The sequence below is a fragment of the Anomaloglossus baeobatrachus genome, chromosome 5, assembly GCF_048569485.1.
Source record: "Anomaloglossus baeobatrachus isolate aAnoBae1 chromosome 5, aAnoBae1.hap1, whole genome shotgun sequence".
Classification (NCBI taxonomy): Eukaryota; Metazoa; Chordata; class Amphibia; order Anura; family Aromobatidae; genus Anomaloglossus; species Anomaloglossus baeobatrachus.
The window spans coordinates 430330360-430402448 of NC_134357.1; the positions used below are offsets into that span (position 1 = coordinate 430330360).

General features: G+C 47.1%; 1 protein-coding gene across 1 annotated transcript; it reads right to left on the reverse strand.

Moving 5' to 3' along the window:
* Nucleotides 1-18763: 18763 nt before the first annotated feature.
* LOC142311720 (androgen-dependent TFPI-regulating protein-like) lies at nt 18764-38175 on the reverse strand. Its single transcript, XM_075350371.1, has 6 exons — nt 37849-38175; nt 31984-32124; nt 31779-31880; nt 26549-26664; nt 24770-24921; nt 18764-21807 (listed from the first exon to the last, which is right to left on the reverse strand). Exons 1-6 carry the CDS (start codon nt 37996-37998, stop codon nt 21761-21763), a joined length of 708 nt encoding a protein of 235 aa, XP_075206486.1. The 5' UTR covers nt 37999-38175; the 3' UTR covers nt 18764-21760.
* Between the last annotated feature and the right edge of the window lie 33914 nt (nt 38176-72089).

Here is a 72089-nt window from a genome sequence, read left to right on the forward strand (position 1 = left end):
TCCATCACCACAGCCGTGGGTGGCGTCACAGACAATAAACTATCCCAAAACCCAATCCCCTTTCACTCACGGGCGAGGAGCGCCGCTCGAGTCCCCGGGATCCGGCCCATCGCTCGAGCCACCGAGCAGCAGCAGGCCGCAGCAGCCGCGGCAGCCGGACCCGAGCAGTAGGGAGAGCGCGGCATCCCCTCCTCCGCCCGCGACATACCCACTAAGTGAAAATGAAGCATTGCATACATCCCATAGAAATCATTGGATACACATAATGAAAAGAGACAATGAGTGCAGAGTGAAAGATTCTTTGTGGTCCCTCTACTAAATCAGGGTATTGAATATAGCTTATATAGATCAGACACCCTCTAATATACTTAGAATAAAAATAAGGAAGAGGAAAAGGATAAAAACTAACACAAAGCAGAAGGGGATCACTTCGTTATGGAGTAGCGACCAACTGCCACAGATCGGCAGGAAAGAACTGACCCGTAGTACCAGGCTGTATGTATAGATTCCCCAATACGCCCAGGCAAATATTTAGGCTATGTGTGCACACTGAGTATTTGGTTGTAGAAATTTCTGTAAATTCTGATTGGTTGCACAGGCCACGTGCTTAGCTTTGTGACATCACCGCTGCAGGACAAGAAGGGGTTACTGGAGCAGAGAGGATTACATACGTAACCTATGTATATTTTTTATTATTTCATACCCTCCCTTTTTAGTATGTATGTTCCAGATTGACTCATAACTACGGCTGTACAGGATTAGAAAACAATGGCTGCTTTATTCCCGAAACAGCGCCACCCTTGTCGCTGGACTCTGCCTGGTATTGCGGCCAAAGTTGTAGTATCACACACAACTTGTTGATTAGGGTGGCGCTGTTTTCGGATTAAAGCAGCCTTTATACATATATTTTATAGTCTCATCACTGTCAGGTTTGTAACCCATTCATATCTGAGCACGTGGGTCGGACAGTTTTATGCAATCGTTGCATTGATTTATGATGGAAAAAAAAAAAAGCTGCCAGTAGTCAGTGTGTTGCCATACTCTTTCAGGTGATGGCTTCAGCTTGCAAGGGGTTAACTTCTGGACAAAGTCCAGAGACACAACACAAAGCTTGGCAGACCCCTTCCCCTCAATATCCTTGGCAATGAGGAAGGGGTGGGTGGCATGGAGTTTGGTCATCAAACAGGTTAGCCATTGCCAGATCTGAAAGGGTTAATCAGCCACGGCTGTCAGTTTTCATTAGACATGTCATTGTGGGGGCGCAGTGTGCCTTGGTCTTTATTTTCACGCTCTGTGCCGCAGACACCCGCTGAAAAGAACCCCGATTCAAAACTGTCACTAAGACCCTGGTTCCCACAGGGGATGGGACAAAGCCTCGGCAGGAAAAAAGGTGACGTACTATGGCTGTGATCATGGACCACCCAGGTGATGATGGTGGAGAGAGGCGGCGAGCGGCTACAAGACAATTAAAAGAGCAATTATTGTGCGGGAAGTGTATAGGGTGAAATCAGCTTCCTATATGAAGTTAGTCATCTCCAGGAAGCAGATGAAAACCCCGTAAGGAGCTGCGAGCAGACTCTGACCATCTGTTCCTCAAAGACTGGTACCTGGACATCTGCCAGCCAGTCGGGAAGCTGAGGGGATCCAGCTCCACAGATACAAGATGAGTAGATTTGGATCACTGGCACCTTACAGAAAAGCTTAACCAACAGGAAAGAATGGCCATCCTATATATTTCATGGTGTGGTCGGACACCTTGGTCCAGCTCTTACCTGGAAAGTGTTGTCCTAGTTTCTGGTAATTTATTGGGCTCGAAACTGTAACTTGTCTTCAATGTGCCTTAACAATTAAAGGATAGAATAAAACTGTGGAAATAGAAAGCGCAATAGGGTCTTACCCGGTATATACCGAGAGAAGTAGAAGACTTACACTCACCTCCAGGAGCTGTGCCAGTCACAACTCCTGTATAAGCATGTGGTATTTAGGTGAAATCTGCTGCAGCCCCCGTGGTAGATAACAGAGAGTGATAGAGAAGGGGTTTTATGCCGCGCTATTCACCAGGCACAAGGACGAGAAGATATTCAATGTTCCTTTATTGTAGCTTGTGTCTACGCGTTTCAGGAGCTCTGCTCCCTTCATCAGGACATACAGCACAAATGTATGTCTCTATCACTCTCTGTTAACAATTAAAGGAGCAGCCCAGGATCAGGAAAAAAAAACATGGCAGCTTTCTTTTGGAAACAGGACCATCCCAGAGCATCGTTTGTATCTGGAATGGCAACTTCTGCCCCACCGAAGTGAACGCAGCTGGCCTGGAATACCGTGCTCAAGGGGTGGGTGGGATGCGTTTCTAAAAGAAAGAAGCCATGTTTTTCTAATCCTGTATAACCCCACTTAATACAGATATGTGTGCATTCTCCCATGGGAAACATCTAGTTTTCTGCCAGAGCTTCTTATCTATATGTCATGGCCAAAATGACCTTGCCACACTCCTGTAATGTTCTTCTCCATCATCCACTACCTTTTTAGTCTTCTCAGCAGCACCAGCAAAGATACTGGGTGGCATATCCAGTATGTTTGGCTACCCAGCCAGGATGATTGGCACTATTCTGCCCCTCGGAGGAGGGTCTAATTAGTTGACCAATCAGAAGATTGCTTAACTAGTTAATCATGGGTCTGACACCTAATGTGAGAGTTCCTGGACTGTATTTCTGTGCCAGTTATTCTTATGCTTCTAAAACTAACTGATGCTCCATTCTGGACTATTTTATGGTGTCCTGACTTTTCTTTTTCCCCAACTAAAGTATTCATACCCTTCACTGGACTAAAAACTAATGTCTTTCCTGGCTTCTGATCTGGCTACCCCTGAAATAGCCTTTTGGTGCTTCGATTCTCTGGTTCAGTTACCGACTTGTTTCATTACCCAACAGTTCCCTCTACCACTTAGTGCCAACTCTTCAGACACAACCTCAGCGCCCGTCTTTACATACCCTACACTGGAAGCAGATCACCACCACCGTAATAGCTCCCAACCATAATAGCGCCCATACTGTGTCCCCGATCAACCCCTTTCAGAAACCACATATGTTAGTTCATTATTGTGCAACACATTTAGAAGGTATGGAAAAATGTCTCTACAATAAGAATGTTTTAAAAAAAAAACAAAAACCCAAAAAATAGAAATGTTAATAGCTTATTTTTATCAATCAAGAAATGAAAAGTGAATCAATAGAAGATAGATCAAAATCAAACAACATCAATCAATTCTTCTAGGAACAAAGTCAGGGCTTCTGGTAGGATTTTAGTCAGGTGTAAAATTAATGAATTATACTAAACAGGTGATAATCATCATTTTCATATATAGGTTGAGACAGTAACAGTTGCGCTGGAGGCTTAAATTGATAATATCATCACAAAATGGTCTATTGTTTAAATCAGGTTTTTGTGTTGCCTATATTTTAAGAAAAACAATGCTTTTTCTTCATACTACAATCTATATTAAACAAAAACTAAATAATAATAATAATAATAATTTTATTCATTTATATAGCGCTATTAATTCCATAGCACTTTACATACATTGGCAACACTGTCCCCATTGGGGCTCACAATCTAAGGTCCCTAACTGTATGTTTTTGGAGTGTGGGAGGAAACCGGAGTACCCGGAGGAAACCCACGCAAACACGGGGAGAACATACAAACTCCTTGCAGATGGTGTCTTTGGTGGGAATTGAACCCAGGACCTCAGCGCTGCAAGACTGCAGTGCTAACCACTGAGCCGCCGTGCCGCCCATAAATGAGTAATTTTGCAATTTTCACTGGCTACTAGGGCTTCCTTAAGGTGGCTTTACACACTTCAACATCTCAAACGACATCGCTGTAACGTCACCGGTTTTGTGACGTAATAGCGACCTCCCCAGCGACATTGCAGTGTGTGAAACACATCAGCGACCTGGCCCCTGCTGTGAAGTTGCTGATCGCTACAAATCGTTCAGGACCATTCTTTGGTCCTTTGTTTCCCGCTGTGCAGCAAAGTCTCAGTGTGTAAAGGGGACTTAAAACACTGGAAACGAGTGATGTGTCACAATATCTGTCAATCACTATTCTCTGTCAGTCGGTCTCTCCCTCTCGGTCTCTATTCTCTCTCTGTCGGTCCGTCACTATCTCTGTCCCTCTCTCACAGTCTGTCGGTCATTTTCCCCTCCTCTCTCATACTCACCGATCCCCGATCCCCGGCGCGGCACTGCACGGCATTCACACTGCTGCGGCGGCTTTTCCTCTTTTGAAAAATCCGGCCGCTCATTAAACAATTTCGTATTCCCTACTTTCCCCGCCCACAGGCACCTATGATTGGTTGCAGTGAGACACGCCCCCACTAAGTGACAGGTGTCTCACTGCACCCAATCACAGCAGCCGGTGGGCAGGTCTATACTGTGCAGTGAAATAAATAATTAAATAATTAAAAAAACCGGCGTGCGGTCCCCCCCAATTTTAATACCAGCCAGATAAAGCCATACGGCTGAAGGCTGGTATTCTCAGGATGGGGAGCTCCACGTTATGGGGAGCCCCCCGGCCTAACAATATCAGTCAGCAGCCGCCCAGAATTGCCGCATACATTATATGCGACAGTTCTGGGACTGTACCCGGCTCTTCCCGATTTGCCCTGGTGCGTTGGCAAATCGGGGTAATAAGGAGTTATTGGCAGCCCATAGCTGCCAATAAGTCCTAGATTAATCATGTCAGGCGTCTCCCCGAGATTCCTTCCATGATTAATCTGTAAATTACAGTAAATAAACACACACAACTGAAAAAATCATTTATTAGAAATAAAAAACACAAACACATTCCCTCATCACCAATTTAATCAGCCCCAAAAAGCCCTCCTTGTCCGGCGTAATCCACGGACCTCCAGCGTCGCATCCAGCTCTGCTGCATGGAGGTGACCGGAGCAGGAGAATACACCGCCGCTCCTGTCACCTCCACGCAGCTAATGAAGGCAATAGCGCGATCAGCTGAGCTGTCACTGAGGTTACCCACTGTCACTGGATCCAGCGGTGGATGCAGTGGTGGCCGCCAGTAACCTCAGTGACAGCTCAGCTGATCGCGCTACTCACCGCCGCTCCGGTCAGCTCCACGCAGCAAATGAGGTGAGTAGCGCGATCAGCTGAGCTGTCACTGAGGTTACCCGCGGCCACCGCTGCATCCACCGCTGGATCCAGTGACAGCAGGTAACCTCAGTGACAGCTCAGCTGATCGCGCTATTGCCTTCATTAGCTGCGTGGAGGTGACAGGAGCGGCGGTGTATTCTGCTGCTACTGTCACCTGCATACAGCAGAGCTGGATGCGACGCTGGAGGTCCGTGGATTACGCCGGACAAGGAGGGCTTATTGGGGCAGATTAAATTGGTGATGAGGGAATGTGTTTGTGTTTTTTATTTCTAATAAATGATTTTTTCAGTTTTGTGTGTTTATTTACTGTAATTTACAGATTAATCATGGAAGGAATCTCGGGGAGACGCCTGACATGATTAATCTAGGACTTATTGGCAGCTATGGGCTGCCAATAACTCCTTATTACCCCGATTTGCCAACCCACCAGGGCAAATCGGGAAGAGCCGGGTACAGTCCCAGAACTGTCGCATATAATGTATGCGGCAATTCTGGGCGGCTGCTGACTGATATTGTTATCCCCATCCTGAGAATACCAGCCTTCAGCCGTATGGCTTTATCTGGCTGGTATTAAAATTGGGGGGGACCGCACGCCGTTTTTTTTAATTATTTAATTATTTATTTCACTGCACAGTATAGACCCGCCCACCGGCTGCTGTGATTGGGTGCAGTGAGACACCTGTCACTCAGCGTGGGGGCGTGTCTCACTGCAACCAATCATAGGCGCCTGTGGGCGGGGAAAGTAGGGAATATGAAATTGTTTAATGAGCGGCCGGCTTTTTCAAAATAGTAAAAGCCGCCGCAGCAGTGTGAATGCCGTGCAGCGCCGCGCCGGGGATCGGTGAGTATGAGAGAGGAGGGGAAAATGACCGACAGACTGTGAGAGAGGGACAGAGATAGTGACGGACCGACAGAGAGAGAATAGAGACCAAGAGGGAGAGACCGACTGACAGAGAATAGTGATTGACAGATATTGTGACACATCACTCGTTTCCAGTGTTTGACTAGCTAGGTCGTTCTGCAGGTCTGGATCGCTGTTGCGTCGTTGGCCAGGTTTGCCTGTTTGACAGCTCACCAGAGACTCACCAGAGACTTTGTAGCGATCCCGGCCAGGTTGGAATCGCTGGTGGGATCGCTGAAAGTCTCAGTGTGTAAAGGGGCCTTTAGACTCGTACTTCCTATCCTTTCAGGAAGAGTTTACAGCAGTTTCTTTATCATCAGAGGCAGGATTACAATGATAGATAACACCTGTATACACAACTGATAAAACAGGATCGACTATTCATAATAAGTGAACAGCTCCCCTGTTCCCCTTCACATTCACTTTTTCACGTTTGTTAGACACTTAAATACAAGCGATACAACCGAGTTCAGACGATTGTGGCTATATATATGCACTATTTCCTGAATCAATTGGAAGTTAAAACGTAAAAAAACCTTAGCGGATTTTGTGAAAATTGAGAGTTCAAATTTTAATAAGGATTGTGATATGAAAAAGAAAACATTATACACATTTTGAAAAAAATACACAATACAAAAACCTGATTTAAAGAGGACAAAATCTGAGTCTGGAAATTATAGGCCGGTAAGTTTAACCTGTACTTTGGGTAAAATCCTTAAAGCTGTGGGCGCATGATTGCTTTTTTTCATGCTTTTACGCTGCGTTCTGCACCGCAACTTAAAAGCATGCGTCCTGTGTCCCCAGCACAATCTATGAAGATTGTGCAAATTCCATCTGTACGTTGCGTTTTAGAATGCAGCGTTTCGGCTGCTGAAATATTTTGCCAAAACGCTGCGTTCTAAAATGCAACATGTCACTTCTTTTGTGCTTTTTCCACTCTGTCTATGGCAGAGCAAGCATCCAGAACACATGAATTACGCATGCACAATGCTTTCAAAATGAGGCTTTTCGGCTACATTTTGAAACGCACATGCAGTGACAAACGCTGCAACATTGAACGCAGAGACATGCGCACATACCCTAAGGGTTTCCTAAGAGATGCTATCCTGGAGAATCTCGAGAAAAATAGCCTCATGACTCAGTATCAACATGGGTGTATGAGGGATCGGTCCGGTCAAACTACTGTAGTGAGCTGCTTTGAGGAGGTACCGTATTTTTTGGATTATAAGATGCACTTTTCCTACCAAATATTTGGGAGGAAAGTGAGGGGTGCGTCTTAGAATCCGAATGTAACTTACCGGGGGGTGGTGTAGAGGGGTAGCAGGAGGCAGGGGAAAAGCTGCAGTGGCTGTGCAGGGTCTGCAGCGGCTGTGCTCGTACTGTGGTGGCAGGGCTGGTGCTGTGGTGGCAGCTGGGCTTGGGCCGCGGTGGCAGCTGAGTTGAGGCTGCAGGCGTTGAGGACTTCAAATAATGACACCTGGAGTCGGCGCATGCGCAGATGAAGCTCTCGGCTCAAGATCTCATCTGCACACATGCCGCCTCTGGCCCACTGATCTCCCAGCAGCGGACTTAAGGAAAATGGCGCCCGGAGGTGGCGCATGCACAGATGTGATCTCGGCTTGTCTTTGAGCCAAGAGCTCAATTTGCGCACGCGCCAACTAAGGGTGCCATTTCTTTGAAGACCTCACTGCTCGCAGCTGCAACCACCGACAGTTTCTGCCTCCTGTGACCCCGCTCCACCACCGCTGCTGCCCCCCTCTGGTAAGACACCACTGGATTATAAAATGGACCTCTTTTTCTTTTTTTTCTCTAAATGTGGGGTGCGTCTTATAAACCGAAAAATACGGTAACTTCTAGACAATTAGGAGGTGGATGTGCAGTACCAGCCATGATCAGAAGACCGAGCAACTTCGGGAACTGAGCTTTTTTGGCTGCCTGCTGCCGGCATGGAGAACAGATGAGCGGAAGGGGTGTGGGGTGTCAGACCGTGTCCAATCAGACATTGATGACCTATCCTAAAGAACAATGTAAACGTAGTGGACAATCTAAGTTTATTTCTGATTTATCTGATGTGATGTGTTGTTCAATGAGGAAGGAAGTAGCTACTGTATCTTCTCCTTACTGAATTAAGGGAACCTATCAGGTGATACAGGCTGCCCAAAGTATGTTTTTTTTTTTTTAAACACCACAGCATTTCAAACATATCTGTCTGAGATCATACAGCCAGTGGCAGATACAAGCGATCCAAACTGCACACGGCATGTATTAGCTGACAGGTTCCCTTTTATAGAAATGTACATACAGTGCCTACAAGTAGTATTCAACCCCCTGCAGATTTAGCAGGTTTGATAAGATGCAAATAAGTTAGAGCCTGCAAACTTCAAACAAGAGCAGGATTTATTAACAGATGCATAAATCTTACAAACCAACAAGTTATGTTGCTCAGTTAAATTTTAATAAATTCTCAACATAAAAGTGTGGGTCAATTATTATTCAACCCCTAGGTTTAATATTTTGTGGAATAACCCTTGTTTGCAATTACAGCTAATAATCGTCTTTTATAAGACCTGATCAGGCCGGCACAGGTCTCTGGAGTTATCTTGGCCCACTCCTCCATGCAGATCTTCTCCAAGTTATCTACGTTCTTTGGGTGTCTCATGTGGACTTTAATCTTGAGCTCCTTCCACAAGTTTTCAATTGGGTTATGGTCAGGAGACTGACTAGGCCACTGCAACACCTTGATTTTTTCCCTCTTGAACCAGGCCTTGGTTTTGTTGGCTGTGTGCTTTGGGTCGTTGTCTTGTTGGAAGATGAAATGATGACCCATCTTAAGATCCTTGATGGAGGAGCGGAGGTTCTTGGCCAAAATCTCCAGGTAGACCATGCTATCCATCTTCCCATGGATGCGGACCAGATGGCCAGGCCCCTTGGCTGAGAAACAGCCCCACAGCATGATGCTTCCACCACCATGCTTGACTGTAGGGATGGTATTCTTGGGGTCGTATGCAGTGCCATCCAGTCTCCAAACGTCACGTGTGTGGTTGGCACCAAAGATCTCGATCTTGGTCTCATCAGACCAGAGAACCTTGAACCAGTCTGTCTCAGAGTCCTCCAAGTGATCGTGAGCAAACTGTAGACGAGCCTTGACATGACGCTTTGATAGTAAAGGTACCTTACGGGCTCGTCTGGAACGGAGACCATTGCGGTGGAGTACGTTACTTATGGTATTGACTGAAACCAATGTCCCCACTGCCATGAGATCTTCCCGGAGCTCCTTCCTTGTTGTCCTTGGGTTAGCCTTGACTCTTCGGACAAGCCTGGCCTCGGCACGGGTGGAAACTTTCAAAGGCTGTCCAGGCCGTGGAAGGCTAACAGTAGTTCCATAAGCCTTCCACTTCCGGATGATGCTCCCAACAGTGGAGACAGGTAGGCCCAACTCCTTGGAAAGGGTTTTGTACCCCTTGCCAGCCTTGTGACCCTCCACGATCTTGTCTCTGATGGCCTTGGAATGCTCCTTTGTCTTTCCCATGTTGACCAAGTGCTGTTCACAAGTTTGGGGAGGGTCTTAATTAGTCAGAAAAGGCTGGAAAAAGAGATAATTAATCCAAACATGTGAAGCTCATTGTTCTTTGTGCCTGAAATACTTCTTAATACTTTAGGGGAACCAAACAGAATTTTTGTGGTTTGATGGGTTGAATAATAAATGACCCTCTGAATAAACTTTTCACAATTTAAAAAAAAAAAAATAAAAAAAGAAATAACATTCTTTTTTGCTGCAGTGCATTTCACACTTCCAGGCTGATCTACAGTCCAAATGTCACAATGCCAAGTTAATTCCGAATGTGTAAACCTGCTAAATCTGCAGAGGGTTGAATGCTAATTGTAGGCACTGTAGATGCTGGTAGGAAAAACGTTCAGACATGGGATTCGTAAGAAACATCTTGTTCTAGACCTTGATAAGATCCACAATACTAAAGCCTGCTTTACACGGGATGACCAATCGTGCGATTTCACGATCGATCGTACCCACCCCCGTCATTTGTGCATCACGGGCAAAATCACTGCCCGTGTCGCACAAAGTCGTGAAACCCCCGTCACACGTACTTACCTGCTGAGCGACCTCGCTGTGGGCGGCGAACGTCCACTTCCTGAATGGGGAGGGACGTTTGGCGTCACAGCAACGTCACACAGCCGCTGGCCAATAGAAGCGGAGGGGCAGAGATGAGCGGGATGTAAACATCCCGCCCACCTCCTTACTTCTGCATAGCCGGTGGGAGCCATGGGACGCAGGTAAGCAGAGTTCATCGCTCCCGTGGTGTCACACGGAGCGACGTGTGCTGCCATGGGACCGATGAACAACCGGCACAAGTAAAAATAAACGATATTATGAAACTGAGTGACGATTACACGACTCACGATTTGTGAGCGATACTGCGTCGCTCAGGTTTCACACGAGACGACGTCGTGTATGATGCCGGATATGCGTCACGAAAACAGTGACCCCGACGATGCATCGCACGATCCGTCGTCTCGTGTAAAGCACCCTTTAGTCACTAAGGCTGGGTTCACATAGTGTTTGTCACCACATTCAGTTGGTCTGGTTTGCAAGGGTTCAGCTGTATATGCCGTCGTGCTGCCCCGCCTCCAATAGGCAAACACAGCTAAATATAAAGCACAACAGGTCACACTGTGACTCCGTCATTATAGTCAAGGGCCGTCAGATTAATATGCCTAAATCCCGTTTTGTGGGAGTTTGGATGTAAGTGTAGCGCCCCTGAGGCCATCAGGGAGCTACAAGGTACTGTATCTCCACCAAGATGCAGGGCCTACCCCTTAGGGCCCCAGAAGACCAGTGCTGGTAACACACAAACACTCCAGCTAATCCCTGTTTTTCCCCAAATTCCCCATAGACTGGTACCAGGCTAGGGTTGGACCAATGGATGGCCGCATAGAGGTGGAGTCAATCCAGTCCACTAGACGACCAGGTGGGAGAGGCAGAGAGTGGACAGTCAGTAAGACAGTAGTCAGTCTGTAGTTGCAGTGAGAGTGGAAGCACTGACAGGAGTGTGACAGTGACCTGAGGGCCCAGGCGGTTGGTTGCCGGTGGAGTACAGTGGAGTAGTCCTGGATCCACAGCACCGACGGGGTACAGAATCCTAGGTCAGGCAAACGCTCCAGGTAGACCTGATAAAATCTGCACATTGAGAGGGACCATCAAGGACCTCACTGACCTTGAAGTTCGGGATACAGTAGCAACGGGAGAACCGGGGACTGGACCAGAGACTCCGACAACACAGGGTTCACACTACCATCATATGCACTACAGTAAGAGACAACCAGGATGGGACCCCCAGTTGCTCCAAGCCACGGTGACCCACCAACCAAAGAGAGGTGCAGGGGAAAGAAGCCTCCAGGTCACTAAACCAGCACTGGGACTAAGGGGACCTGCAGTGGAAACCAGCCTTCCCCGGGTGACCAGTTAGAACTGAAAGTGAGTAAAAGAACCAGTTATACTGCAACCCAGTGTGTGACCTTCATTCTTTCGACACCCGTTTACATCATCTCTCCTCTGGGCCCTGGCCCGGCTTCCGGAGGCTTAACATCCAGGCTGCCATGAACACCAACCCCAGTAGCAAGAACTGTGCAGCGGTGGCTCCATCCACATAGCCGCAACATCGCAAGTGGCGTCATGTGTGAACTTTATTCAAATTCCCTGTAAATCTTCCCCTTTTAAAATGCACCCAGGGCACGGGACCGGGCAACGGCCACCAAGTGACAATTCCCAGTTATACACCGCCCGGGCAAACGTTATGTGATCCCTGACTTACAACCAGCCCTTAGCCCTGCGAGCTTACATTCTGCCAAGGTTAGTGATTAACGAATGGAGATAGACATCTAAATGAAAAAAGTTACCGAGTAAAATACTGGCACAGGTCTGACAATAATGATTGTGTGACGCCCTGGACTAGCCAGGGGTCACAGGTACCAACACACACACACCCCCACCCTAGGCAGTTACAACAGTCAGACAAAAACCCTTGTTGCCTCCCTCCAGGGTCTGATGTCCACACCAGGTGGGGCGGAGCCAGGCAGTTGGCCCCACCCACCGAGGAGTTCACAGGCCTGGAGGCGGGAAAAGCAGTAGATCAGTTTAGGAGGTGAAAGTGAGAGGTCACAAACTGCAGGTGTCTGGGTAGGAGCCCAGGCACTGACAGCAAGGTTGGCAGACGGTGGTGGCCGTCTGCAGGAGTTAGCGGAACTCTGTGGAACCGTAGGACCGGGGTTGGGCGGTGGCCCACCAGTACCGAACCGGGGAGCGGAGTGAAGCTAAGAACACAGGCAGGGCCATCGGACCCCGACCAGGCTTGGAGCCGCCGACAATAGTCAAATCCGAGTGTGACAGGAACCCCAGGGGTTTCCTAACAACCAAGTCCCGACAGAAGGCAACAGTCCACACCGTGAGGATATATAGCCACCGCCACAGGCTAGAGATCCAAGGGCCAGCGCCTGCGGGCAAAAGGGCTCCTACGATACCTATACGCTGGGGAGCGGACCACCATTGGGAAACCATCGGAGTCAAAACAGTTTACACAGGTGCAGGGGAAGACAGCCACCATCAGCCGTCCGGGGAGAGTACAACAACACTGCAGCCGGCTGCGGGACCCGTCCATCCGGCCATTTGGTTTACCAGAGACTCTGTCATTGATTGTCTGAGTGAGTACACCAGTGCCGTCCGGCACCGCACCGCGCTGTCCCTGCAACCCTGCACCCCAGCCATCCAGCCTCCCCGTTATACCACCGGGCCCCGGGATCACCAACCCCCTACCCATGGAGGGGACAACATCCTAGCTGCTCCCTACCATCTCTCCCGGGATTCCCGTCATCAGCAGCGGTGGTGCCATCATCACCACGTCCCATGGGTGGCGTCACAAACTCTCTCCCCAAACAAACCATCCCTTTTCACTCACGGGTGAGGAGCGCTGCTCGAGTCCCCGGGTCCGGCCCACCGCTCGAGCCACCGAGCAACAGCAGCAGCAGCAGCAGCAGAATCCCCGAACCAGAGCGTGGCGAGCGCGTCCCCTCCGCCCGCGACAATTGCATAAGTCGGATGATCTTAGCTACACTCCCATTAGTACCCCAATGGCAGGAAAAGAAAAATTATATAAAAAGGAACTTAGGGTTGAAGGAGCTGTGCTGACCATGATCTAGAAAACATGGAGGTGCCTCAGCTCTGATCAGACAAGCGTTCTGCATTTTCATTTCCTTGGACCCTTAAATATCAAACTTTTAAGGGAGAGAGCGAGTATAGTTCTGCCAAGTCCACAGGGGGGAGACGTCATAATATCGCAGGAAGCTAACCTACTGCAGATGTACATTCTAGAATTACAAATGTACTCCTAACTCTTCAACCTCTGGCACAGTCCTACTTCAGCTATCTACCCCTAGCGACTTAGTTATGCAGACATTATAACCATATGTTTTAGGACAACAGTATGAAAACACTCACCGTATTCCCCAACACCCTACAAAGTCATATAAAATAGAGACGATGACTACCATCCAATGGTCACTGCAGATATGCCCTAACTATGACCTGACTGCAACGATAGAAAGACTCCCACTGGTGTAATGTCCAATAGCGGCCAAATCCTTATACATAAGGTGGAGTGGACATGGAGGCAGTATAACAGTAGTGATATACTTGTACATAAGGGGCAGTATTGCAGTAGTTATAGTCTTGACCATATAATGGGAACCAAATAACGGCTTAAAGTCCTTATTTACTTTTTTTAACATTTTGTTTTTGTGAAATACATTCAAACTTAACATAGAGGAATATACTGGAAAATCCAGAAATATATTCACTTCTCCTCAGGAGCGGATAAGCTAAATACTGGAAGCCCGGGTAAATAACATGATCATTGCACACTGTCCCAGTATTCTTTCCATGCATATACCAAATTCATCATATTAATAGTTTCTTCACAATGCACACAGAACATCCGGATTTCATCCAATGAGGAAGGGGGTGTGACCCTCGAAATGTCGCTCAAAAGTGAAGGGTGGGAAGGACTTGATTCCGCATCCACCATGGAGGTCTCACGTGTGAAGATGTCACAAAGCTTTTACTATCTGTTTGCTTCTTCTACTGAGTGTTGACAACATGGGATCTGGAGAGCGCAGTGCTTTCTCCGAACGATAGCGCCACATGATAAATAATAATAATATATTTATTCATTTATGTAGCGCTGTTAATTCCACAGCGCTTTACATACATTGGCAACACTGTCCCCATTGGGGCTCACAATCTAGGTTCTCTATCAGTATGTTTTTGGAGTGTGGGAGGAAACCCACGCAAACACAGGGAGAACATACAAGCTCCTTGCAGATGTTGTCCTTGGTGGGATTTGAACCCAGGACCCCAGCGGTGCAAGACTGCAGTGCTAACCACTGAGCCACCATACAGTGCTAACCACTGAGCCACCGTGCCACCCTGCAGAAGAAGCTCCAAATGATCTGCAGAAGAAACTGGACTTCATTTTCGGTCACTGGATGTAACTCACATGAAGAATTGATATGCATGCCCTTTGAGATAGAGATATATAGATTATCTCTCTCTCTAGATATATAAATTATATATATACACACAGTATATACTGTAAATATATTTATTTCTGTGTGCATTATGATGCATCTATTAATATGATGAATTTGGTACATATGCAGGCAAAGAATACCAGGACAGCACAATGATCAGGACTAATGATGGGCATACCCAGGATCGGCAGGTGCAACCGGGTTTTAAAAAAAAACAAAACTATTCTGGCATGGAATTGATCCCGGGTGTGTCTGCCCAGTTGCCGGTCCCCATATTAGTCTATGGGGACCAGACTACAACACTTTAAAACAGTGGTAGAAGGGATAGGGGATTAAAGTAAGCACATTATACTTACCAGTCTCCCGCGTTTCTGTAACGCTACTTCCGGGGCCGCTCATTATCCTGCATACATATGCATTACTTTTCCCACCCATCGGCAGTCCTGGCGTCTGATTGTCTGCAGTCAGATGCGACCCCCACCCTGTGTGAGTGTGTTTGACTGCTTTCAATCACAGACACGGTTTGCATAACTATAGTTAAAAAAAAAAATAAAAAAAAAATTGGCATAGGGTTTCCCCCCCATATTATGATACAGAGCGACGATAAAGCATACGGCTACAGGCTGCAGTCCCCAGCCATGTGCTTATCTTGGCTGTGTATCAAAATAAGGGTGAGAAAATCTCGCATTGCACTCTGACCAATGTTAGTCAATGAGGGAGAGCAGTTTGTCAGCTTTTCTCACATACAGATTCTGGATGCGAGAAAAGTCGCAACATGCTGTGAATTTGTGCGAGAGCCGTATCACTCACACCCATTCAAAAGTGAATGGGTGTGAGAGAAACATCGGACTGCACTCGGAAGTTATCCCAGTGCAGTGCTATATACACACAGGCTGACAATGGAGGAGATATGGGGGGGGGGGGGGGGGGAGGGGGATTAACCCCTCCCTCTTCTCCGCAGCACCCACCCTCAGCTTCACAGTCGCATGACACTCGGCTCACGCTCGCAGCAGAGCCTGAGCCAGGGGTCATTAGCATCTCGCATTGGATGCCATACACTAGAGTGACTCCAGCCTTAGAGGAACCGCATAAGGCTTTTTTTTTTTTTTTTTTAATAAAAACAAGTGGCATGGCATGCCATTCTCCCTCCCAATTTTGATACCTGGCTATGATAAAGCCAACAGCTCGGGGCTGGTATTCTCACTCCGACGAGGACTCATGGTTATTGGGCGCCCCCCAGCCTTAAAGGGAACCTGTCAGCAGAAATTTCGCAATAAACCTAAACGATTCCCCTTCTGCAGCTCCTGGGCTGCATTCTAGAAAGGTTCCTGTTGCTATTGTGCCCCCTTTGAGACCTAAATAAATACTTTATAAAGTCTTACCTTTTTGTATGCAAGTGTTTTTTTATGGTCACGGGGGAGGGCTTTCTTGCAGGGCTGTGGAATCGGAGTCGGAGTCGTGGAGTCGGAGTCGGAGCTCATTTTGGTGGAGTCGGAGTCGGAGTTGGAGTCGGTATAAAATGCACCGACTCCGACTCCTAAAATATATAATAAATTGGGGACAGGAGTGCAATGCAGAATGTGCTGAATATTTTACTAAATAATAACATTTAGTATAATGCTTATATTTAAGTGAAAAATTTATTGTAGTATAATGTGAACATCAGACATTTAATTGTTTTTATGATACAATAATCAAGATATTTGGATAGAACATAAAATATTTATTGGATACAACTTTAGAACACAAAAAACTAATAAATTGTAAATATGTAATATTATATATATATACACAGTGTATATACACACACAAGATATATATGTAATCTACTGTATATTACATAGTGTATTACATATTTACAATTTATTACAGTTTTTTGTGTTCTAAAGTTGTATCCAATAAATATATTTTATGTTCTATCCAAATATCTTGATTATTGTATCATAAAAATTATTAAATGTCTAATGTTCACATACACATATTCATGTACTACAATAAATTTTTCACCTAACTATAAGCAATATATGTAGGAGTCGGAGTCGGAGCCGGAGCCGGAGTCGGAGCCGGTGCAAGAGAATTTGAGGAGTCGGAGTCGAAGGTTTGGCTTACCGACTCCACAGCCCTGCTTTCTTGCGTCCATTATTCGCCTCCTGCCGCTTTACGCCGTCCCCCATTTCCATACCATGAGGACGCCGCCCAGTGCTCCCGAGGTCTCGCGCATGCCCAGTGGCACTATCGCGGGACAGCACTGTGTAAAGCGTGACCGCTGGTGAGCTGATTGCGCAGGTGTGGGATTATGGGCGGCGCTGTGATTGTGCCCATAATCTTGTGCCCGCGCTTTTCCCTCTGCCTCCAGTTATGCGCAAGCGCTGGCCATATGAACCCACGTCACCTATTACCGGAGGCGCGAGATTATGGGCGGCGCTGTGATGGTCATCAGCAGTCATCCAAGTACCCGCCCATAATCTCACGCCTGCGGTAATAGGTGACGTGGGTTCATATGGCCAGCGCTTGCGCATAACAGTGGAGGCAGAGGGAAAAGCGCGGGCACGAGATTATGGGTGGGTACTTGGATGACGCTGCTGATGACCATCACAGCGCCGCCCATAATCTCGTGCCTGTACAATCACCTCACCAGCGGTCACACTTTGCAGAGTGCTGTCCCGCGATAGTGCGACTGGCATGCGCGAGACCTCGGGAGCACTGGGCAGCGTCCTCTTGGTATGGAAATGAGCAATGGGGGACAGCGTAAAGCGGCAGGAGCCGAATAACGGACGCAAGACAGCCCGCCCCCGTGACCATAAAAAAACATTTGCATACAAAAAGGTAAGACTTTATAAAGTATTTAGGTCTCAAAGGGGGCACAATAACAACAGGAACCTTTCTAGAATGCAGACCAGGAGCTGCAGAGGGGAATCGTTTAGGTTTATTGCGAAATTTCTGCTGACAGGTTCCCTTTAATATAGCAGCCTGCCACCGCACAGGATTGATGTAACCCTTATATGCAACAATTCATTCACTTTACCCGGCTCATCCCGATTGCCCTGGTGCGGTGGCAATCGGGGTAATAAGGGGTTAATGACCGCTCACAGCTGCCACTAAGCCCTAGATTAATAGTGGGAGGCATCTGAGACCCCATTACTAATCTGTAAGTGAGAAGAAACAAACACAAAACACCAAAAAAAAAAAATCTTCATTTGAAATAAAATAACCCCCCCCACCCCTGTTAACCCCCAAAACACCCAGATCCGACAAAATCCACGAGGTCCCATGAGTCCAGCTCTGCTACATACATAACGAAGGCAGAGTGCGCGGACACAGAACATGACCACATGCTGTGGGCTTCAAGCAGAGAATGACTGTGCCGCGCGATGACCGGTGACATCACTCAGTTTATCTGTAGTCATAGCTGGAGGTCCTCAGCTTTGAACGCAGGTAAACTGACCTCAGGTGACCTCATTACATTTGCGTTATGCTGCGGTTTTGATGCAGATTTGGTGCAGAAATATGGTGTATAAATTTGCCGACGTTTCAGAGCAGTTTTCTACTAGCAGGTGCAAATCAAGTGCAGGCATTTCAGTACCAAATTTGCACCTCATGACAGAAAATAGCAGTTTTCTGCCAGGAGATGCAGGTCTGTGAACTCAGTGACCTCACCTGAGCGGAGGTCCGAGCTTACCTGCAGTCAAAGCTGGGATACCGTGGGAACCTCCAGCTCTGATTGCAGATAAAGAGTGACATCACTGCTCATCGCGTGGCTCAGTCATTCTCTGCCTGAAGCTGACAGTGTGCGATCATGTTCTCGATTATAGTAGTTATATTGTTGTATATAGGGGCAGTATTATAGTAATTATATGCTTGTCTATAAGGGGCAGTACTTATACTGTATTCTTGCTCAAGGGGAGGGCAGCATTATAGTAACACTACATAAGCTAATAAAAAAAAAAAAAAAACATACGAGGAAGAGCATAACATTTCTCAAATATCAGCTGCAGGTTTCCCTTACAACAAACCATGGATACTGTGTTCTACCTCAATCAGTGTGGTAACCAAAGGGATAGTATTTACTCTTGGCAGGAAAAAAGAAATGTCAGTGTAACATTATACAAAGTCCGTAGATTTTATTCAGATTATAGACTGAACGGAACAATGTTCAATGACTCCCCATTCCTTAATACATTGACTCTGCATATGCAAACGCTGAAACCCACACCACGTTAACAGTCTAATGGGCAAAGTGTATTAACCCCAAGAACAAACTCAAGTATGATCCGGCATTAATAAATGGGATGTTTACACAATCTAAACCCACCATCCAAATATTGCAGATTTACAGTATTGTCCTCATCAAGCTATATTCACATTGATTATGCTCTTATATGATGTATACAGGCGCTCATGATCGTGTTGTCCACCTTTGAAAACAGATTTGCAATAACATACAAATCTAAAAGACATACAGCATTTAGTTACATCTTGTATTATACTCCAGAGCTGCACTCACTATTCTGCTGGCGGAGTCACTGTGCACATACATTATATTACTTATCCTGTACTGATCCATAGTTACATCCTGTATTACACTTCAGAGCTGCACTCACTATTCTGCTGGTGGAGTCACGGTGTACATACATTACATCACGTATCCTGTAATGATCCGGAGTTACTGCCTCTAGAGCTGCGCTCAATAGTCTCATTTATGTTATTGGAACAGTCAGCAATCTTAGCAGTAAACATTCTTAATATTTTAGCGGCGTCCTTATAATGCAGGATAGTCATTTTGTTCTACATCCAATTATGATACAAGGTTACTAGTCTAGTGGCAAGACTACAGTTCATTGCAGGCAAAGCTAACCCTGTTTAGACACTAAACAAGCAAGGAAATTAATTAAAAACAAATTGCTCTAAAGGAGGCAGAATTGTGAATGCAGCTCTGGAGTGAACTGCATGCTCAGAATAGGCACACAATAATTAATATAAAAATATTACTTGTGTGTAGGCATCATTTCATAAGTTAACTGTACAAACGTGTTTGCAGTGGAAATACGCTTAATATTATATGCTTCAATAATTAGGCTGCATCAAAAACAAAAACACCCTATTATATGCGGTCATTCTCCCCTACTCTTTAAGGAAAGACAACCTTAAATCTAAATTTTATGCAGTTAAATGTCATGCGCCTTAAAAAATAAAAATAAAAAATAAAAACACTTTGCAATATACTTTTATTTCAAATTTTCATCTCCCCTCCCCCCCCATACACCCCAGCCACTTGTGCTTTCATATCATATCATTAAATGGAAGTAGTAAGTAGAATAATTACAGTGATTTTTTTTTTTTCTCCAGGCATGCACAAGGCTTAGAAAAAGGGGTTTGTCCACTTACAAAATCAGCCCTGTCCTAAATTGAAATGTTTCTATCATTAGGATAATTTTTTTTGTATAAACCAGTAGTACATGAATATAAAAGTAACTGTTGTAAAATACATATTAGGGGCAGCTTCTTCCCTTCAGGAGCCCATCCTTCCGTTTTCTTGTCCGCGGACACTCGGTAAATGTTTGAACACCAAAACATGATATGGTGTAAACAGTACAAAAAAAAAAAAAAGAGGTTGGTGGGGAGAGGAGGGAGATGAAGCTGCAGTTTCTTAATCCGTGCTTTAATGAAACGGGAAGCATCTGGTTTGCACAGGGCTCTGACATCACACTAAGGAGAGCACCCAGCTACTTGATTTATAGAAATCAGCAGAGGGATTCTAAAAGACCCCAAATCTGCAGGCTACACACAATGTAGTCTAGAGCTGCCTATAGAGAGTGATTATTATTTTTTTTTTTATTAATGATCTGTATTTAAAGATATTCATGACAAAGATCTGCATCTTACCGCTCCTCTATTATTTCTCATGGAAGTGGATGAATAAAAGACAACTGGGCATTACCATTCTCTGAGAAATTGGCTCTATCCCCCTAACAGTCAGTAGCAATTGGACAGTGTACGGACACACAAGGGCAGTGGTAACTTCCAACCATTAATTTACCCATACATTTCAAGGAGAAATAACAAAGGGTCTTGGGTTTCTAAGGTTTTGAATTGTTAAATTATGGGGAATGTAAATTTATACAAAACAAACATTGTGGGAAAGTGGGCAGATCTTGGCTGCTTCGATCTCCATTAAACTTAGGCGGTGAATGAAGTGTCCGAATGCTTCGTGTTGAATAAGCTCCTCGAATGGTCGGTGAAGGGTCGGCCACCAAGCCACAAGTGTCCACATGGTCGGTCTGCGGCTTTTTGATTCTTGGCTCCGTAGCTTTTATAAGTCATTGTGACATACAGCCAGCGCTCCGTGTGTATATACAACCACACACTAAGGGATATTTTTGTTTATATTGGCCCTAGTCATGGAGACAAAGCGATACTTGTGCAGTCCCATCCTCAAATGAAATGCAAAACCAGCACTCAGGAACCAGTAATATGATGACATGTGGGATCAATAATAGCAAATATACAGAATATGGTACAGTCCTCGGTCCTGATGATGCACAAATTAAAAAAAAAAAAAAATAATAAAAATGTAGCATTAAACCTTCACAGTTCCATAGCCATGCAGCCAGCCATTACCCAGAATTCCTTTGTGCATAGGCTGCGGTGAGGCTACAGATTAAGGCAGGAACTAGGACCAGCTTAGAGTACATTCCTGCTGGGTAAAGCCATGTCCCCTGTATGTAAACGACAAGATTAAAAAATAGCAAGGGGAATAAGAAAAAAAAAAAAATGATATTTGGAGGGTTTCATTCCTTTGTCATCTTAAATATGGGTGGGAGGTAGGAGCCAGAACCCTTTGTGCCTGTGAGTTTGCGGCTTCTATCGTCAATGATACGAGCTTTGATGTCATGCAGATGCGGCCCACTAGGTGGAGCCAGAGAGCTCTCAGCGGGATCTGCAGAGAGGGGGACCTGGCGCCATCAGCATTATACAATGATTGTTCTGCTGAGGTCCGTCCTTCCTCCAACTAAAGGGGAACGGTTCTTTGTTCAATTAAGAAAAGAAAAAACAAAAAAAACTATTTGTTGGCCCTGAATCCTGACTTTTAACATTAGTTGCTCTTCTTTTTCTTCTTCTTTTTCGAGGGACGGCCGGAGCCTGTGGAACAAACAGGGACAATTAGGAAAGTGTTAAGAGTATTGCCACCATCTATATCAGAACAAGAGGCTGTGGACATATTTGGAAGATACAATTGTAGCAAACCTTCAATTGTGAGAAACATTAGGTCTATACCAAAGCTGAGTGACAAGATTCACAAGACCCTGCTCCACCTGGGCAATCGATACAACCGTGCAAACGTCCTGCTAGGTCTTCTGATTAGGAGACCCAGGGATGTCATTTTATTGACGGGGGAGAACACGTGAAGGTGTGGGGACTGTTATTCAGAAAATGAGCTGTGGATGCCAGCAGGAGGTTTCGCAGTTTTCTGATCGGTGGCCATAGACTACAGATGTAAGTCCTGAAAATGTTTTGCTCAGCTCTAGCCTATACCATTTATATCATTTTATATAAAAAAGTGGTCTGGAGGGAAGGGGGAACAAATACCTATAGTCGGAATCTCTCTACATATGATCAAGCTACCATGTTTTCCTGAAAATAAACCCTACCCAGAAAATAACTTCAGCATGATTTTACAGGATTTTTGGAGCATTCTTGAAATATAAGCCCTATTCTAAAAAGAAGCCATAGTTACAATCAGGGACGGCATTAGGGGGGGTGGGGGGTGGGGAGGAAAAATGCCCAATTTCTCAAGGTTCCCACCTCTTAGGAACCTCAGCTTTTGTATTCCAAGGTTAAGATTGTTTAAAGGACCTTTGGTGATTAGTCATGTGACCAAAGGTCTCTTAATTACAGGAGAACTGAACAGGAGACAGGCTGGTATGCAAGACTGGCATTAGAAGGAAAGGAGAGCAAACTGGGCAATTTCACAGGGCCCCAGAGTCTATATCCTGATGAGAAAACTGCTTAAGGACCTTTTTGGCTTCATGTCATGTGATTATGGTGTAACAAAGTTCTCTAAAGCGAAGAAGAGACAGGCTGGTATGTAAGTGTAGTTAAGATAAATAGATGAGACAGACATGTACCGTCTCACTAAACGACGTACCAGTGATTCCGACCACGATTTGACCTGGTCAGGATCGCTGGTGCGTCGCTACATGGTCGCTGGTGAGCTGTCAATCAGGCAGATCTCACCAGCGACCCTTCGCTTGGTAACCAAGGTACACATCGGGTTACTAAGCAAAGTGCTTTGCTTAGTTACCCGATATTTACCCTGGTTACGTGTGCAGGGAGCCAGCGCTAAGCGGTGTACGCTGGTAACCAGGGTAAATATCGGGTAACTAAGCAAAGCGCTTTGCTTGGTTACCCGATATTTACCCTGGTTACCAGTGTACACCGCTTAGCGCTGGTTCCCTGCACACGTAGCCAGGGTACATATTGGGTTACTAAGCAAAGCGCTTTGCTTAGTTACCCGATATTTACCCTGGTTATGTGTGCAGGGAGCCAGCGCTTAGCGGTGTACGCTGGTTACCACCATACGCTGCTTACACAGAGTCGGTGCTCCTGCCATTAAATACGCCGATGTGTGCTTCACAGCGGGAGACCAACGAGCAAAAAATGAACCAGAACATTGTGTAACGATCAGTGATTTCACAGCAGGGGCCAGGTCGCTGCTTAGTGTCACACACAGCGATCTCGCTATGTGAGAAGTACCCCTTACACACAGGGTTTGGCGAGTTATGTTGATGTTGCAGAATGCGATATGACTGTGAATAAATGTTGATTATTTTGTTTTTCGAATAAATGTGAATTGCTGTACATGGGAGAGAAAAAAAAAAAACAAGAAAAAAAAACATCCCCTGAATATAAGCCCTAGCATGTGTTTCGGCACAAATAAATAAATATAAGACCGTGTCTTATTTTCAAAGAAACACAGTAACAAGGTTATTTGTATGCAGGTAGTGGGAAAAAAATGGCTTGGGTGTTTTTAAGGCATCTCCCAGGACTGTGTTCTATAAGCCTTTCTGGCCATTTGTCAGCACTGAGATGGTGACATTAGTCTGTGTCTCATGTGAAAGAACTAACCCCACAATAAGTGCAATGGGGGCGATATGCCTACCTTTCCATAGTTGGACCTAGATTATTTTTCTGATACGCAGAGGTTAATAGAAAAATCATACTGGTTAAATTTAACCCCCTTATAGTCACCCAATATCTGGCTATTAATAAACCCAAAATGTACTGCTCAATAAAATAAAGGGAATACTCAAACAACAAAATGGTATTTTAGTGTTCCCTTTATTTTTTTGAGCAGTATACATAGGATGTGAGTGACCTCCCTGACGAAGGCTTTTCAGCCGAAACGGTCGTCGGGGTGGACGCCGGCACCAGGTTGCTCCCCTGATTTACCCTTTCAGGTATGATATTATTGTGATTATTTAGTCCTACTGACACTCTGTTCTAATATTTGACCGATTTACTCATATACATATGATTTATGATTTTCTGTCATGAAAATCCATCACATCTAGTGTAGCAATACTACTTATGACATTATAGTCGATATTTAAGTGCTTCACTGGTGTGAAGGGTTTATTATCCTACAGAATAACTTTTTATAGAATTATTTATGAAGTCTTTGTGCCTGGTATTTACAGGGTGATTAGCCTCTATACTATGTACACAGTTTTTTGTCATCTTAATTCTATACTGTGTATATGGCTATTTATGACATCATTTGATTGTACTCTGCCAGTGATGGGTTATTCCCCCATCTAGCTGTGGCTTTCCCTGGTGTTTGCGCCCCTCCTTGTAATTTGTGCCGCCCATCACCTACCCTGTTCAAATAAAGTTTTTCACATTTTCAGCATTTGGGCATTTGGTCGTGATTTGTTTGTTTTTGTGTATCTTTAGCGACTTGCCCTGATTCTATCCAGTACCAATTATGCTATAATTCTCTTTTATATGCCACACAGATTTTTCTGTTAGATATGGATTGGCTGTGTTTCATGTATAACATAGGATGTGAATGAGGCACGGCGTATAATGCAGAACTACTTACCCCAGCGCAACCGTGTCAGCCACTCTCCCATGCAGTAGAACGTGAGCATAATGAGGAACGAGGATGCAAAAAACACAAACATCCCTACTGCGTCCAGCTTAGCCAGGATGGGATACACCCAGATATCTGCGGCGTAATGCACCCAGTACACCCTGCGCACAAGAGAACAGGACATTAATACTATATATGCAAATGGATCAACAAATCCTTCCTATAAGACTATCACTTTACATTAATATAAAAAAAATGTAGCTTTCTAGCATACTATCATCAAATATTCAGGATTTTCACCAGATCTACTTGCGGTCAGTGAATTGACACAATCAGGTGGGAAGCTGCACTTAGGGGTACTGTGCACACTACGACATCGCTAGCCGATGCTTGCGATGTCGAGCTCGATAGTCCCCGCCCCCGTCGCAGCTGCGATATCATGGTTATAGCTGGCGTAGCGAACATTATCGCTACGGCAGCCTCACAAGCACTTACCTGCCCAGCGACGTCGCTCTGGCCGGCGACCCGCCTCCTTTCTAAGGGGGCTGGTCGTGCGGCGTCACAGCGACGTCACACGGCAGGTGGCCAATAGAAGCGGAGGGGCAGAGATGAGCGGGACGTAAACATCCCACCCACCTCTTTCCTTGCGCATAGCCGGCGTGAGACAGGTAAGGAGATGTTCCTCGCTCCTGCGGCTTCTCACACAGCGATGTGTGCTGCCACAGGAACGAGGAACAACATCGCACCTGTTGCTGCTGCGACATTATGGAAAGGACCGATGCTACACCGATGATACGATTTCGACGCTTTTGCACTTGTTAATCGTATCAAAAACGATTTACACACTCCGATGTCGACAGCGATGCCGGATGTGCGTCACTTTCGCTTTGACCCCACCGACATTGCAGCTGCGATGTCGTAGTGTGCAAAGTACCCCTTAATGTTAGCCACGTCATGATGCCCCGAGCGCCTGGACTTGGTTTGAGCAGTCATCCTGCGCTGACAGGGGTCCTTTAAAGGATCAGCATGAAAGCAGTGGTATGGCTGTATAACTAGTAAAAATTATGGCTTTTTACTTATTTTATTTTTACAAATTCGATATACCAGTCATAAGAAAGCGAATGTAGAAAACATGCAAATCAAGCTAGACGTGCACTGGGGGAGTGTCTATGTATCTGGTAAACACAGTATGGACACACCCACAGTGCACTGCCTATCTGATTTGCATGTGGGGTCAGCATTCACTTTCTCGTGACTGGTGCATTAAATCTCTCTTAAGAAAAAAAAGAAAAAAAAAAAAAAATGATCATGGTTACTAAAGGTATCAATATGCAGCTATATCACTGCTTCCATGTATAAATATGCGCTGGCGGGTTCCCTATAAAATGTAGCTTTCATTTACTTACTTTGGCTATGTCTGGAGTTTTGATGGTGGGGGGCTGTGTACAGAGACCCCCACTGATCCCTGTAATGCAGGGGTATAAGCGCTCAGCTGCGCACTGTGCTCCTTTGGCTCGGACCATCAGATGTAACGGTGTATGGCATTTCTATGGGCCGTACACCACAATAAAAGAGCATGTTCTATAACCATGCACTACAGCCCCTTAGCTTAAGAGCGTAGTGGTCTCAGCACCCAGATTCCCAATGAGCAAATCTCCCAACACGTTACTGTGACATGTGAGAAGATGTATGAATTGCTCATTTTGGTTAACTGTATTCTAATGACTCCCAGGAAACGCTCTGCTCTCTAATCCTGGCAAACCCAATTACTAGAAAAGAAACACTGACCATGACAGGTAGGCGATCCCCAACACTACCAGGACAGCGATGCCACTCTTCTTGCTCGGATATTGGTGGGAACAGGTAACGAGCTCAATGAGTATAAGTGGAAGGATAAACGTATGCTGTGGAGAAGGAGGATAAAACATGACAAAGGGATACGTGTCTATACTCCAGATGACACCAAGGGACCCTCCAGCCATGGTCCCTTCTCTGAGAACCGCATCTTTGGCTGGGCTCACACTGCCAATTGTTCTGTCTGGTGAGAGAATTGGGACAATTATGTTAGTGACTCTGATCAGAGCGTGAGCCGAGTGTCGTCATATTGTGATCTAATTCTCTCGCATGAGAGAATCGAATCACAGGAGAAGATAAGATAGAATATACTCTCTCCATCTTGTCCATTGTGTGTCTGCATCAGAGTGCAATCTGATGTTTCACATGCACCCATAGAATTCAATGGGTGCACGCCATCCGATATACATTGCCACTTTTGCAGCATGCTACAATTTAAAAAAAAAAAAAAAAAAAAAAAGCGCTGGTCAACACTATATAACATTGGAGCGAGTGCTATCCGACAAGATATTGGATAGCCCTCGTCCATCTTATACACTCGTGTGAGTGAGCCCTTAGATGCAGCTCGGCACAAGAGGAGTTGAGATCCCAAATATACCTATTACGGTACCCTGTGCATCACCAAACCGTTAAGCATGTGCTATTGCAGGAAGGTCACATATATTTGTGCTACTGTTGTGGCTCCACCAGTTTTTGTGAAGTTATCAACCTTTAAAAGGGAATCTGTCATTTAAAAAAAACACTATTAACCTGCAAATATGAGGCTAATGGTGCCGGCCCCTGCACTGAAAGCCAGGCTCCTGGAAAGAAATCAAATGTATTCCTCCCTGCAGCCCCCGGGTTTCAATCATACATAGTTTAGTCTTCACTTAGTACACAGTGAGTGGCAGCTGTAACTGCGCCCCGGCACTGACTGATGGCCGGGTCAGCAGTGCAGGGTGAGCTGTCAGTTGGTACAACAGTCGCGGTTATATATCTGTAACGACTGAAGCTGCTCCTCTATGACTGAAAGCCTCTCGTTACCAGGAGAAATAAAGGTAATTTTTTCCCAATAGCCGGGCTTTCAGTGCAGCAGCCGCTTTAGAACACTAATAGCCTGCACATTATGGGGCCACGAAAAAATGAGCCTGAAATAATGTACAATATGCTTTTAAGGAGTCACTGAATAATCCAGTAAATCTGGTCATTTGGCACAGAACTCCAATATAAGCTAGAATGTCACTAGGCCAGAAGACTGAAGAGAGAAAACTAATGAGAAGCTTCCTCTGCCGTTACTGTGCGGTCTATCTATAACTTGTCAGATAATATCTGAAATCCTGCCACCATATGGATGGGCCAGATAACTCACAAAGTGACTGCAATCACTACAAGGCCTAGGACACACGGCGAGAAAAATGGTGCAATAGGAATGCAATAAAGGCAAAAAAAAAAAAAATAGCATTCCACTCGGACCAATATTACGCTGTGTCAGCTCCCATGAGCGATTATTTTCTCAGCCCTAATCGGACTGAGAAGCAGCATGCTTCGGGTGCAATGCAATCCTGTTCCACTCGCACCCATGCAAGGCTATGGGGCGAGAGAAACATCGCACCGGTGTAATGCGAGAGCAGTGCGATTCTCGCATCAGCCGACATCGAGATAAGGAGTGAAATCCCTCCCTCTCCTCCGCAGCGCCGGCCCTCCGCTGTGCAACTGTGGTCTGATCGCATGATCGGACCACAGTCACATGACACTCGGCTCCCGCTGTGCTGTGAGTGTGTGCAGAGTGTCATGCGACCACTCACACAAATCCCTGTGTGGCCTCAGCCTTAGCTTATGAATGATGGGAGTCTGATGTCTGGGATCCCCACTGATTCTAAAGCGGGCTTTACATGCTGCAACATCGCTAGAGCGATCTCGTTGGGGGTCATGGAATTGTGACGCACATCCGGCCGCTTTAGCGATGTCGTTGCATGTGACACCTATGAGCGATTTTGAATCGTCGCAAAAACGTTCAAAATCGCTCATCGGTGACATCACCCCCTATTCCCAATTATCGTTGCTGCTGCTTGGACGATGTAGTTCGTCGTTCCTGCGGCAGCACACATCGCTATGTGTGACACCGCAGGAACGAGGAACCTCACCTTACCTGCGGCCGCTGGCAATGAGGAAGGAAGGAGGTGGGCGAGATGTTCGTCCCGCTCATCTCCGCCCCTCCGCTTCTATTGGGCGGCTGCTTAGTGACGTCGCTGTAACGCCGAACGAACCTCCCCCTTAGAAAGGAGGCGGTTCGCCGGTCACAGCCATGTCGCTAGGCAGGTAAGTAGTCTGACGGGTCTGCGCGATTTTGTGCACCATGGGCAATGATTTGCCCATGTCGCACAAACGATGGGGGCGGGTACGCACACTAGCGATATCGGTAACGATAACGCAGCGTGTAAAGCTGAGAACGAATGGGTCCCAGCACTGGTTTCTCCCTAGCACAGCAATGTACCTATTCACTTGGCTGGGGCCCACACTGCAACTCCTACACAGTCAGGTGCAGAGGACACCAGATCAGGGGTAACACAGCAAAGGGAATGCAGTTGCATTTTATAACGCCAACATTCCACAGCGCTGTACAGTCTACTTTGTCCTATTTATAACACAAACTAGAGTCAATTTCTAAGAAAGCCAGGTGATCTGGTCTAGTTTTTGCATGGGAGGAAACACATCAAACACGGAGAGAACATACAATCTCCACACAGAGGTTGGCCTTGGTAAGATTAAACCCCAGGATTACATCCGTCTCTAAACTCAATCCCAGAGGATACTTCATTCCTTGGCAGATATTATCAGGGATACTGTGGCTGCAGACATGATTGTGGATCACCACTATAAGAATGGGCATCGCGGTGGCTCAGGGGTTAGCACTGTTGCTTTCAAGTGCTGGCTCCTGGGTTCAAATGCCAAAGCCAATATCTGCATGGAGTTTGTCACGCCAGGTACAAGTGGTCTCCCGGTGAACAGTGCAACAGCGGTAACACCTGGCTAGTGTTACGCCAGGGGAGGGAGAAGACCCCCGGCAAGCGACAACACAAAGGGACCACAATTACAAAGGTGACTCTTGGCACTAGGGAAAAGGGGAGTGGGGTCACCTCCTAACACGTACCTGAGGCTGATCCCTGCACTCTCTAATGTCCCTAGTCGGGTCCTTCCAATCATGTGCCTGGGCCCTCACTGGCCCTAAACTTACCCTGACTAGTGAAGGCCAGCAAGATGCTGCAAATAACACAGGATAAGTAAGAAACAAGTGGGGAAAGACACAACTAAGGCTAAGTTCACATTTCCGTTGATTTGTATCAGTCACATGCGTCGCTTGACGCATGTGACTGATGCGCTGTTCAACGCTGTACAACGGATGACAAAGAACAGAATTCTTTGTCGGATTCCGTTGTGTGCGGGGGGCGGAGTTCGGGGGCAGAGCCGAGCGGGGGGCGGGGCCAGGCGCTGAGGATGTCAGTGGAAGTGCTGCGGTCTGCATGGCTGGGGACAGGTGAGTGTATCTGTGAGTGAGTGAGTGTGTGTATGTGCATGTATGTATGTATGTATGTATGTATGTATGTATGTATGTATGTATGTATGTATGTATGTATGTATGTATGTGCACATGCAAAGTGCGGGAGGGGGCGGAGCCGAGCGGGGGGCGGGGCCAGGCGCTGAGGATGTCAGTAGAAGTGCTGCGGTCTGCATGGCTGGGGACAGGTGAGTGTATGTGTGAGTGAGTGTGTGTATGAGTGAGTGTGTGTATGTGCATGTATGTATGTATGTATGTGTGTGTGTGCACATGCAAAGTGCGGGAGGGGGCGGAGCCGAGCAGGGGGCGGGGCCAGACGAGGGTGTCAGTGCTTGTCTGCATGGCTGGGGACAGGTGTGTGTGTGTGTGTGTGTGTGTGTGTGTGTGTACATACATGTGCGGAGTGCGGGAGGGGGAGGGGGAGGGGCCGAGCGGGGAAGTGTCGGCCTCCCTGCACACGTAACCAGCCTAAATATCGGGTAACAGCAAAGCACCCGATGTTTACCTTGGTTACCCGATATTTACCTTGGTTACGGGCCTACACCGCTTAGCGCTGGCTCCTTGCACCGTAACCAGGGTAAATATCGGGTAACCAACCAAAGCTAGTGACGTGTGCAGGGAGCCAGAGAGCATGCGCAGCGAAATCCGACGAATCTCGCTGCTCAAAAAACGTTACATGCTGCGTTCCTCCCGCCCGGCGGTCAGTCGTTCCACGACTGATCAGTCGGGCGGAGGGTGCAACGCAGCATCATCAGTCACAATCCGCTGCGCATACAAGTCTATGGGAGCAGCGGAATCCGCTAAACGGATTCCGCTGTTTACAAGAGCAGCGGATTGTGACTGATAGATTTTAGCGGAAATGTGAACTTAGCCTTAGAGCCCTCCAAGGTTTCTTCAGCAGGAACTTCGCAGATGCAGCAGTAACACCACCAAAGCTCTGCACAGATAAGGTCCTTCAACATGGACAGCTAAGGAATGAGCTATAGTCGGCATAGGAAGGAGTGAGGAGCCGATACTTATAGCAGAAGGAAGGGGCTGCAGATGAGGTTGCAACTACCTGTTATGGTACTCTTGGGCGTTTTGTACTTGTAAGACCAGTTTCACACATCCGGCATTTCGCCAGATCCGGCACGCATACAATACATTCATTTACAGTGGAAGCACGACACCATGCGGACAAATGCGGTTGTGCATAAAGCACAGAAACGCATGGTGTCACGTTTCCACTGTAAATGAATGTACTGTACTGTATGCGTGCCGGATCCAGCGAAATGCCGGATGTGTGAAACGGGTCTTAGAATACTGCATGATAGGGTTGTACCTTAACCCCTTCAGAGCAGAATGGAATTAAATATGATCCAACTCAGGGTAAAGGGCGATCGGGCAATAAAGCCGATCTGCGATCCTCAATGTGACGCCCCAAGATCACATCAGGTCGTGACACACTTGACAGTTTGTATGTTCTTTAGTATATGCATAGATTTCCTCCCATACCCCAAAGATATACTAATAGGGAATTTGGATTGTGAGCCCCAATGGGGACAGTGATGATAATGTCTGGAAAGCGCTGCAGATCACGATGCATTATATAAGTAAAATAAATAAACAAAGCTTATAGGATACTCTTACCATGGCATGGTTAAGCCACTGAGGGATGATGCTGTCCAGTTCTTTGGGGTAGACCAGCTCCCGGTCATAGGCATAAATACTCCAGAATGAAGTAAACACAAACTAGAAATGAAAAAATATATTATAAAATTGAGTGATCAAACTGTGCAGATTCTATTAAAAGAGTGTCACCTTGTGATAGAAGTGCAAGATGTGCCACACTTACCACGCCTACTGGGAATGCCAGTGCAGCAAAGATGTAGTCCTTTACCCGGGCCAGAACGGAGCAGAACCGGCTCCGATTGGAGAGGCAGAGCTGGAGGAGATCACACAGTACGCAAACACCAAAAAACGTTGTTTGAAGGACCTGGGGAGACATTGGTTTACAATGAGAACACACAGTGCAGCAGACAACCATTTTTACCCCCTGGCTTCACGCTGATGTATGAGGTCTCATAGTGAGGAATAGAGAGCCACGTATGTGTGCTGCCACCTACGTTCCTGACCGAGCAAGACATGGCCCCATTCTCCAGAGGGATCTGGGTCCCAGCAGTGGTGTGACCTGTAAATATTTCCATTATTTAATGTCATCACCAATTTAGGATTAGTGGGAGTCCCAACGATGGAACCTCCACTGATCCCACAGGTAGGTGATCACCCTTCAATACAGTGATGTCCGTGTGTGCAACCACCAAAAGAGGATCTTTTCTTAGGCTATGTGCCCATGCTGCGGAAAAGCTGCGGATTTTCCAGAAATTTGCAGCACAGCTACTCCCCAGCCATTTCTATGGCATTTGGGAAATGCTGTGCCCACACTGCGGATTTTTCCGCAGCGGAAATCGTGCGGAAAAATCTGCAGCATGTCAATTATTGTTGCGGATTTTCGTGCGGATTTTGCCTATTCAATTGAATTAAAAAAAAAAAAAAAATCCGCACCTATGAAAAGGTGCGGATTCCGGGGGAAAGCTGCAGATTTTGATGCAGAAAAATCCGCAGATACAGAGTCCCGTGGGCACATAGCCTAAGAGCTCTGCACTGTGTTGTTCCTCCTGGAAACTTAAGAAATTGACAACTGTGGTGTTATTATTCAATAGCGATATTTCACGGTGGAATGAGATAACTTACTAAGGCTAGGTTCACATTTCCGTTAAATTGTATCAGTCACAATCCGCGGCTCTGGTAACGGAATCCGTTGTGTCCCATAGACTTGTATTAGTGGCGGATTGCGACTGATTACCTTGCGCTGCATAGGTAATCAGTAATCAACGCAAACGCAGAATGTAACTTTTTCGGGACGTCAGAATTAATGCACCGCGCAGGAATCCGTTGCAATCCGTCAAGCTTGTAATGTTTGCCTATGGTGCTGGATTCTTACGACGGAATACAGGGCTGGATTCAGTCATGCTCTACTGAGCATGCCCAGCATGTTTGGCACACCCATTGGGCCGTCCCAAACACAAACGGATCATGACTGATCCGTCAAAAAAACGGATGCACAGCGGATGTAACGGATCAGTTTTTTCACAGGAATCCTGTGAAAAACACATCCGTTGCGTCAGTTGACATCTAAAAAATGACTGATCCGTCGCTGACGGACATGACGGATTTAAAACAACGGAAATGTGAACCTAGCCTAGCACATATCTAAGGAGCTGAATGTCCTACGTTATATGGACTGGTGGAGCGGCCATTCCTTAAGGCCCAGTCACACACACAACGACTTACCAGCGATCCCAAAAACGATGCGACCTGATAGGGATCGCTGGTAAGTTGCTGGGAGGTCGCAGGTTAGATGCCACACAGTCAGATCTTACCAGCGATGCAGGAACAATACAGGTCGCAGTAGTGACCTGTACAACGATCTCAGCAGTCACTGTGACCCTGTCACACAGTGTCAAACACAGCGATGTGTCCTGCCCAGCAGGACATCGCCTTTGAAGAAAATGGCCTGGACCATTCGGCAACGACTAGAGATCTCACAGCAGGGGCCTGATCGCTGGTAAGTGTCACACATAACGAGATCGCTAACGGGATCGCTACTGCGTCACAGAAACCATGACTCAGCTGCGATCTTGCTAGCGATCTCGTTATGTGTGACGGGGCCTTTAGTCCATCATTCCACCCAATTCACAGATGTACAAAGTTACACAAGTGCAGTTATCTAACGGCGGACCCGGGGCTTACCTAACCACATCACTATGAAGGCAGACATATGGGTTTTCTACATTTTCCATCTCTTAGATTCCTAAAATTCTCTCAGCATCAGCTAGCAAGTTACAAATCATTGGCCCTGACGGGTCTCTGGGCCTTCTCACACCAGAGGATTAGATACAGGTGTAAGCGCTCTTCATTCATGATCAATGGGGATCGCATTTACATTTCCCAGCACATCCATTAGGCCAGAATCACACTTGCTAGTGCATCGCGTGTAACTCGCGTGAGTCTCTCATGGTAGAACCCGGCATGGCCGCAAACTATACATACAGGAGCGTCTGAGCTGCATAGAGATACATGCAACCGACCCGCTCCTGTCAGGAGAGTGTGCGGCCATGCCGGGTTCTACCATGAGAGACTCACGCGAGTTACACGCGAGGCACTAGCAAGTGTGATTCTGGCCTTAGAGGGAAAACGCCCCACATATCTGTCAGTCACAGAACCACGTGAGAGAAGGAACCAAGGCACCAAGGGAAAAACCACTGCACCTGAAGGGGCTCTGCAGACCTCAAGATAGAAGTGCATTGCTATACAGTCACTGCTCATTGTAAGGGGTGCTTCACACACAGCGAGCTCGCTGCCGAGATCGCTGCTGAGTCACGCTTTTTGTGACGCAGCAGTGACCTCATTAGCGATCTCGCTGTGTGTGACAATGAGCAGCGATCTGGCCCCTGCTGCGAGATCACTGCTCGTTACACACAGCCCTGGTTCGTTTTCTTCAAAGCCGCTCTCCTGCTGTGACACACAGATCGCTGTGTGTGACAGCGAGAGAGCGACAAATGAAGCGAGCAGGGAGCAGGAGCCGGCGTCTGGCAGCTGCGGTAAGCTGTAACCAAGATAAACATCGGGTAACCAAGGTGGTTACCCGATATTTACCTTAGTTACCAGCCTCCGCAGCTCTCACGCTGCCTGTGCTGCCGGCTCCTGCTCTCTGCACATGTAGCTGCTGTACACATCGGGTTAATTAACCCGATGTGTACTGTAGCTAGGAGAGCAAGGAGCCAGCGCTCAGTGTGCGCGGCTCCCTGCTCTCTGCACACACAGCTAAGCGGTGTGCGCTGGTAACTAATGTAAACATCGGGTAACCATACCCGATGTTTACCTAAAGTTACCAGTGTCTGCAGCTTCCAGACGCCGGCTCCGTGCAAGCGCAGCGTCGCTTGCACGTCGCTGCTGGCTGGGGGCTGTTCACTGGTCGCTGGTGAGATCTGCCTGTTTGACAGCTCACCAGCGACCATGTAGCGATGCAGCAGCGATCCTGACCAGGTCAGATCGCTGCTGCATCGCTAAAGTGTGAAGGTACCCTAAGGCTCAAGGAGATCAGGTAACTGATTCTATCATGCCCAATCCTTAAAAGATAAGCCTCTATCAAAGGTGACAGGCAGCACCTTAATCCACCCTCCCTACTGAAAACACATGCACTTGGCAGAGCCAGGGCGGCACAACTGGCAACTTTACTACGCCCAATAAACGTAACCTTTGAGATGCCGAGACACCTTCACCCACAGGCAAAGTCCACTCTGCCATCTCCACAGTCACCACAGAAAAGAAAATCCTTAAAGGGATATTCCATAGGATAGGATGTAATTGTTTGAGAAGGGAAGATCCGAACGCTGGGTGTCACTCATCAAGGGGAGCTGAGGCCCGGTAACACCTGCTTCCCAATTCCCACAATACAAAAGTATGAACAGCCTGAAAAGCTGGACAATGGAAACATTGAATATAGGAATTTTGGTTCTGCATTACTACTCACGCTGTGCAACACCTGGCGACTGATCAGCGGTGACATCAGGAGCGGCCCCGCTCATCAGTGTCCCAGGTCTCACAGAGCGCAGCGCGAGTCGGGAGGGGCTGCTCCTCAAAGGCGATGGAGCCTTGTTCTGAGCCGCCATAGCCTTTGATCTCCGTAATCGAGGAACTTTGTGTGAACTTCTGGACTATGTCAGACCTGGGATCTAATAAATTGATAACGAGGGTCAGTGTCCTGTTATTTACCTCTCTATGTATCTCAGATTTTGTTCCTTGGACTACATCGGACCTGCGTGGGTTTTTCTTATAAATTGGTGACCCAGGGAAAGTGTCGGGGAGTGTTTTCTAAATACTGTATTTTTGTGTGTCTTCATACTTACTGGGTTAGTAATGGCGGTCTGATAGACACCCCTCCATTATTAACTCCTGGGCTTGATGCCAGCTGTCACTACACAGCTGACATCAACCTCAAAAACCATTACCCAGCTTGTCACCACACCAGGGCAATATTGAAGAGTCGGGCAAAGCGTAAAATTAGTGCATCTAATGGATACACCACTTCTGTGGGATGATATTTTAAGGCCCAATATCCATGGACTTTCCCAGCCTGATAATACCAGCCCCCAGCTGTCTGCTTTACCTTGGCTAGTTATAAAAAAATATGAGTGACCCCATGTCATTTTTTTTTTTTAAAGTTATTAGGTTAAACCAGGCTAAACACCCTTTAGAGCCACATAAAAGGCACTAAAGGGTGGAAGTGTATAATATTTAGGGGGATGGCATTATATAGCAGCAGAATATCCCTCTATGTTTAGATTAGATTGCTTTCTTATTTCTGACAACTAGCATGTCATACGGATGCCAGGCGAAAAAAAAAAAGAAAAATAAATAAATCACACACTCACATGACATACGTAATAATATCACATGACAGTCATCCTACTTTTCACAATGAGTATCAAAGCAATTTATGAGCTAGTGGGACCGAGGCCTAACAAAGATAATAGTTAACCCCATCCCTCCCCAGGACGTAGTTGTACTGTGTTAGATCTCCTTCACACATCCGAGATAAAAACGAACGTTTTCACGGTCCGTGTTAACGGTCCGTATGGCCATCTGTGTACCGTAATTTTGGCTGTGATAGCACACGGAGATCAGTAACACCTGTCTTCGGCGCTTCTGCAGTGTATATATTCATGAGCATAATGAGTGGGCCCAAAAGCAAATGACAGCAGCGCTGAAGATAGGAGAGTACAGAAAATCATTGTATTGCATAAACGAGTTTCCTCCGGTACATGTCACATGGATCACATCACTGTGTAGTCCGTGTGACATGAGTGCTGCGGGGAAAAAAAAAACGGACTTGTCTCCATGTGGAACACATGAACACGCGTCCTTGAGAAAACAGGTCTGTCTGCAAAGACCCATTGATTTGGATGGGTCTGCGTATGTCCGTGTCTCCGGTATGTATGAAAATGTACGTCATACGCACTGGAATCACGGACGTGTGAAGGGGGCTTTATGGGGAGGGCGCGGGTGAATGGCGCTGGATCAGAAGCTGAGCTTGCACAGCAGAAAGCGACATATGTAATTGACACACATTGTATCACTAAACTTTTATCAAAGCCAAATAAGAACAAAAAATACGGCAGCTTTATTTAAAAGGTGACATACCAAGGAGGATAAATCCACATCTGATCCCCCGACCCCCTGACAAAGCGCATGTGAAACCACAACCCGGTTGGTGCAGAAAATCCCTAGTATCAAAAGTGAACTGAATGTTCATTGTGGAAACTTATCCTAGGCGCTTGTTCACACGTAGCGTTGTTTTATTGCATTTTTTTCCACAACTCATCACACAAAACTAACCCATTAACGCAAAAATGAAGAAATGACACTTCCCAGAGATTGACCCCACTGTCACCATTTTTCAGCACATTGCAAGGTGAAATGAATGGAAAAACCAAGCACTCATACAACTGTATATAGAAAGAATGCAATCATCGTTCTTAAAAAGGAGAGGAATATTAAGCACAAAAACTGCGTGCAACCCTCTGACATGCTGGGATCTGTAGTACCACAGCACTGCCAGAGGATGCTGCACCTGCCCCAAGCATTCATTGCTCACCTGGTTCAGGAAGGTCAGGTACTTCCACCTGCCTCCATATGTATTGGCTCCATGGCTCAGCTTGGAGTCCGTCACCTCCAGATTCTGCCATACCGCGAACACATTCCAGGCCAAGAAGCCCACATGAAGGACGATCCCCAGCGCCGCCATGTTGGGGAAGCCCCCAGGAGCCTGCACACGGAGGGAGTCTCTTTGTGTCACTGCCGTCAGTGAGCTGCCCGGACTGATAGCGATCACAGGGGGCACAGACAGGAATGTTCTTACATGTGGGCACAAAGTCCACACACCAAATACAGGGATAGAAAACGCTAGAGGCCAAATGTTTTCAGTCACACGTCTCCACCTTCTATGAGCGGCGGCCATGTTAGTGGGGACCAATTGTCTCTCTTGTAAGGGGCAAATTTGCTCGTAAATTCAATGGTAACCAACATATTAGTTGGTGGCTATGAGTGGCCAAATGCATGGGTAGTGTGGTGGTAATATTGTACCAGGGTATGCAAACAAATGGTGAAAAAAATGCTATTTTTTAATAATTTGTGGATCACGTGCAAATAAAGCAATTAGGACAGGTCGTAAAGGCACCAATACACATTACAGTAACTTCAGACCATTATCAACGGGTTCAGACAACAGACTCATTTCTATAGGGGGCTTAGGCTACTTTCACACATCAGTTTTCTGCATTCAGGCACAATCCTTTTTTTTCCTGATGCAAAGGATCCGGCAAAAACGGATGCAAACTGTATCCACCGGATCCGGTTTTTAACGGATCCGTTATGCCGGATGCGTACAAAACCGGATCCGGTGGATACGGTTTGCATCCGTTTTTGCATCCGGTTTGTCCTTTTTTTTGAAGGATCAGCTTTTTTAATTAATTTGGTGCATGCGCAGTTTACAAAAACGGATCCAGTAGCCGCATCCATTTTTTACCGCATTGCGCCGGATCCGGCGTCCATAGGCTTTCATTGTAAAACACGCCGTATCGCGCCGGATCCGGCGCGATGCGGTTTTTTTTGCCGGACAAAAAAACGTTGCAAGATACGTTGCCTCCGGCCGCCGCTTTGATAAATTTTGCCGCATCCGGAAAAAAACGGATGCACCGCAAAGCCATCCGGTACAATCCGGTACCAATGCAAGTCTATGGGGAAAAAACGGATGCGGTACCGGATCCGTTTTACCCGTTTTTTTCCGGATTGAACCTGATGGCAAAAAACTGATGTGTGAAAGTAGCCTTAGACGTAATTTTTGGTAGTTGATGACCCAGCATATCCGATTTTTAGGCTGCTTTCACACCGCCGATTTTAGCAGAGCCGGGCAATCCGGCTCTAAAACCTATGCAACTGATGCGGCGACAAAACCGCATCCTTTGCATACGTTTTTGACATGCGGCCTGTCCGGTTTTTGCCGCTTGCGGCAGGCTACTGAGCATGCGCAGTGGAAAAAAACGCATGCGGCTGGATGCGGTGTTTGCCGCAGGACGCTGCATGCGGCGTCCATAGGCATGCATTGCAAATTGCGGCGCATCGCCCGGATGCGGCGCAATGCGTTTTTTTTTTGCCGGACAAAAATACGTGCCAGGCAACGTTCCATCCGGCTGCCACATCGGCTAAATCTGCCGCATGCGGCAAAAAACGGACGGAACGTAAGCCCATGCGGCACAATACGGCACTAATGTAAGGCTATGCAAAAAAAAACGCAACCGGCGGCAAAAAAAACGGTTGCGTTTTTTCTGCAAAGTGCCGGATTGTGCCGCACAGGAAAAAACAGATGTGTGAAAGCTTAGACTGCAGACTTTTAGTTCCCTGAGTTGTCTCCAGACACATCCGTCAGTGTATCTCCCATAGATTACACAGGAGGTCTGTGACTCTGTGGTATATAGGGAGGTAGCTGCCGCTGAACGGTCGGCTGAAGTCTATAGGGGCTGTAGTCAGATCTTTGTATCTCTCCACCATGTAGAAAAGTGTTGAAGCTGACACAGCTCTACAGTTCCAGGGTGCATTCCCCTCATATCACCGCCATTGTAAATTTTCTTCCAAGTCTCATGGCATGTGGTTATCGGAGGTGTAGTGCCCATTGGGGTCTAGAGGCCCCTCTACAAAACAAATGGAAAACAATAGCAGGTTACCGTTGCTAAATACTATAACACCCATCACCCCCGATCAGTGTATTTTGCTTTTACTTGGCCATGCCCCTCACCATTCTCTTGAAGGAGTATTTGAAGAGCCACACGTGAATGGCGCAGCAGTGCGTATTATCGACCACAGCTCCATTTACATGGTGCTCTTCATATCTGCAGTTTTTGGAAATGTGGAGATGCCAGTGGTCAGATCCCCACTGAACAGAAAGTCATCCCCTATCTAGAAGATTGGTGATAACCTCCAAACTTGGGCAATTTAAAGAACATTTAAATACCAACAATCCGTAAGTGTAATTGTAGCGCCCCTGAACCTGTCAGGGCACTGCTAGGTATTGCATCCTGTCAAAGATGCAGGGCCTACCTCCAGAGACCTGGAAGCCCAATGCCGGTACCATCAAAACATATAACATTGTCAGTTCCCTCTCCCAATCAGGGGTAACTGACTAGGTGGGGACCCAATGGATGGCCACCTAGGGGTGGAGCCGATCCAGGCCACTAGCCGACAACTGGGGGGAGGAGTGAGACAGCAAGTCAGTCAGTAGTGACAGTAGTTGGAGATGGACATGTCTCGAGATGGGGTTGTGTAGCAGTTACCTGACTGGTACAGGAGAGTGGTTGCCAGGGAGGGTACGACAAGGTACCCCTGGAACCAAAGCACCGACGGGACACAGGGTCATAGGTTAGGCTTCAAGCTGCCTGACAAATACCATCCAGAACGTCACTGACCCAAGATTCCGGGAGCACCAGCAGTAACAAGAGAGCCAGGGACCGGAACAGAACACCAACCCTGCAGGGTTCACACTGCCGGCCGTACAGACCAGAGCCTGACGACAAACAGGACGGGACCCCAGATGGTCCAAGCCACGGGGTTCCACCAAACCAGTGAGTGGTGCAGGGGAAAGAAGCCACCAGATTACCACACAGGCACTGGGACAAAAGGGACCAGGGGTCAAAACCAGCCGTCCTCAGTGAACCAGCACGCTGTGAGTAAACAACAGTATATACAGTATATATACAGATTAATACAGATACTGAGGCTTACACCCAGTATACAGGACAACAAAAGTGGTACTGTGCAGTGTATATATACAGAAACTTAGATTTGCAGCTAACATTCAGAGCTACAATATATATATATATATATATATATATATATATATATATATATATATATATATATATATATACACAGGAGTGCACAACAGTTTTTTGGTCCAAGGGCCACATTGCCAAACTAACCAATCCCCCAAGGGCTGTAAATTTTTTTAAAGGGGTACTTTAATGAATATATATCCAGAACCACCATTAATACATTACAAGAACCAAATTTTGAGTATTTGAGCAGGAGTTAGGCCATGTGCGCACTTTGCGTTTAATTCCGCAGCGTGTAAGTCACTGCCTGTGCGTCTCAGAACGCAGCCGAAAAAGCTGTGTTCTGAGACGCATTTGGCAGAACGCAACTGTGGCGCCCTGGACAAGCTAGGACGTCACAGGTACTGCAACAACACACCCCACACCCCGGTTAGGAACATCAAGGTCAGACACAAATCCTTGTTGCCTTCCTCCAGGGGCTGATGTCCACACCAGGTGGGGCGGAGCCAGGCGGTTGACTCCACCCACCGAGGAGTTCACAGTCCTGGAGGCGAGAAAAGGAGAGGAGTTGAGTTTAGAGAGTGAGAGTGAGAGGAAGTGGTAGTAGAGGAACTAACTGGCTGTGTCCGGGTACGTGGCCCGGGCACAGAAACAGCAAGGTTGGCAGACGGTGGTGACCGTCTGCAGGAGAGGCCAATTGACGCACAACCGTAAGGACCGGGGACGGGCGGTGGCCCGCCGGTAGCGGATCGGGGAGCGAAGAGAAGCCAGCACCATCCGGCAGGGCCTACGGACCCCGACCAGGCTAGGAATCGCCGTTAAACCGGTCAAATCCGTCAGCGACGGGAACTGCCGGGGTTTCCCAGCAGTAAAGACCCGACTGAAGGCAACCGTCCAAACCGTGAGGGAGAGAAAGCTACTGCCAGAGCTAGAGCTCCCAGGGCCAGAGCCTGCGGGCAAACAGGGGCTCCCTTAGCCAACCTACCGCTGGGGAGCGGGTTACCGGTGGGAAGCCATCGGGGCCGAGAACATAATACCGGTGCAGGGAGAGACAGTTACCGCCAACCTACCGGGAGTGACCGTCGCAGCCGTCTGTGAGACTCGTCCATCCAGCCGTTTGTTTTACCAGAGACTCCGTGTGCGTTACTGGCTGAGTAAGTACCACCGTGCCATCTGGCACTGCGCTGCCCTGCGACCCTGCACCTGGCCAAGCCCCGCAATCCACCTTACAGACAACAACTCCGGGCCCCGGGACTACCAAAATCCCCCTACCCACGGAGGGGAGAGAAACATCCCAGCTGCTCCCTGTCATCGCTCCCGGGATCCCCGTACAGTGCAGCGGTGGTGCCCCAACCTCACCACACACTGTGGGTGGCGTCACAAACCGACATCCCAAACACCAACAAACCACCCCTTTCACTCACGGGCGAGGAGCGCCGCTCGAGTCCCCGGATCCGGCCCAACGCTCGAGCCACCGAGCAGCAGCAGCGCCGGACCCGAGCGTGGTGAGCGCAGCGCCCCCGCCACCCGCGACACAACGTGCGCACATTCCTGGAGAATTCATGCGTTCTGGATGCTTTCTCTGCCATAGACAGAGTGGGAAAAGTATCCAGAACGCACATTTTTGACAGTGTGGTCCCACTCGGCTCTGCAGCATCCCTATAGACTTTCAGCAGAGCCGAGTGGGACCACACTGTCAAAAAGAGCATGGCTGGCTGCGAGACAGTGCCACGCAATCAGAATGAACTCGGATGATCTTCACCCGACTTCATTGTGATTGCGCGGCTAAATCGGAAGCTGACAGGAGTGGCAGTAGAACACTGCCGCTCCTGTCAGCTCCATGCAGCAAGTGAAGTGAGTAGCGTGATCAGCTTTGCTGTCACTGTGGTTACTCGCGGCCACCGCTCTCAGGTGGAGGACTGCAGCTGTGGCCGCGAGTAACATCAGTGACAGCACCGCTGATCTCGCTACTCACGTCACTTGCGGCATGGAGCTGACAGGAGCAGCAGTGTTCTACTGCCGCTCCTGTCAGCTTCCGATGTAGCAGAGCTGAAAGCGTCGTGAGACCTTGCGTGGATTACGTAGGTCCTGGAGGTGTTTTTGAGGGGTTATTAAAGTGGTGAAACAGGGTGTTTTTTTGTCTTTAATTCCAAATAAAGGATTTTTTGGATGTGTGTGTTTATTTTCTTTAACTTACAGGTTAATTATGGAAGGTATCTCGGGGAGACGCCTGCCATGATTAACCTTGGACTTAGTGACAGCTATGGGCTGCTGCCATTAACTCCTTATTAACCCGTTTGCCACCATACCAGGGCAATTCAGGATGAGCCGGGTAAAGTCCCGGGACTGTCGCATTTAATAAATGCGGCAATTCCGGGCGGCTGCTGGCTGATATTGTTAGGCTGGGGGGCTCCCCATAACGTGGAGCTCCCCATCCTGAGAATACCAGCCTTCAGCTGTGTGGCTTTACCCTGGCTGGTATCCAAATTGGGAGGCCTGCACGTCGTTTTTTTTCAATTATTTATTTTTATTACTGCTCGATATAGACATGCCCACCGGTGGCTGTGATTGGTTGCAGTGAGACAGCTCTCACTCAGCGTGGGGGCGTGTCTGACTGCAACCAATCATAGGCGCCGGTGGGCGGGGAAAGCAGGGAATACGTGATGGATTAATGAGCGGCCGGCATTTTCAAAAGAGAAGAAGCTGCCACAGTGAGAACGCCGTGCAGCGCCGCCTCGGTGATCGTGGATCGGTGAGTATGAGAGAGGGGGTGGGAGGGAGAAACGGACATGGACAGAGAGAGAGATAAAGACATAGAGAGAGAGACCGACAGCCTGACAGACAGAGAGAGAAAGACGAAAGAACTGCCTTTGTTATGTTAAAAAAAACATGTGGATCGCAATAATAATAAAATGCAAGCGCACTGCTTCACATTTTGGCAGCGATTTTCTACAACTCCTTGATTTCAATGGGTGTAGAACGCAGCCAAAATGGCAAAAACAATTGACATGCTGCTTCTTTGAACACATGGTTTTTGCCACAAAATATGCAAATTAAACGCAGCGTGTAAAAAACGCAAAGTGCGGTCTGAAAATCACCATTTTCCATTGACTTTGCTGGAAAATCAAAACGCATGCCTTTTGGCATGAAAAAGGTGCTTCTCAAAACGGACCTAAAAAGCACCTGAAACGCAGGTGGAAACACAAAGTGCGGTCTCAGCCTTAAACTCATGGTCAGGCCTGGACTTGTGTCCATAAGGCCACGAGCGAGACACCGTACCCGTTCCCACTCGGGTAACCTGGACCAGAACTGGGGAAGAGGGGTGCTGCCTGTTTCTTAGGAGCAGCATCAAGGATTAGGTTATTTGGGTGGGAGAGCGGATGACCATGAACCCGTCCGTTTAATAAAAAAATGTTTGAAACGTTAAAAGTAATGCACCTTCCGTAAGGGAAGACTTGAAAATATGCGTATGTTGAAGTTTTAATATGTTATTTATCTTTTTACAGTTTTGAAAAATAAAACCGGTGATGGACGGGCAGCCCGCGGATGGTCTGTGTTTTACCAAGGGGGAGTGTGACGCCCTGGACAAGCCAGGTAGTCAAATACATACCAACACACACACCCCCACCCTAGGCAGTTACACCAGCCAAACCAAAAACCCTTGTTGCCTCCCTCCAGAGTCTGATGTCCACACCAGGTGGGGTGGAGCCAGGCGGTTGGCCCCACCCACCGAGGAGTTCACAGGCCTGGAGGCGGGAAAGGTGTCAGTTCAGTCTTGGAGGTGAAAGTGAGAGGAGTGAACACTTGAGGTGTCTGGGTTGGAGCCCAGACACTGACAGCAAGGTTGGCACACGGTGGTGGCCGTCTGCAGGAGTTGGTGGAACTCCGCAGAGCCGTAAAGACCGGGGTCGGGCGTCGGCCTGCCGGTACCGGACCGGGGAACAGAGTGAAGCTAAACACACAGGCAGGGCCATCGGACCCCGACCAGGCTTGAAGCCGCCATCAATAGTCAAATCCGAATGTGACAGGAACCCCAGGGGTTTCCCAACTACTAAGTCCCGATTAAAGGCAACCGTCCACCCAGAGAGGATATACAGCCACCGCCACAGGCTAGAGATCCAAGGGCCAGCGCCTGCGGGCAAAACGGGCTCCTACGGCACCTATACGCCGGGGAGCAGACTACCGGTGGGCAACCACAGGAGTCAAGAACATTCTCAAAGGTGCAGGGAAAGACAGCCACCATCAGCCGTCCGGGGAGAGCACAACAACAACACTGCAGCCGGCTGCGGGACCCGTCCATCCGGCCGTTTTGGTTTACCTACGACTCTGTCAGTGATTGTCTGAGTGAGTACACCAGTGCCGTCCAGCACCGCGCCGCGCAGTCCCTGCACCCCAGCCATCCGGCCTCCCCGTCACACCACCGGGCCCCGGGATCACCAACCCCCCTACTCACGGAGGGGACAACATCTCAGCTGCACCCTACCATCTCTCCCGGGATCCCCGTTACCAGCAGCGGTGGTGCCATTATCACCACGTCCCATGGATGGCATCACGAACAATCTCCCTAAACATACCATCCCCATTTCACTCACGGGTGAGGAGCGCTGCTCGAGTCCCCGGGTCCGGTTCACCGCTCGAGCCACCGAGCAGCAGCAGCAGAAGCCCCGTACCCGAGCATTGGCGAGCACGTCCCCTCCGCCCGCGACACAAACAAAACCTAATATTTGTCGGTAGAGATGTCATCATTGTGAACTTGATTCTGTTCAATCTTTAGGAGGGGGGGTGCACATATTTCTGGACATATACGCAGCAATAAGAATATTTGGAGTTGTACTTGTTTGCTGATGTCGGGAAAACAAACCTCACAGCTTGGCAGAACAGCTAAATGTTTTAGGTCCCGGAGATGACCCCCACCCAGAAGCGGAGCGTTATTTCTCAAGAAGTCTTCCAAAGGCTGACATTCCCTTTAGAAGTAACATAAAAAGAAAAGGTGTGAATGACAAGAACTATTTAGTTAAAGCAAAGTTCTGGAGCTTTTTGATATCCTCCAAGTGAGAATGGCCCAGTTTATGTTTTTACAAAAATGCAGTGAAAGGGCCAACGCTATACTTTTTGGAGACAAAATTTTATTTTTCTGTAAAGATTTGTGTAATTGGAGGAAAAATATAAAAAAAGCAGAATGAGAGCAATGAAAAGGTCACTTCAGACTCTCATCACACATTGTTACCCCCTGATACTTATTTCATGCATTGATATTCTTTTAGAGGGTTTATCTGTTACCTACAGATATAGTTCTTGGTAATGATCACTCTTCCGTCCTGGTAGGTCCTAATAGAACTTTATTTTTCCATTTTTTCCATTGGTGTGTACCCCAGAAACCTAATATATCTAACAGCTACGGGACAGTTGTGTTGTGTCATATGAATGGCAATTCATGATCTAATCCAATGGAACAGAATAGCTAACGTTTTGGCTAAGGGTACTTTCACACTTGCGTTTTTTTCCTTCCGTCACAACCCGCCCTTTTGGAAAACAGCGGAATCCGTTAACGGATTCCGCTGTTTCCCATAGACTTGTATGGATGACGGATTGTGCCAAAAGTACCTGCATTGCTTCCGCTGGCCGACGCTGCATTGTGTCCGCCGGGCGGAAGGAACGCAGCATGTAACGTTTTTTGAGCGGCGGAATCCTCTATTTTTCACTGCGCATGCTCATCTTTTTTTTTTTTTTTTTTTATCACAGAAACTTTATTTTGTCTCTCGGTGGCCGAACGTTCAGCTTAGAGCCCAGCCGCTGGCATGTGAGAGCTCTCAGCTGAGCGCCCGGCCGCTGGCATGTGAGAGCTCTCAGCTGAGTGCCCGGCCGCTGGCATGTGAGAGCAATCAGCTGATTGCCCGGCAGCCGGCATGTGAGAGCTCTCAGCTGATCGCCCGGCAGCCGGCATGTGAGAGCTCTCAGCTGATCGCCCGGTAGCCGGCATGTGAGAGCGATCAGCTGAGCGCCCGGCAGCCGGCATGTGAGAGCGCTCAGCTGAGCGCCCGGCCGCCGGCATGTGAGAGCGATCAGCTGAGCGCCCGGCAGCCAGCATGTGAGAGCGATCAGCTGAGCGCCCGGCAGCCGGCATGTGAGAGCGCTCAGCTGAGCGCCCGGCCGCCAGCATGTGAGAGCGATCAGCTGAGCGCCCGGCCGCCGGCATGTGAGAGCGATCAGGGTGATCAGCTGATTGTTCACAATAGTCTGCTGCCGGTAAAACTGTAAAGAAGAAAAAAAAAAATAAAAAAAAAGAAGAAAAAAAAAAGCTTTTCGTTGTTTTGTACGATCCGTTGCATCCGTTGTGCCATTATATGCAACGCATCCGTTGCATCCGTCACACAACGCAATGCAACGGATGGCGTTCAACGCAAGTGTGAAACTAGCCTAAAGGGGGCTTTACACGCTGTGACATCGCTAATGCGGAGTCGTTGGGGTCACGGAATTTGTGACGCACATCCGGCCGCATTAGCGATGTTGCTGCGGGTGACACCGATGAGCGATTTTGCATCGTTGCAAAAACGTGCAAAATCTCTCATCGGTGACATGGGGGTCCATTCTCGATTATCGTTACTGCAGCAGTAACGATGTAGTTCATCGCTCCTGCGGCAGCACACATCGCTATGTGTGACACCACAGGAACGAGGAACCTCACCTTACCTGCCTCCCGGCCGCTATGAGGAAGGAAGGAGGTGGGCGGGATGTTCCCGCCACTCATCTCCGCCCCTCCGCTTCTATTGGGCGGCCGCTCGGTGACGTCGCTGTGACGCCGCACGGACCGCCCCCTTAGAAAGGAGGCAGTTCGCCGGTCACAGCGACGTCGCCGGGCAGGTAAGTATGTGTGACGGGTCTGCGCGATGTTGTGCGGCACGGGCAGCGATTTGTCCGTGTCGCACAACAGATGGGGGCGGGTACCCACGCTGGCGATATCGGGACCGATATCGCAGCGTGTAAAGTAGCCTTTAGGCACATTTTAGGCAAGTATATTACATGCTCATATGTGCAGCCATATTACTGATGCATGTGTATGAAGCTTTCATCGAGGGTTCTAAGGCTATGTGCGCATGCTGCGTTTTTTAAACGTTGCGTTTTTGTGCAAAAAACGCACTTGCAGCAAAAACGCAGCGGTAAAATCGCATCGCGTTTTACTGCGTTTTTTTGCGGTTTTGGCAGCGTTTTGCTGCGTTTTTGTTTACTGCGTTTTGCTGTGTTTTTGCAATGCATTGCATGGGTGGAAAAATGCAGATAAATGCAGAAAAGAATTGACATGAATATTTTGTTTTTAGCTCAAAAACGGAGCCACGCAAAACTTCACTGTGCGGACAACAAAAAAAATCTCATAGGCTTTGCTGGGGAAGCAAAGTCATGTAGTTTTGAGCCCAAACACGCACAAAAACGCCCCTCAAAAACGCGGTAAAAAAACGCAGCGTGCACACATAGCCATGACCGCACTTTGCGTTTCCACCTGCGTTTCAGCTGCTTTTTAGGTCCGTTTTGAACTGCAGCGTTTTCATGCCAAAAGGAATGCGTTTTGCTTTTCCATAATAGTCTATGGAAAATGTAGATTTCTAGACCCCACTTTGCGTTTTAAAACGCTGCGTTTAATTTGCATAATTTGTGGCAAAAACCATGCGTTCAAAGAAGCAGCATGTCAATTGTTTTTGCCATTTGGGCTGCGTTTTGCTAACATTGAAGTCAATGAGAAGTAGCAAAAAGCAACAAACATCAAAATTCCAGCGTTTTACCTGCGTTTTAGGTGTTGAAAACATGCGTTTTTTACTTCAAAAGCGCATGCTTTTCAGACATTAAAATAATGGAATAATATGTCCCTTTACACACACACACATAGTCCGACAATTAAATTATTGAAAATTATGATTTTATTGCTATTTTAGCAATAAATATTATAAAACCGCTATAATTTAATGAAATATAACTATTTTCTTAAATAATTCAAAAATTATATATGTTTTGCGTTTAGCAGTGTCTTGATGTTCAAAACGCATCTGTCAAAACGTAAGGGAAAAAGCATGTAAATAGCGCTGAAAACGTATCTAAAACGCGGTAAATACGCATGCGTATTTAGCGCTGAATTTCTGAAAAAGGCATCTTTGGCCAAATCAATTAATTCCAAAACGTGTGTTTAGAAATGCAACTAGGACGACGCAAAGTGCGGTCATACCCTTAGGCTGAGACCGCACTTTGCGTTCTATTCTGCAGCGTGTAAGTCACTGCGTTTGCGTCTCAGAACGCAGCCGAAAAAGCTGCGTTCTGAGACGCATTCGGCAGAACGCAAAGTGCGGACATTTCTGGTGAGAATTCATGCCTTCTGGATGCTTTCTCTGCCATAGACAGAATGGGAAAAGCATCCAGAACGCACATTTTTCACAGAACGCACCCACTCGGCTCTGCAGCATCCCCAAAGACTTGGAGCTGAGCCGAGTGGGACCGCACTGTCACTGTCATGGCTGACTGCGGACAGTGCCGCGCGATCAGAATGAACTTCACCTGACTTCATTGTGATTGCGCGGCTCTGTGCGTTTGCCTCGGCTTGATTTGCGGTCACACGTGAAGGACTCACCTGTGATCGCAAATCCCCTGAGTGACTGCAGTGAGCCGCGCGATCAGCTGTGCTTTCACTCAGGTTACTCACGGCCACAGCTGCAGTCCTCGACCGGAGAGCGGTGGCCGAGAGTAACCTCAGTGACAGCACAGCTGATCGCGCGACTCACTTCAGTTGCTGCATGGAGCTCACAGGAGCGGCGGTGTTCTACTGCTGCTCCTGTCAGCTTCAGATGTAGCAGAGCTGGAAGCGTCGGGGGACCTTGCGTGGATTACGTCGGACCTGGAGGTGTTTTTGAGGGGTTAATAAAGTGGTGAAATGAACTCGGGTGAACTTCACCCGACTTCATCCTCATACTGCGGCTCTGTGTCGTGTACTGATTAGCGGTCACCCATAAAGGACTCACCGGTGACCGCTAATCCCCTGATTGACTGAAGTGAGCAGCGCTCTTAGCGCTGCCGTCACTCAGGTTACCTGTGGTTAGCTGGATCCTCCACCCGAGACCGCAACTCACCTGTGACTTCATCGCTGTCACTCGGGCGACTTGCTGTCACAGTTGGAGGATCCAGCGGTGGCTGCGAGTAACCTGAGTGACATCCTCGCTGATCGCGCGGCTCACCTCAGTTGCTGCGTGGAGGTGACAGGAGCGGCGGTGTTCTTCTGTAGCTTCTGTCACCTTCATGTAGCAGAGCTGGAAGCGACACTGGACCTCCATGGATTACGCCGGACATGGATGGGTATTTGGGGCATAATACATTGGTGAAAGAGGAAATTTGTTATTGTTTTTTATTTGAAATAAAGGATTTTTTCACTGTGTGTGTTTATTTACTTTAACTTGCAGGTTAATCATTGGGGGTGTCTCATAGACGCCTGCAATGATTAATCTTGGACTTATTGGCAGGTATGGGCTGCCAATAACTCCTTATTAACCCGATTGCCAACACACCAGGGCAAATCGGGAAGAGCCGGGTAGAGTGCCAGAACTGTCGCATCTATTGTATGCGGCAATTCCGGGTGGCTGCTGGCTGATATTGTTAGGCTGGGGGGGCTCCCCATAATGTGGGGCTCCCCATCCTGAGAGTACCAGCCTTCAGCCGTATGGCTTTATCTTGGCTGGTATCAAATTTTTTTTAATTAATTATTTATTTATTTCACTGCACAGTATATACACCCCCACCGGCGGCTGTGATTGGGTGCAGTGAGACAGCTGTCACTCAACGTGGGGGCGTGTGTAACTGCAACCAATCATAGGCGCCTGTGGGCGGGGGAAGCAGGGAATATGATATTGAGTAATGAGCGGCCGGCATTTTCAAATGAATTGAAGCTGCGTATTTTCGGCACAGCTGTTCCTCGCTGCGCTGGTGATCGGGGATTGGTAAGTATGAGCTGGGGGAAGAAAAAGACCGAGCGCCAATGTAAGTATGACTGAGAACAGCAGAAAAAAAGGTAAGTAGACTGACTTTAATTAAAAAAAAAATAAAAAAAAAATCGCTCTTTTAAAAACGCACACGGACGAAATGTGCTGCACACGGACATGCTCTGTGTGCTGTCCGTGCAGGCACGGACCCAATGACTTTAGCGGGTCCGTGCCTGCGTGCTGGCCGCCAAAAACGGATATGTTGTCCGTGCGGGAAAACGCACACACGTACTTATCACACGGACACATGTTCCGTGTGATTTTACGCGTGTGTGCCATCAACCATAGAATAACATGGGTCTCCGTGTCTCCGTGTCTCCGGTACGTGCAAAAACGTACCAAACATGTACCGGAGGCACAGATGTGTGTTGCGGGCCTAATATGCTATGCACATACGGTAATTTATTATGTTTTAGCCACTTTTTAAACTTGTTACAGATGGCATGTGGATTAGTAAAAAGGGTCATCATGACCCGAGTTGCAACACTGTGCCCCAAAAATTGCTCCAAAATTAGGTTAAAAATTTTGCTACAAAGTAAGACAACTAATAGGTGGTGGGAGGTGACCATCTAACAATGTGTCGGCTTTATCAGTCATCATGAGCTACTTTGAAAAATGCATTTTAAAACTGTCCAATCTATAAATTCGATTAATCTGCCCCATTATACTGTAGTTATCTACACTTGAGCTTTTTTTCAGCAAAAAAACTGACACTTCATTTTCTGCTGCGGACGCACCAACAGGTCCACATGAAGATAAGCCCCATTGTCATTTAAATGCCAATTCCATAGACTCTACATGCACGAAGGTATCCGTATGGGATTAATTTTTTATGTATCACTCCCATAAGTATTTTTTGATTTTTTTTAGTTCCTAAGGGTATGTGCATACTATCAGGACCCACTGCATCCTGGACTCGGCGGGTCCTGGCCTGCGGGGCTGTGAGTCTCCTCCGCAGGAGAATGCAGTAGATTGCAGCTTCTTGCACCCACGATCCAGGCTCAGGCAGTTGTGGTCTCTCTGTGTTCCCCCTGTGGAGGACACTCGCATCTCCACAGCAAAGAATTGACATGCTTGCGGCTTGAGAAGCTGCACCGCAGTACAGTTTACTCAGCGCGCAGTACATGCACAGTAGATACAAGATTTTTGGAGATCCCATCCACTGTGCTTGTACTGTACAATGCAGTGTATTGGATGCATCGAAAACAAGCTCCGTCCAAAACGCTGTGAACCCTGATCGTGGGCATGCAGCCTAATAAGGTTCTCGAAATATGGACCTTGGTATTTAGTGCTATTTTTTATGGTCTTTACCAAGGAAGTGTGTCTTTAGGCTGCTCTGCATAATCACGCTGTGAGCCATGCCCTCATAAATAGCCTAAAAAGCCCTAAATAAAAAGATTTAACAAAAATCAGTAATAAAATAAGAACAAATACTGGCCACTTTTGACCTAGTTATAAGTCTTCTTTAAAATGTGAGGAATAGGAGGATAACGAATACAAGGAGACATTTGTCCATCAATTCTACAAATGATTATAAAATAAGTTAAAAACTGATATAGTAAAGAATAGACAAGATAATCTAAAGTAGTGGCACAAACGTAAAAGGGTTTTTCCCCACAAAGTTCATTTTAATTAATAAATCTTGGAATAATAATAAGTTCTATAGCTGGATGTGTTTAAAAAAATGTTCCTGTGCTGAGATAATCTTATATATGTGCCCCTGCTGTGTACTGTGTAATGGCCGTGTCTGACCGTACAGGGACATGGTCCGATCATACCACAGCTCCTGGGCAGCGGAGGAAGGAAAAAAGTATACAGACATTACGGCACGGGATCGCAAATAATTCTTTATTTGCGGTAAAACATTTTTTTAAAAGGGCAGGGAAATGTATCATAGTATTGTAGTGGGTGCTCATAACCCCTACTGAAAGACCAGAAATGTTATTAATAAAAGTGTTGTATTTTAATATTGTATTGTATTATAGTGTTAGGGCACCCCCTAGTGGCCGGGTGGGACGGCTGTTGCCACCGGGGAGGAGGAGTCGGCCGGATGGCTAGGGAAGGGCTGTGTGTGTGGAAGGTAGTCGGATCCGGGACAGCAGTGTGTGACCATCGGTGGCAGTGTGTATGAGCGGAACATCAGGGGACGCTGGAGCAACGGAGGAGTACGCAACCTCAAGGTCTGATTCCGCTGGTGTGGGTCCGGTGTGTGCTTGACCTAGGAGTGGGAGCCCGGAGAAGTGGAGTACCCAGGGCATATCCCCACTAGAGGGCGCGTTTGGGCAGGTTGTCCCCAGCTCCACAGGAATTGCCGAAATCTGCTGACCGGATTGTATCTGTGAAAAATAAATGTTATCTTTTATTGGCATCAACTTCTGCCTGAGGACTGTTTGTGTACCTTTCGACGAAGATACTGACACCCATTGTCCCACCAAGTCAGTCCCCGACATTGAAGGAGTGATGGAGCCAGGGGTGTGCCTTGAATTCACTGCTGCCACGACTACACAGCCAGAGGCCTCCCTGGCTCATCACTTCATGTGGCGTAGTCGGCAGGATGCGATTCCCCTGCCAGGAACCCAAGAAGCCGGAGATCAAGTAGTGCCGAGTGCACCGTATCCGGGCTATGAGAGAAGATTTCCAGTCCCATGGTGGGAGGAAGAAGTGCCCAAGGCGTTGGACCGGGCACAAGATGGCGGCGAGAGGGCCGTTATCTGTGAAGCTGAGGAAGAAAAGGCGCGAAAAGATGGCGCCGAAAGAAGAGCCTGGGGCTGGCCGGTGCCGAGGAAGAGGCACAGAGTACTCCGCCCAAAGAGGGGAGGCGCCAGTTCCAGGGCATTGAAGACATACGAAGTGGGCGGTGTTCGGAAGAAAAAGAAGTACCGCCGCGGAGGAGTCAAGATGACGCGTGAGGCCGGGGGAGGATTCTGTTTAAGAGCGGGAAACAAAGGCCCGCCTCCTCTTTCCTCAGTCTCAGCGTTGACGCCACCGCCATTGGTTGTACAGCAAGTAGAGACAGAGACAGAGATGGATATGTCGGGACAACCGGAAGAGCTGGCCACCACCATGGCTCTGGTTAGCCTAGGCCGGGGACGGCCTAAGTTTGCTGCCGCCAGCGAGGCATCCCTTGTGGACCTGCCGATCGGACCGGGAGGTTCCACGCGGCCCGAGAAGGTGTCCTGGAAGACTACGTGGGATGCAAAGACCGGAGGCACGATCACGGAGGTCCGGGCCACGTATGCCACACGTGCCCCTTGGGAGACCCCACAGCTGGGCGCCCTCACTGCTACCCCAACTGCCTCATATGGAGTGCCGGCCGAAGAGCTAGCTGAACAGCTGGAGGAAGATCACCGGGGCTTCGTGTGGGATCCGGTCATCATCCCCTCCCCTGTGCAGCACCCCAGAGCTCCATCCCCGGTACCCGACCCTGTCAGAGAATGCCTGATGGCTGAAACCGTCGTCCGGGAAATGTTGTCCGGTCCCGGCGGCGAGGAGCTGGCCCTGCAGTTTACCACCGGAGTGGTAGTAAAGTTTAACCAGCAGGAGGGATACGGGTTCATCCGAGAAGTAGAGACCGGAGACGACTACTTCTATAATAGAGTCCATCTGGATGTGGAGGGGCTGCCCAAACGACTCCATACACTTTGGCCGGGCGAGAAAGTCCAATTCTTGCCGGACGCAGGAAGTCGCGGCCTGTTTGCCGTTGGCGTCTCCCGGATGCCGACCGCCCGGGAAGCGGAACAGTGGCAGCAGGAGCTGGAGTGGGAGGAGCAGCAGGAGCGGCGCCGGAGCCATCCAAGACCGGTCCCGTCCGCGCCCTCTCATTCCCGGCGCATCTTGTCCGCTGCCCCGGAAGCATCATCTGGCCCGACCGCTGACCCGGAGAAGGTTCCCCCAGTGGTAGCGGTGACCCAAAGCGTAACCAACAAGCCGGTCATCGTCCTAGATGTGCCGCCACCTGCACCACAACCACCCCGGGCAGTGACGCCATCACCACCGCCGGGAGCAGAAGCAGCTGCGTCGGCGGAGCCACCTTTTGCCCCCGTGTCCTTCCGGAGGATACGCCGCCAGCCGGGACAGTCTCTGGGAGCCTACATACAGGCACAGGCGGAGGAGTGGAAGCGGTCCTGGCCCCCAGAGTAAATCCCTACAGTCAACCTGTTTGAAGTCCGGTGCTGTTGTTTAACCGGCAGAAGTTTTGTTGCTAGTTCTTATACCTGTTGCGTCTCCGGGCGCCATCGAAAGACCGGGAGCGCTGTTGAGCCTCCGGGCGCCACCTAAAGACCGGGAGCGCTGTTGAGCCTCCGGGCGCCATCTAAGACCGGGAGTGCTGTTGAGCCTCCGGGCGCTACCTAGAGACCGGGAGCGCTGCTGCGCCTCCGAGCGCCCCTAAAGACCGGGAGCGCCGCTGAACTGGTGCCGCTGTTGTTGTGGACTGACCTAAAAGGTTTTTATGTTTTAATGTGTGTTTATAGTTAAGAGCCTTGCCGGGAGGCTCGGATTTTAAGAGGGGAGGCATGTAGTGGGTGCTCATAACCCCTACTGAAAGACCGGAAATGTTATTAATAAAAGTGTTGTATTTTAATATTGTATTGTATTATAGTGTTAGGGCACCCCCTAGTGGCCGGGTGGGACGGCTGTTGCCACCGGGGAGGAGGAGTCGGCCGGATGGCTAGGGAAGGGCTGTGTGTGTGGAAGGTAGTCGGATCCGGGACAGCAGTGTGTGACCATCGGTGGCAGTGTGTATGAGCGGAACATCAGGGGACGCCGGAGCAACGGAGGAGTACGCAACCTCAAGGTCTGATTCCGCTGGTGTGGGTCCGGTGTGTGCTTGACCTAGGAGTGGGAGCCCGGAGAAGTGGAGTACCCAGGGCATATCCCCACTAGAGGGCGCGTTTGGGCAGGTTGTCCCCAGCTCCACAGGAATTGCCGAAATCTGCTGACCGGATTGTATCTGTGAAAAATAAATGTTATCTTTTATTGGCATCAACTTCTGCCTGAGGACTGTTTGTGTACCTTTCGACGAAGATACTGACACCCATTGTCCCACCAAGTCAGTCCCCGACATTGAAGGAGTGATGGAGCAAGGGGTGTGCCTTGAATTCACTGCTGCCACGACTACACAGCCAGAGGCCTCCCTGGCTCATCACTTCATGATCATAGTATCATAGTTTTTAAGGTTGAAGGGAGACTCTAAGTCCATCTAGTTCAACCCGTAGCCTAACATGTTGATCCAGAGGAAGGCAAAAAAAAAAACCCCAATGTGGCAAACAAGTTCCAATGGGGAAAAAATGTCCTTCCTTCGTCCACATCCGGCAATCAGACTAGTTCCCTGGATCAATACCCTGTCATAAAATCTAATATACATAACTGGTAATATTACATTTTTCAAGAAAGGCATCCAGGCTCTGCTTAAATGTTAGTAGTGAATCACTCATTACAACATCATGCGGCAGAGAGTTCCATAGTCTCACTGCTCGTACAGTAAAGAATCCTCGTCTGTGATTATGATTAAACCTTCTTTCCTCCAGACGTAGCGGATGCCCCCGTGTTCCAGTCACAGGCCTAGGTGTAAAAAGATCTTTGGAAAGGTCTCTGTACTGTCCCCTCATATATTTATACATTGTGATTAGATCCCCCCTAAGCCTTCGTTTTTCCAAACTAAATAACCCCAAGTTTAATAACCTGTCTTGGTATTGCAGCCCCCCCATTCCTCTAATAATCTTGGTCGCTCTTCTCTGCACCCTCTCCAGTTCAGCTATGTCCTTCTTATATATCGGTGACCAGAATTGTACACAGTATTCTAAGTGCGGTCGCACTAGTGACTTGTACAGAGGTAGAACTATATTTTTTTCATGAACACTTATACCTCTTTTAATACATCCCATTATTTTATTAGCCCTGGCAGCAGCTGCCTGACACTGGCCACTAAAGTGAAGTTTACCATCCACCCATACACCCAAGTCTTTCTCTGTGTCTGTTTTACCCAGTGTTCTACAATTAAGTACATAATCATAAATGTTATTTCCTCTACCCAAGTGCATGACCTTACATTTATCTACATTAAACTTCAATTGCCACTTCTCAGCCCAATCCTCCAATTTACATAAATCTCCCTGTAATATAAAATTATCCTCCTCTGTATTGATTACCCTGCAGAGTTTAGTATCATCTGCAAATATTGAAATTCTACTCCGCATGCCCCCAACAAGGTCATTTATAAATATGTTGAAAAGAAGCGGGCCCAATACTGACCCCTGTTGTACCCCACTATGAACTGAGACCCAGTCCGAGTACGTACCATTAATAACCACCCTTTGTTTCCTATCACTGAGCCAGTTTTTAACCCAGTTACACATATTTTCCCCTATCCCCATTATTCTCATTTTATGTACCAACCTTTTGTGTGGCACCATATCAAAAGCTTTTGAAAAGTCCATATACACAACATCCACTGCATTTCCCTGGTCCAGGCTTGAACTTACCTCTTCATAGAAGCTGATCAAATTAGTTTGACAGGATCGATCCCTCATAAACCCATGTTGATACTCTGTCATAAGGTTATTTTTCTTGAGATATTCCAGTATAGCATCTCTCAAGAACCCCTCAAGGATTTTACCAACCGTAGAGGTTAAACTTACCGGCCTATAATTTCCCGGCTCAGTTTTTGTCCCCTTTTTGAATATTGGCACCACATTTGCTATGCGCCAGTCCTGCGGTACCGACCCTGTTATTAAGGAATCTGAGAAGATTAAAAATAATGGTCTATCTATCACAGAACTCAATTCCTGTAGTACTCTGGGGTGTATGCCATCCGGGCCCGGAGATTTGTCAACCTTAGTGATTTCGAGGCGGCGGCGTACTTCCTGCTGGGTTAAGGTGTTTTACCTCACAAAAAGAATCAGCTATTATCCCATGCTAAAATGTCTTTATACTATATTATTTCCTCCCCGGCCCAGGAGATGTGGTATGATCAGACCATGTCTCTGTACGGACGGGTTGCCAACTTGATTTTTTACTTTTTCTGGACAGCATATCAAAATATTATTTACCAATATATTGGAAAACCATAAGAAATTATTATTATAAGTAATACAAGTCTACAGCATATAGGTCTGATATGTGGGCATTGGCTGTATTTACAGAAAACTGTAAAATGATAATAATTGCAGCCAAAATGATTTGTATGTTTCTATGGCTTTAAAAAAAAATCATGAACGGCTTAAAATTTTTTACAGACAGGACAAAAAATTGCAGGATTTTTATGGACTGTCCTGGAATTTTTGGACAGTTGGCAACCCAGCTGTACGGTCTGACACAGCCATTACACAGTACATAGCAGGGGAACATATATAAGATTATATCAGCACAGGAACATTTTTTTTAATCACATCGAAATTATTATTATTCCAAGATCTATTGATTAAAAGTAACTTTAAAATTAACTTTGTGGGAAAAACCCTTTATGTCATGTGACCTCTTCAAAGGGAATCATTCAGTAGGTTTTTGCAATTTAGTTTGCGAGCAGCATACATAGAGCAAGAGCCCCTTTTTCCAGGGTTGTCACTTATTAGGCTATTAGGTTGTGTGCTATAGTTTCAATACTATCAGTGTTTTTTAGCAGGAGAGTAACTATAGGACTAGTTCTCATGTGCAGATCAGGTTATTATGTGTAACCCCACAATCACCACTGATTAGCAGCTTGCTGACAATTCACAGTGTCCACAGAAAGCTTCCTATTAGGAGTGTGGGCGGGGTTATACACAGCTCAGAATTTATAGCACTGCTGCATCTACAGCAGAAAAAACAGGGATTCTATCAAAACTGCACCAAGCAGCACAGTAAAATTAGACATTGTTGGAATCAGGCTTTTTGCCCCTACATTATGCTGCCCTCACATAACATACCGAAAACCTGCTGACAGATTCTCTTTAACTTAGAGTAGATAAAGTGGTTCAGATGGCGTATTTTATGTTCTGTCTTTGCATTGTGGTCCATATACAAACCATGATATATGGCTGTCTGTACTCAGACTTAAAGCAGCACTTTTGTTTTTATTTCACTGCCCTAGTGGTAACACTAATGTCTGTTCCTTATCCTTCGTAAAACACTAACCAGCCACCATCTTCTGCTCTTGCCGCTACCGCTCCAGTCCTGTTCCGCCAATTTGTGACTGCAGCTCCTGAGTTACTAGATGTCACATCTAACAGTCCCAAACTCTCAATGTAAGTCTATGAGAACCAGAAGATGGCGATCGGTCACTATTCTACTTTAGGCAGGTAACATATGTTGCGGGCGGAGGAGGGGACGCTGCGCTCTCCCACTGCTCGGGTCCGGCCGCGGCTGCTGTGGCTGCGGCTGGTCGGTGGTGGCTCGAGCGGTGGGCCGGATCCTGGGGACTCGAGCGGCGCTCCTCGCCCATGAGTGAAAAGGTTGGGGATTGATTGTGGGGGTTTGAGATTGTCCGTGACGCCACCCACGGTTGGGGTGAAGTTGGTGACACCACCGCTGCTCTGGACGGAGATCCCGGGAGCGGTGACGGGGAGCAGCTTTGATGTTAGTTCTCCTCCCTCTGCCAACCTTGCTGATCCGTCCGGGCCACACACCCGGACCAACCTCAGTCTGCTCTACTACCACTTTCATTCCTTCCACTCTCCACTCTCAAACTGATCTCTCTCCACTCCTCAACTCATCTCTCCTGCTTTTCCCGCCTCCAGGACTGTGTACTCCTTGGTGGGCGGGGCCAACCGCCTGGCAACAAGGGTTTGTGTCTGACTTCGGTGTGCCTGACCGGGAGTGTGGGGTGTGTAGGTGTTGTTCTCTGTGGCCCCTGGCTTGTCGAGGGCACCACACATACACTAGTGATACCACTCCAGCAGTGAAATAAAATAAGATGCTGGAGTGGTACTCTAAGGACAGAATCTGCTACTGAAGGAGAAAATCCAACACCTTAATTACCAGTGCTCACAATGTTAAATCAAGTGAATATATATGAGATGGGAGAAAATTTGTAGCACCTCCAAGGATCTCATACACATTAGATTAAAGGGACTCTCTGGTGAAAAACAGTTAGCACCTATCCAAAGGATAGGTGAGAACTTTTTGATTAGTGGGGTTGAATGATTAGAAGGACAGGGACATTTTATTCTTGTTGATATACAGCGGTAGTGTGTAAGTCCAACAACCGCTCCATTTATTCCTTAAGGGGCTACCGAGAGGTGCCCTCTACTGGCAACCCCATAGAGAAATAATAGAGTGGCAGTGTCAAATGTTGACACGTAGCAGACACGTTCAGACCAACCGATGTCTGGACGCATGACAAAAATACAAACAGCAGTACAACAGGTAGAGGGGAACACTGGGGACACAATAACAACAGTGGACCCTAGCTCTAGTGTGAGGGGTAGATGGGGACCTCCTGCACTCACCTGCTGCTGACCCTACGCACCTCACCAGGCCTAACCAGGCCCTATACAGTCTCCTCAACTGTCGCCAAACAGGAATCTGAGACCCTAAGAAAAGCCCTGTAGTGGCCCTGGCTAGTGTGTTGTTTTGTGGTAGACTCTAGGTCCACTAATACACACAGGGAAAGGAAAGACGAACAAGGGAAAACAACAAAGGATAAAGTCCAAATGCAGTAACAAGCCTTCACACCAATGCGGCCAGAGAACAAATGGCTTTGTATCTTCAGCAGGGATTGCTGGGTAACACCTCTATCTAAACCTGAAGAACGTGACTACAAAGCCACTGCAGCTGACACACTCAGCTAGAGCTTCCAGCAGAAAACCTGACATTAACCATTTAGGTACTGTAGGAAACAAAACCACATTTAAATGTGGATAAGCCAATAGAGATGAGAGGCTGTCACTAGTCTCCAAAAACAGGGAGATGACCGTGACAGGCAATCGGTTGTCTGACCTGCCTTCCCATTAAGTAACAGGAAGAAAAGGTCACATAGTTTTCATAGATGATAACTTTATTTTACTGGACAAGCCCTTTAAGGTTGAAAGAAGTGGCCAATTTCAATCATAACAATTGAATATCGGCTGATGGGTGAACATTTCATGATCAATAAAAAAGTCTTTCATGTTAGATTTTTGTATCATTCACAGAAAAATATCCCATATTAGTCGATATATTTTGTGGCCATTGACACATGATCGTTCATTGCCACATTTTCATCTAATGTCTATGAGGGTCTTAAGAGTCACATCTATGAGAGGCAAGGCCCAAGATGGATGACCCATCCTTGGAGGACGGTCCAGTCAGGAAAGGGTGAGGTCATCAGGTCCGGAACTTTGTAAAAACTCTGGGATGTCAGCAAGTGACTGTAACGGAATACTGAAGGCCTCTATGGTAATCCGCTCTACTTCTTCACGGGGGAGGGAGAGGGATTTTTTTTTTATCAAGTATCAGCCTTTGGATGCAGCTCATGTGAAAATAATCATGTGATGTGACGCTGTACCTTTTAATTTTGCCAGAGGACAAGAGCAGATGAAGTGAAAACAATTCTGGAGAATGTGCAAGTCATTATACGTTGAGCTCTGCGGTTGTGGTTTGCCCTTTGGCCGGGAGAAACATAAGGAAACAAGCATCCTTCTCCATTTTTTCATTTCACACCAGAGGAGCAGTTTTTTATTTGCTCTGCAATTTTAATTAACCAGCGAACGCTAGCATGGTTGCTCTGGAAGTAGGCTCCACTGTTATCACCAGCACAAACATGATACGTTGCCATAGAGACGCCTGTCACAGGAGTATTGCAAGTGACACGATGTGAGCTGAACCCGCAGGCTTCCATCAGCCCGGCTCATGTGTCTTGTGAATGACAGCAAAACATCATGTAACAAGACGAAGATTACATAGCACAATTGCTGAAGGCTCGAAATCTCAGGCCTGTCCCTGTCATTGCCCCTCGTCAGTGCAGAGCAGGGGATTGTTTGATTGGGAGGGAGGAGTGTAGGAGGGCATCCAGTAGTCTAGAGGGCAAGAGCCCGAAAGCCACTTCTGTTTTGGACACGGTTCACTTTTTTAATCTTGCAGTATTTGGTGATGTTTTTGGCTCCATATCGATTCAACTGTCTACCCTGTGTCTAGAGTTAGTGCAAATTGATTTGTTGTCCCATTCCATCAGCCATTACAGGAGAGGGAGTGCCGCCTTTTTTCTCTTGACGTTCGCAGCTCTTCTTTTGATTAGCCGGCCTGGCCTGATGCTATTGCGATGACATGACACACGTGGTGTTGCACTATACTGGGCAATCAAAAGAAAAGCCCCATCATGTAAGAGGCGGTACTCCCTCTCCTTTCCGGGATCTTTAACCATTTTTTCAACTGTTTAGAGCAAATAGTTGTATTAATTGGTAAAAATTGCTCAATAATTTCCGTTGTACATAAAATCACTCTGGGTGGATGTGGGTATGTTTGCAACAAATTTTACAACTTTTTGAAAAGTCGCAAATGATCAATTAGGCAAAAACATCTGGAAACTAAATTCCGCCCCCAGAAAAAAAACTGGGTAACACATATTGTATAAACTAGACTTAAAAACAGGGAGCAAATGGAAAGCTGAATTTGCTTCAAACAGTAAAAAGGTGCAATTTGTTGGCCAATACTCACAGATATGGTAGGATCAGAGAAATTGAGATCAACCAGAATATCACTCAGATCAATAATTTGTGTGTGTCTGAAATTTACCGTCTAATTCATTGATAGGAAAGGAGAACGATATACACTACAGTTCAAAGGTTGGGGTCACCCAGGCAATTTTGTCTTTTCCTTGAAAAATCATACTTTTATTTATCAAATGATTCCAATATGAATAGAAAATATAATCCAGACATTGACTCGGTTAGAAATAATGATTTTTACTTGAAATAATAATTTTCTTCTTCAGACTTTGCTTTCGTCACAGAATGCTCCTTTGCAGCAATTACAGCTTTGCAGACCTTTGGCATTCTAGCTGTTAATTTGCTGAGGTAATCTGGAGATATTTCACCCCATGCTTCCAGAAGCCCCTTCCACAAGTTGGATTGGCTTGATGGGCACTTTTTGCGTACCATACGGTTAAGCTGCTCCCACAATAGCTCAATAGGTTTGAGATCTGGTGACTGGGCTGACCACTCCATTACAGATAGAATACCAGCTGCCTGCTTATTCCCTAAATAGTTCATACATAATTTGGAGGTGTCATTGGGTCATTGTTCTATTGTAGGATGAAATTGACTCCAATCAAGCACTGTCCACAGGGTATGGCATGGCATTGCAAAATGGAGTGATAGCCTTCCTTATTCAAAATCCCTTTTAGCTTGTACAAATCTCCCACTTTACCAGCACCAAAGCAACCCCAGACCATCATATTACCTCCACCATGCTTGACAGATAGCATCAGGCACTCTTCCAGCATCTTTTCAGTTTTTTGCATCTCACAAATGTTCTTCTGTGTGATCCAAACCCCTCAAAACTTCGATTTGTCTGTCCATAACACTTTTTTTCAATCTTCCTCTGTCCAATGTGTGTGTTCTTTTGCCCATATTAATCTTTTCCTTTTCTTAGCCAGTCTAAGATATGGTTTCTACTTTGCCACTCTGCCCTGAAGGCCAGCATCCCAGAGTCGCCTCTTCACTCTAGATGTTGACACTAGCGTTTTGCGGGTACTATTTAATAAAGCTACCAGTTGAGGACCTGTGAGGCGTCGCTTTCTCAAACTAGAGACTCTAATGTACTTGTCTTGTTGCTCAGTTGTGCTGCGTGGCCTCCCACTTCTCTTTCTACTCTGGTTAGAGCCTGTTTGTGCTCTCCTGAAGGGAGTAGTACACACCGTTGTAGGAAATCTTCAGTTTATTGGCAATTTCTCTCATAGAATATCCTTAATTTCTAAGAACAAGAATAGACTGTCGAGTTTCACATGAAAGTTCTCTTTTTCTGGCTATTTTGAGAGTTTAATGGAACCAACAAATGTTATGCTCCAGATTCTCAACTAGCTCAAAGGAAGGTCAGTTTTATAGCTTCTCTAATCAGCAAAACTATTTTCAGCTGTGCTAACATACTTTCACAAGGGTTTTCAAGGGCTTTCTAAACATCCATTAGCCTTCTAACACAGTTAGCAAACAAAAATGTAACATTAGAACACTGGAGTGGTGGTGGTTGGAAATGGGCCTTTATACAGTCCCTGACAGAAGTTCTGTTGCGTATCCATGTTATGTAAAGAAAAGCTTATAACCTGACTTTAAATTCATCCATTGGTTTAATAAATTACTCTTTTGAAAGCTGAAACCATCCCAGATTTGGTTTAGGTTACGAAAATAAAGTTGCTGCAAAGCTGAAATATTGATCATTTAATGAACACAGAAAGGTCAGATTTTAGCAAGACAAAGGTTTTGTCGCCTTATCATATAATGCATCCAATCCTATTTTACATCCTCATCTGTGCTCACTAAATGATTGGTTAATTAGTTGTTGAGTATAAAAGAAACCCATCACCCCAGACCTTCACTTGAACTGCAACTTGACCTCTGACAACATGCCAAAAATCTACCCTGCGACTAAAGCCTTGATTATCAAGAGGCTGAAGAACAGATCCACTGCAGAGGTGGCTGGCACCTTTAATGTGTCTCAGCGTCAAGTACAAAGAATTAAAAAAAGATTTGAAGAGACTGGAGATGTTTTGACAAGCCCAGGTCCAGCAGACCCCCGCAAGACAACTGCTCAGGCGAAATGTTTGTTGGTTAGAAAATCCAAAGCCAGCCCCTCTTCCACTGCAGCAGAGCTCCAAAAGGCCTGGTCACCTCAAGTCCCTGTGTCAACTAGAACAGTTTGTAGGATTCTGTCTCGAAATGGCCTCCATGGTTGAATCAGGGCCCAGAAGCCAGCACTAAACAAAAGGCAATTAAAAACCCGTGTGGCATTTGCCAAGTCCCACAGCCTGCTAAACAGATGGACGCTGGAAAATTGGCAGAAGGTGGATTTCTCTGATGAATCTTCAGTGGAATTACACCACAGCCACCACAAATACTGCAGGAGACCTACTGGAGCCCGTATGGATCCAGAAAACAGTTAAGTTTGATGGTGGAAAGATCATGGTCTGAGGTTACATTCAGTATGGGGGTGTGCGAAACATTTGCAAGGTGGAAGGAAATATCAATAGCCTAAAATATCAAGAAGTATTAGCTACCTCTTACATTCCCAATCATAAAAGGGGTCAAATTCTGCAGCAGGATGGTGCATCCATCTCTACAACAAAGTTCCTCCTGGCAAAGAAGATCAAGGTGCTCAAGGACTGGCCAGCCCAGTCACCAGACATGAACATCATTGAACATGTTTGGGGTAGGATGAAAGAGGAAGCTTGGAAGACAAAACCAAAGAATATAGATGAACTCTGGGAGGCAAGTAAGACTGCATTCTTTGCTATTCCTGATGACTTCATCAATAAATTGTATGAAGCTAAATTGTATGAAGCATTGTTGAACCGCATGGATTCAGTCCTTCAAGCTCATGGAAGTCACACAAAATATTAAATATGGCTCTAATAGCACCACAACTTCATTCACCAATGTTATGCAACATATCTTTGTATTTGAAGTTAATTATTTGTTTGAATTTCACATTACTTTCTGTGGGCGACAAAACTTTTGTCTTGACAAAATCTGACCTTTCTGTGTTCATTAAATGATCAATATTTCAGCTTTGTATCAACTTTATTTTCATAAAATAAACCAAATTTGGGAGGGTTTCAACTTTCAAAAGAGTAATTTATGAAACCAATGGTTGAAGAATTTAAAGTCAGGATATAAGCTTTTATTTACATAACTCTCCCCTCTCCAATCCATTCTGAATGCTTTAGCCAGGATCATTTTCCTCTGCAACCGCTTCACTGATGCCTCTGCTCTTTGCCAGTCATTGCACTGGTTGCCTATCCGCTACAGAATCCAACATAAACTTATAACTCTCACTCACAAAGCTCTCTACGGTTCCGCACCACCCTACATCTCCACCCTCATCTCTGTCTATCACCCCACCCGTGCCCTCTGCTCTGCTAATGACCTAAGACTGACATCCTCAACAATTCGAACCTCCCACTCCCATCTTCAAGATTTCTCACGAGCTGCGCCTATGCTCTGGAACACACTATCAAGAGCAATCCGATTAATTCCCAACATCCACACCTTTAAGCGGGCCCTAAAAATGCATTTCTTTAGACTAGCCTATTACCTCACTGCCCTGGTCTAATCTAGACCCTTTCTGCCCTTCATAACAAAAAATGTACTTCCAATTCTTGTCCCCTGTACCTGTATAAATTCTGGCCAATGACGGGTTCATGCAGCTGGTTTGAATACCCTATTAAATCGATGGCTGGACCATATATAACAAGCTTTTCTCCCCCATTCACCTTTTGTGCCTCCACTATTTCCTCATAGACTGTAAGCTTATGAGCAGGGCCCTCACTCCTCCTGGTATCTTAATTTTGTTTTTTGTATTGTCTGAAATTGTCTGTACATGTCCCCTCTGAATTGTAAAGCGCTGCGGAATATGTTGGCGCTATAGAAATAAAACTTTATTATTATTACAACATGGATAAGCGACAGAACTTCTGTTAGGGACCAGAGACTTGTACACTTATGTAGATATTGCATTAAAAACCAGACGTTTCCAGCTAGAATAGTCATTTACCACATTAACAATGTATAGTGTGTATTTCTATTTAATTTAATGTTAGCTTCATTGAAAAAAAAAAAAAATGGGCTTTTCTTTCAAAAATAAGGAAATATGTACGGTAAGTGACCCTAAACTTTTAAACTGTAGTAAAGAATCTGCTTAAGGTCAACCCATTGGTTATTAAATCTGGTGATGAGTCTTAACTCTCAATTCTGTGGTTTATATCTTGGCTGAAGGAACTCAAATAGGTTCGAAGTCAGACTTTTCGTAGACCCTAGAGATAACTTTCTTTGGATAGTTTGTTGGTTTTTGTGCTTCTAATTTAAAGTTAGGGTACCTTCACACTTAGCGATGCAGCAGCGATCCGACCAGCGATCTGACCTGGTCAGGATCGCTGCTGCATCGCTACATGGTCGCTGGTGAGCTGTCAAACAGGCAGATCTCACCAGCGACCAGTGAACAGCCCCCAGCCAGCAGCGACGTGCAAGCGACGCTGCGCTTGCACGGAGCTGCCGTCTGGAAGCTGCGGAGACTGGTAACTAAGGTAAACATCGGGTATGGTTACCCGATGTTTACATTAGTTACCAGCGCACACCGCTTAGCTGTGTGTGCAGGGAGCAGGGAGCCGCGCACACTGAGCGCTGGCTCCTTGCTCTCCTAGCTGCTGTACACATCGGGTTAATTAACCCGATGTGTACAGCAGCTACATGTGCAGAGAGCCGGAGCCGGCAGCACAGGCAGCGTGAGAGCTGCAGAGGCTGGTAACTAAGGTAAATATCGGGTAACCACCTTGGTTACCCGATGTTTATCTTGGTTACAAGCTTACCTCAGCTGCCAGACGCCGGCTCCTGCTCCCTGCTCGCTTCATTTGTCGCTCTCTCGCTGTCACACACAGCGATCTGTGTGTCACAGCGGGAGAGCGCCTTTGAAGAAAACGAACCAGGGCTGTGTGTAACGAGCAGCGATCTCGCAGCAGGGGCCAGATCGCTGCTCAGTGTCACACACAGCGAGATCGCTAATGAGGTCACTGCTGCGTCACAAAAAGCGTGACTCAGCAGCGATCTCGGCAGCGATCTCGCTGTGTGTGAAGCACCCCTTAGCCTCTTAAAAACAATTGCACCGACATCGCAAAAACTGTCAAACTGGAAGTACAATTTTGGTGTGATAAGGGTTAAAGCTTGAAAAATATATAAGGCTATTAGTTGCCGTGAGTTTTTCAAATAACCCAAAATCAGTTCTATCAATATTAAGGCCCCTTTCACATGTCAGTGATTCTGGTACAATTGTGCTTTTTTTAAAACGTACCAGAATCACTGACATATGCAGACCCATTATAATGAATGGGTCTGCTCACACATCAGTGATTTTTCACTGCACGTGTCTCCGTGCGGCGTATCCGTGTGTGCGTGATTGCCGCACGGAGACATGTCCATTTTTTTCTGGCATCACTGATGTTCCACGGACCACGCAGTGGTGTGGTCCGTGAAACACGTGCCAGAAAAAAACGTGCTTTTAAAATAAAAATCATTTTAACATTTAGCGCGACACAGCCGACCCGGAAGCAGCTGCTGCGGGGGTCACCGCCGGCCGGATGCTGCACCGCGGGAGCGATCAGCACCATGGACAGCGGGAGCGGGCGCAGGTGAGTTGTTTTCTAAGTGCAATCACGGGTCACAGAGAACGGAGCCCGGATTGCACTTAGACAACCCACGTGTGCCGTGAATCACAGCACACGCAGGGACATGTGCGTGTTTTACACGCCAGTGAAAAACGTCACTGTTTTTCACTGACGTGTGAAACGGGCCTAAGACAGAGTTTTAGGTCCAATAAAATCTACAGTAATTTTGGAGAGATAATTAGACAGGCAGATATGCTATGGCTACTGGTTCAGATCGTCTAGAAAACATTCAAACTGGTCCTATGCAATGAAACAATCTCTACTATTTAAGGATATCCCTAAAGGGCCTCAATGAGTACACCCCCTCCTCTCTCACCAACTCCTCTAATAGGTTGGCATAAGCAGGCGCGGCCATGGCGGTTCCACATGTCTGTCGCTAGTCCGTGCCATAAAAAAATTAAGTAATTATGATTGAGAACAAAGTGTAACAAGTAAATCAAGAAAAAGATTTTCATGTTCTCCTTAGGAAAGTTTTCAATCAAATATTCTGAAATAGCACCATTGCTATCTTGACACAAGTTACCATATTTGTCCCTAATGAATGATGGTAAAGTTGGGAATAGGGGGTTGTAAATGAGTATCCAAAAATGTGCAAGTCTTTTTTTTTTTGAAGAAGAATTTGATGCAAAAATGTCAGAAACTATCACAAGACAGAAAGGAAAGGCATCTTAAAAAATACAAAGCTCAAATGAATCAGTCCACTGGGGTTGGTACTTCCAAAACTGGTACTAGAGAGCTTTCTTTCATGTGCCAAGTTTTTTACAATCCCTTTAAGTCTATTCTAAAGGCCTCTTTGTATGGATTAAAGGTTTTAATACTGTTAAAGACAGGAGTGGGTTCTAAAAAGAAGTCTTTAGCCCACATTCATAATGGTTTTTTTTAGTAATTTTCTGTCTTATTTTTAAGCTAGTGGATTCATCAACAATGTTAGCAATGTGATTAAATTCATTTGCATTATGTTGTGATGTAGTGGTGGCATCTAAGAACCATTGGATATGTGACCTGTGTCATGGCCAAAGTCACCATGTAGCTGCAGAGCCCCATGGGTCAGGTGGTCAACCTACTCGTTGCCGGGCCATCACGGGTCAGGTCAGGAGATGTCACGGATGGCCTTGCCTGGTTCCATTGCCCCAAGGCGTGCAGAGGAAGGGAAGCGGAGTGATTGGGAAAGTTTGTCGTGACGCCACCTGTGGTATGCGGCCAGGGAGTAGCCGCCACTGCAGAATTCCTCGCCAGTGCAGGTGTTATGGCAGCCAAGATAGTGTCGCTCCCCACAGGCGGATCGGGCCCCGGGAGGATGATAAGGGAGATAATGGCCATTGTTGCCCAACGTGCCGGGCGGCGACGCCAGTAAAGACAAGCCGACACAGGTGCGGGTTCAAGGTGTCTTTTTACTCACTGAATTAAAGCTGCGCCCAAGTGCTGTTCTCTGCCATCATGGGCTCCGGTCAATCCCCGATCCGTGGGAGGTCAGAACCAGTGTGGTAGTCTGTGGGCCCTTCCTTGCTGCGCTTTGTAGTGCAGGTCCCTTTGGCTTAAAGCTACCTAGAGATCCTTCCGTACAAGGTAGAGTACTGTTCCCTATACCAGTAGCGTGGATCCCCTTGAGTCCGACCGTGATCTAGGCCACGGAATCTTAGGTGCCACTTGGCTCTGGAAACTTGTAGTGGTCAGAGAAGCATGAGGCTATGTGCCCACAGGGAAAGTGTCCTGCAGTTATATTCGCAGGATATTCCGCAGGAGCTCCCAGAAATCCGCAGCACAACTTTGTCTGTTTCCATGATGCGGATGGACAGCGGAATGTCCTGCGGATATGCTGCGGTCATTCTGCATTGAGGATACAGTACCATGGCTTCAGCACTGCATCCTCAATGTAGAACAAGTGCTGAGTGATTGGTGAGTTCATACTTACCTCCATCACGCAGCACTTCACTCCGGCTGTGTCTATCAGCGTCTGCACTGTGCAGGAGAAGGTGGGTGGACCTGAACTAGCTCCGGCTGTCACATGACCGGAGCTCGTGCATGCCACGCCCACCTCCTACTTCCTGCTCCTAGCTCCACTGCCGTCCTGACTCGGGTGTCTGCTATCAAGGCAGGTAAGTATGGGACCAAGGCAGGTAAGCCTCTATCTCCATAGTGGAGAGATGGGATTTCCGCAGGTAATTCCGCAGGAATAATTGACATGCAGTTATGTGCGCCTGCGGGACATCCGCAGCATATTCCGCAGCTGCACATTCCGAAGCGTGGACACAGACACTCCCCATGTCCCATAGGATAACATAGGAAGTGTTTGTACTTGCTGAAACCTGCGGATTTATCTGGAAAATCCAGATAAATTTGCAGGTTTTCTGCGGCAAAATCCGCAGAAGCAAGCTCCCATGGGCACATAGCCTAAAACTCCTCCGTCCGGCAAAGTCTGATGGCACAACTTGGATTTGCACCACCCTAGGGTTCTCTATCCTATCCTGCGCTGGTCCCGGGGAAACTGACACGGTATCTCCACAGCGACCGTTAAACTCCTGTGTCCCACAGGAGCTACTGGGAAAAATGTCCGCTCACTATCTCTCCTGCTGCAACACTGCCTTGCTGCTGTGTGTGGCTTCTTACTCCTCCTGGTGGCTGCTCCTCCCCTCACCCAGGTCCTAAGCTAGTGGATTGGGTCCCCTGTTGTATATGATGGAACCGGCACGACCACCCCTGGATCCATGATCAGTACTACACCCCGGTTGGAGTGCAGTACCCTGTCGCGACCAAAGCCTCAGGGGCGCCACATGGCCCGACAGAAAATGATGCGCCATCACTTTTGTGACTGCCTGGACTTCCATTAGTCCTGATAATGAAGAGGCCTGAAAGTGCATCACATCAAGCCACTGCACCAGAACACCTGGCCATTCTCAGGGCAAATGGGCATTATGACATTAGGACATCCACCAATCCGAAAGGAATAGCACATCTTAACGATCATGTCATCTATAGTAGCCCACATGGACAAAAACCATGTATTGCTTCTTATAAGACCCAATGACAGATGTTGACATTATTTGGATGTGTTCTGTACCACCACTGACATGTGCGCTGTAAATCTGTAAACTTACAGGGCCCTATAATTGTCACTTTTACATTCTTTGCTTGTCTTGTAGCCATGGTTACTGAAATGTAGACATTCTAGTGGAAAAGAAAAAAAAACAGTGTTTCCGTGACAACTGATGAAAGCATAACTGCATGAAAGCAAAAGAAAAAAAATATATAAAAAATAATAATGCGAGAGCTGTATCTTTTTTAGAGAGAAATCAGGGAAGAGACGGGCTTCACACGCATCACACGCCTGGTAAGTCCTGCATTTGTCTTATTCTGTCCATTGTAACTCTGTCCTGTGACCGGATAGCTGCTTGTCGTGCCGTACCCTGGGTCATGTGCCTGGGCTGATTTCATACATTTTCCTAGAATTGGTGGTGAGACTCATCATCATCATCCTCACCATCATCACCCTTGTTCTGGTATGAGTAATGGTTTGCAGTCCGCATTCAGCTATTTGATGCAGACAGTCAAATAGAACAGGGCGATGTTCGTACAGAACATATAGGAAAGTGCTACCCAAGTGGTTGTAATGGGCCCAGATCTTTCCATAAAGGGACTCTTTGAGTAATTTAGGAATGTGTGGAGTCTCTTATAAGATTAC

Excerpts from the sequence above, each read along its gene's own strand:
- LOC142311720 (XM_075350371.1), bottom strand. The coding sequence starts at position 37,998 with ATGGCGGCGCTGGGGATCGTCCTTCATGTGGGCTTCTTGGCCTGGAAT. Across the intron at positions 31,881-31,983 it reads TGGCATTCCCAGTAGGCGTG|TTTGTGTTTACTTCATTCTG; the intron begins GTAAGTGTGGCA and ends TTTCATTTCTAG. Across the intron at positions 26,665-31,778 it reads AGTGGCTTAACCATGCCATG|CATACGTTTATCCTTCCACT; the intron begins GTAAGAGTATCC and ends CCTTCTCCACAG.